The 65,257-nt window shown below is 67.9% G+C and overlaps 4 protein-coding genes across 4 annotated transcripts; 3 read left to right on the top strand and 1 right to left on the bottom strand.

The window, feature by feature from the left end:
* Window positions 1-11,400: 11,400 nt before the first annotated feature.
* LOC104354334 (uncharacterized) lies at window positions 11,401-25,893 on the top strand. Its single transcript, XM_086467371.1, has 7 exons — window positions 11,401-11,424; window positions 19,295-19,591; window positions 19,872-19,998; window positions 20,944-21,132; window positions 22,206-22,394; window positions 23,472-23,585; window positions 24,520-25,893. The coding sequence occupies exons 1-7, from the start codon at window positions 11,401-11,403 to the stop codon at window positions 25,611-25,613; spliced, it is 2,034 nt and encodes a 677-aa protein (XP_086323497.1). The 3' UTR covers window positions 25,614-25,893.
* Window positions 25,894-29,128: 3,235 nt separating this feature from the next.
* Window positions 29,129-39,231, bottom strand: LOC104341197 (uncharacterized). The gene is made up of 12 exons (XM_086467370.1): window positions 39,130-39,231; window positions 38,420-38,546; window positions 37,142-37,255; window positions 36,701-36,829; window positions 36,470-36,604; window positions 34,996-35,899; window positions 34,778-34,882; window positions 33,753-33,801; window positions 33,086-33,487; window positions 31,544-31,670; window positions 30,765-30,863; window positions 29,129-30,189 (listed from the first exon to the last, which is right to left on the bottom strand). The coding sequence occupies exons 1-12, from the start codon at window positions 39,229-39,231 to the stop codon at window positions 29,129-29,131; spliced, it is 3,354 nt and encodes a 1,117-aa protein (XP_086323496.1).
* An 841-nt stretch (window positions 39,232-40,072) lies between these two features.
* On the top strand, window positions 40,073-43,920 carry LOC104347136 (zinc finger protein 783-like). The gene is made up of 5 exons (XM_086467369.1): window positions 40,073-40,453; window positions 40,938-41,064; window positions 41,389-41,522; window positions 41,684-41,770; window positions 43,138-43,920. Exons 1-5 carry the CDS (start codon window positions 40,073-40,075, stop codon window positions 43,918-43,920), a joined length of 1,512 nt encoding a protein of 503 aa, XP_086323495.1.
* A 4,925-nt stretch (window positions 43,921-48,845) lies between these two features.
* LOC147415428 (uncharacterized) lies at window positions 48,846-54,844 on the top strand. The gene is made up of 6 exons (XM_086466613.1): window positions 48,846-49,206; window positions 49,356-49,463; window positions 50,391-50,489; window positions 51,498-51,605; window positions 51,784-51,894; window positions 53,883-54,844. Exons 1-6 carry the CDS (start codon window positions 48,846-48,848, stop codon window positions 54,842-54,844), a joined length of 1,749 nt encoding a protein of 582 aa, XP_086322739.1.
* The last annotated feature ends 10,413 nt before the right edge of the window (window positions 54,845-65,257 follow it).

Here is a 65,257-nt window from a genome sequence, read left to right as displayed (position 1 = left end):
GTCCCTGGCTTAGGCCTCGCTCTGATCTGTTTAGTTTTACTTGCGTCTTTGTTTTCCTGAGTTCTCCTTCCCCCACAAGGATGGTTTTAGCGATTTGCTGAGCAAAGTTGGTAAACAGATCGCATCTTGGCTGACACCGAGGAGACAAAGCTATCTACAGGTGCCAGACGTTAAGGAAATGCCCAGCAAACATCCAACATCTGCACGGCTGCTTGTTACAAGGGGAGGTTGCATCAGAAAAGGGGCCCTGGCTGGTGCTCCAGAAGGAAGATTCAACTAGCATGAGGAAGACTATGAGCAACCACCGGAAGATGAAAAGACCCTAACCCTAAATCTACTGTGCGTGCTTGGACCATGTAGATGAATTCCGGGAACTCATCACCATAAGCCTGCCCCTTCTCAGGAAATCTAATGAATACGGATGATTTTTGTGTATATGAACCGGTGTGTTTTGCTAACCCGTTGGAGCACTCGTGGTGGAGCATCCCCACTGCTGCAACAAAGAACCCTGCTTAATTACACTCTGTTGTTATTGAGTTTTCATCTCGGAATCCTTACCCAGCCGCTCCCAGCCTCCCACCTCGGTGAGGAGTGTTAGAAAGCAAGGGGGTTTGGAAGCTCCGAATTTTGAATCAAAAGAGTGAAACCCCCGACAATCCCTGACTAAGAGACGTAAAAACTTTACTGCATTTTCCCTGAGTTCTCCTTCCCCCACAAGGATGGTTTTAGCTCTTGGCTGAGCAGAGCTGATAAACAGCTGACATCTTGCCTGACACCGAGGAGACATCAAGGGGACAAAGCCATCTACACATGGCAGACGTTCAGGAGACGCCCAGCGAACATCTACCCGACCACTTGGTACAAGAGGTTGCATCAGACAAGGGGCCCTGGCTGGTGCTGAAGGAGGAGGGTTCAACTGGAAGACTGTGAGCGACCACCGGAGGGTGAAAAGACCCTATCCCTAAATTTACTGCTCCTGCTTGGACTACGTAGATGAATCCCGGGAACTCATCCCCATGAGACGGTCCTTCTCAGGAAATCTGAGGAATATGGATGATTTTTGTGAACTGATGGGTTTTGCTGACCCGTTGGGGCACAGATGGAGGAACCACCCCCCTGCGCTCCCGGTGCCGCAATGAAGAATCCCTGCTGGATAACACCGAGGCGTTGTCGGGTTTTCTTGGATTCAAGAGGTTTAGGAAGAATTTCCTCACGGAAAGGGCTGTCAAGGCCCGGAACAGGCTGCTCAGGGCAGGGGCTGAGTGTCGTGTGTCCCCCCCCCGGGGGTGTTTAACAGACACGCCGAGGTGGGGCTGAGGGACGGGGCTCAGCGGTGCCCTTGGCCGTGCTGGGGCAGCGCTGGGACTCGATGGTCTTCGGGCCCTTCCCCACCCCCGCGGAAGGAGCCGCCGGACCCCCGGGGCCCACCCGCCCTCACGGCTGCGGCTGCGGCCCCCCACGGCAGGACGGGGACGGCCCCGAGGCCCAGCCCCCCCCCCCCCTCCGGCCCCGCTGCTTCCCCCCCCCCCCGGGCCCGGTCGCCACCGGGGCGACCCCCCCCCCGGGCCTGACCCCCTCCCCGCACCCACCACGGCAGGCGGCTGCGCCACCGCCCAATGGCAGAGCGCGCCGCAAGTCACGTGGCGTCGGTGCGCCAATGGCGGGCAAGGCCTAGGCCCAGAGCGTCGCAAAATGGCGCCGCCGGTGAGAGCAGCCAATGGCGCGTCCGGCTGGGCGTCACATGGGACCGGGGGGGGGGGGGGGGGGGGGGGGGCGGCGCGGGGAGTTCTGGGACAGCCGCACGACTTCCGGGTCACGGGGAAAGGGGACGGGCTTGACAGGCGCGGGGAGGGCGGGGCTCTTTCCGCCGGAAGTGCGAGAGCGGATGTTGACAAGGGGAGGACACGCCCCTTCCGGCGCCGTTGCCATGGTCACGGCGGGCGGTTTTCCAGCCCAAAGCTGCCCCCCGGGGCGCTCCAGCGCCCCGGGGGGCAGCTTTGGGCTGGAAAACGCCGGTTTTGGGGCTCCCTGCGCCACTGGCGCCGCCTACAACGTGCCAGGGCGGGGCCTGGCCCGGCGGGGGGAGGATCCCCGGGGTCCCCTCCTCCGGCCGCCATGTTGGGGGGTTCGTCCCTCCGCTCGTCAGAAATGGCGGCGGGAAAGGGGTGAGGGCGCGGGGGGGGGGGGCCCTCAGGGCGGGGCGTCACCGGGCCGCACCGGCCCGTCCTGAATCCCAGAAAACTCCGTGACACCTCGGTGTTACCCAGCAGGGATTCCTCATCGCGGCGCCGGGCAGCACCGGGGGTGGCTCCTTCCGTCCCCGCGCGCCCAAGCGTTCGGGTTCTGGCCTGATGTTTCCAGCTTCCATCTTTATTCGTTACATCTCTGAGAAAAGGCCGGGTTATGCTAATTATCTCCAGGAATTCATTAACAGAAATTCCTCCCATAGTCCCACCTCGGTCCACCCAAGTTACGCCCCCATCGGGGGTCCCTGGTGGTCGTTGGGGATGAAGGTCCGAGTCTTCCTCATGGCTGAGCTCTTGAACTTGTCCCGTGGCGCCTGCCCTGCACCGTCCTGGGCCTTTCCCAGCTCACAGAACCAGCTCCTGCTGCCCTCCCTGTCTCTCCTGCTCAGGCCTTGGTGTTCCTCGAGCCCCACGGTCGGACGGGAGGATCCCACCGGGTGTCCTTCACCGGGTGTCCCTCACCGGGTGTCCCTCACCGGGTGTCCCTTACTGGGTGTCCCTCACTGGGTGTCCCTCACCGGGTGTCCCTCACCGGGTGTCCCTCACCAACCCTCCTGGCGGGCTCTGCTTCGCTCTCACCCTTACAGCGTGGGTCAGTCACAAGGGACCTGTGCACACGGGCTGGTGCGAACTGGCCTCCTCCCTGGCTCTGCAGGCCGGGCGGCAGCGCTTTGCTGAGGGCTCGTTAGCTGAAGGCTCGTTAGCCGTTCTTCATGACAGTTCCGCTGCCTCCACCCCCTCTGTTCTCCCGTCCTTGTTCCCCCTGGGGATGCGACGTGCGGTGTCGCCGCTCAAAACTGGCGCCTTGACTTCTCCTCCGCAAACCGCACACTGCGTTGCACCGCCGGAATGAGGAGGCTGTCCTGAAAGACGCCGGTTTCAGGGCATTCCTCGCGCCTTCTAGGGGTTCTGGCCCTTCACGGGGCGCCCCGCTCCTGGTTTCAGCCTTTTGACGGCGACCCTCGGACTTTTCCCAGCGCGGTTCCGATGGAGGAACTGACACTTAAGGGTTAACAGCAGAGTTGAGCTTAAATCATCAGTCTGACGGGAACTAACAGCGGGAAGTTGCTGAGGAAGCAGAACAGTCGTGATCACCCTGTTGAAGAAACCGCCTCGAGCAAGTTTTGAGGAGAAGGTGAAAAGTACATGGTGAGGAAGACACGCAGCCTTCATCCCCGAGAGCCCGGCCCACGGGCACCAAGAGGCCCTGCACGCGCCGCTGGGAGGCGTTGGGGGTCAGTGCTCACCGAGGGCGCAGAGGAGTCCTGTCCAATCGACTTTACTCAAATAGAGGGGGAGCCCCCTGGGCACAGCCCGTGGGGTCGCAGCCCCCTTTCACCCTCAGTTCCCGCCCGCAGAGGACCCTCTCCCGCGCCCCGTGGGCTGAGGTACCAGGAAGGCACAGGCTTCCCCATCCGCCTACTACAGACACCGCGTTTTTACCCTAAACATGCCCCCCCCTTTGCATCCCGCACCCTGTGTTTCGTTACCGTGTCATTATGCGTCTCCTGGGCGCAGAGGGGAACATTAATGAGCCCTTTAAGCCTGGGCACTGTTTCCTAAAGTGGGAAAGCTCGAACTTCCCTTGGCGTTTTCGAGGAAAGTTATTTTCGATGGTTTCTCTCCTGCAAGTGGTCTCCTCTAACAGCGCGGTGTCCTCTGGTCCTTGGTTCCTGTTGAGGTCCTCCCGTGGCTGAGCCGTCCTGGCGCCTCGTGTCCCACGAGGCCTGCTGCAGAGTGCCGTGCCTCCGCCGGGGTCTCCTTGTCCTGGGCTCGTTGCTCACCAACCGCACGGCTCCTCCGGATAAACAGGGCCCTGTCCTTGCAAATCCACTCTCCTCCTTATCTCTCCGCGGTTTAGCTCTGTGGGATCTCGTAGCCGCCCGGGGAAACGGTGCTGTGTTTTTGTGAAGACCCCCCCGCCCTACGGAACACACCGCCCTCACACCCTGACGAGCCGGGGAGCCCGTGTCCCGCCCGTCAGCTCCGCCAGGAGCAGGGCCTGGGCTCGGATCCCTCCCGCCCCGAGCTCCGGCGCTGCGGGTCCCCCGGGCCCTCCCCTGGGCACCCCCCACAAACCTCACGCCCTCTCCGGGTGCCCTCGGAGCCGGTGACCCCCCCTCAGTGCCATCTCGGCGGGGCTCCCCCCGTTCGGCAGAGCCGGGGCGCTCCCTTCGCGGCGGTGACGTGAGGGGGCTCCGCCGCCCGCTCGCTCTTGTGGGGACCGGCCGTTAACCCCCAGGAACCGCCCGAGACCGGGTGACCGGGGCCGCCATCGCCGGCTGCGCCCGCAAAACCTCGCCGTGACCCCAAACCCGCGCGAGGTCAGGAGGGACGTGCCCAGGGCCCGGCGCCCCCGCGGGCGGCATCGCGCCCGGATCTCCCGCAGCACCCCAAGGGCCGGGGCAGTTGAGTGACGTTGGTGACGCCCCGGGCGGAGGGATCCTCTGCGGGAGGGTGGGCAGCGGAGGGGCCATCGACGGGCGGTGGCTGCGGCCGAGCCACGGTGACGTGGCGGCGCTTTCGGGGCAGAGAAGCACCGGTGCCGAGGGGCTGCGTGGGGTGGGAGCGGGGCCGGGCCAACACGCGACCGCGGCTCTGGCGGGTCGGCAGCTCGGGGAGGAGCCGGCCGTGGAGGAAGTTTTCCGGAGCAGCCGATGGTTTCTCCGTCTCTTGAAGCCCCCGGGCTGGGGCTGGCGACCCGCCGGGAGCCGGGGTGCTCGCCTCTGCCGCGCCGGGATGGCGCCCGTGGGCCGGCATTGGTCCGGGGTCGGAGCCGGGGGGTCGCCCTGGCGTCGGTCTGCACATCCCCGCTGCGAAGAGCCAAGAATAATTCCGGGAACAGCTTCCCTTGCCAGAGGAAATGCTCCGGCATCTCCCAGGGTTTGGTTAAAACGGCGCCTGAGCCGTGAGACCTCCTCTCCTGCGGCAGCCGCCCCGCCGCAGCCTCCCCTTCGCCTCAGGGCGCTCGGTTCTCCCGACGGTCATGAAATCCGGGGTTTCTCGCCGCAAGTGACCTCACCTCTAACGCGACGGGACCTCCGGGCTCGCGGGATTCTCTAACTTGCCTCCCCGGTGCTCGCGTCCTCCGGCCGGTCTCGGCACCCTCTCCCCGCCGGCTTCTCCCGGCGGTTGGTTTGGGGAGCTCGGGGCTGTCCCGGCACCGGGAGCTGCTCCGGGCTGCCGGTTCTTTGCCGCCCACAGACGGGACGGCGGGGTGGGCGGAGGAAGAGGAGCAGCCCCAGGGCACCGGTTTTGGGGAGACAATTCCCCCAACCCGACCTTTGGGGGACCTGCCCCGTCCCTCGGCCAGCAGCGACGGCGCTGCCCGCGCCCGCCCCAGCGTCCCTCGCTCTCCCCGCCATCCTGCGGCAACACCTCGCCCCGACGGACCGCGGCGAGCCGCCGGCCGCCGGGCTGGGTGCCCCGGCGCTGCCCCCGCCGCTCGCTGACATCAGGGGCCAAGGTCCAGGCAGGAGAGCGGGCGGCAGCGCCGGGACAGCCCGAGCCGGGCGGCGGTGCCCCCCGTGCAGCGCCATGAGGCTGTGGCTGCTCTGCGGCTTCGCCGCCGCCGTGGCCCTCGTGGCCGTGGCCGGAGCCGACCGTGACGACTGGAAGAAGTTGGCACGAGGGAGGGAGGTTGGTCGTGCGCGGAGGGGGGGGGTTAACGGTGGGGCTGGGACGGGGGGAGACTGCGGGGAGGGGAAACCTCCCCTGGCCCAGCACGGCACGGCTCGGCACGGCTCTGGCACGGCGGGAAGCCCACCTTGTCCCCAGGGAGCACCGGCTGCTCCACCAGCAGCGCCGAGCCCCGCGGTACGGGGACAGGCCAAATCCCGGGCGAGCGGCTTTCCCGCCCTCCCCGCTGCCCGTGCCGGGCGCCGGCGGGGCCGAGGACGGGCTCGGGGCACCGGGGTCTGGCCGAGCCCTTGACCCCCAGGGCCGAGGCGGCGGGGGGCTGCGCTCCGCCGGCGTCCCGGGGGGCGGCTGCTCTGCCAGGGCCCCTCCCGCAGCCCCAGCGCTTGCACAACCGGCAAACATTTGCTCAGGCGAGGGAGGAGGAGGAGGAGGAGGAGGAGGAGGAGGGGGCGTTGGCGGCCAGGGGTGGTCCAAGCGCTGCTCAGCGGGGCCGGGGGCTTCGCGGCGCCCACGGGCAGCGGGGAAGGGCCGGGGGGAGGGGGGAGCCCGTCCTTTTCCATAGCGGGGCCCTCAGCGCGGGCAGGGCGGGGGTCCCTGAGCGGGGCTGGCCCGGGGGAGGGTCTGGGCACGGCGGCCACCCCGGGCAAAGGGACCTCGCCGGCCGTTTCCCCCTCGGCTCCTGCTCCCCGGGGCGCTCCCGCCCGCTCCCGCCGCCCAGCCCGGGCCTGGGGGTGCTTCACCGCCCCGGGGCTGAGCTCAGACCGGTCCCGTGCGGTGGGTTCACTTGGCGGCCGCGTCTCTTCCCCGTGCGGCACCTTCCGAAGCGTTACCGGCGTCCGCCTCCCGGCACGGCCGCGAAGGGGCTGCCCCCCGACCGCCTCAGCCGCGTCCGTCGGGCCCTGGCGGCGCCCGTCTGGCCGTTTCATTCCCAAGAACGGGATCTCCCGCGCGGGTCCCTCGACTTCGCTGCTTTTTACACCGAAGCCGACGTCTGGGAGAATTTGGATTCTCCCTGTGGCGTCGGTGGCGCGGTGGGCGGCAGGAACCTGCCCCCTGGCCAGCCGGCGCCGTGCCGGTGGTGGTGGCGCGGGAGGAGCCGTGCTTCGGGACCGGCACTGCCAAAGCAGCTCCAGCTCCTGCCTGTGCTGCCGGTGCCTCTTTGTCGGTTGGAAACCTGAAACGGCTTTAACGGAACAGCAATAAAAAGAAGAGGTAATGATAATAGTACATAAGAGAATAGCAGAATATATACAAATCCACCCAAAACCAACACCGAAGCCGGCCCCGACGGTGACAGGTCACCCCCGACGGCGCCGGGAAGGCCCGGGCTGCTCTGGGGCAGACGGGGGCCGGTTTCAGGAACGCGCAGACCGGGATCGAAGAGGAACGGACGGACGGACGGAGTCCTGCTCGGATGTCGGCCGTCGCGGAGGGGGCTCGGCCCTCGTGACCCCTCAGCTCCGACCGAATACGCCGTGTGGGCGGGGGTCACCCGTCCTGTCCGCCCCTCCCCGCCGGCGCCACCCTTGCCCTCACGGCCCCGACGCGGGGCGCGGGGTCCGGCCGTGACCGTGGGCGCCGCAGGAGCGAGGAGGAGCCGGAGCCCCTCTGCATCCCGCTGCGGGGGGCACCGACCGGGCGCTGCCGCTCCTGGGGGCGCCCGCCGGCACCACGCGCCCGTCGCTTCGGAAGGCGCCGCACGGGGAAGCGACGCGGCCGCCAAGCGACCGCACCGGGCGGGATCGGTGCTGGTCGAGCTCAGCCCGGGGCGGTGACGCCGGCACCCGGCAGCGGGCTCCGGCAGAGCCGGTAACGACCCTTCCCTCCGCAGGGGACGAGCGGCGGGGGCCGGCGGCGGCCCCACAGACCCTGCTCGGGGTGCTTCTCCGTCCTGAGCGAGGTGAGCCGGCAGCGCCGGGCCGCGGCCATGCCGCCCCGTCGAGGTGGGGAGCGGCGCGCGGGCAGAGGAGGAGCCCCGGTGCCGTGACCCCTCGGCGTCCCCCCCACAGCCCCGACGGGCGTCTCTCCCCGCAGGAGTCGCGGTCGATGTCCCGGCAGGCCGGCGAGGACGACGGGGCTCCGCCGGGCAGGCGGGTGCGTACGGAGCCGGCGGCCGAGGGCGAAGGGTCTGGCGGTGCCACAACGCGCCGGGCGGTGCCGGTCCCCGCGCCGGAGCTGCCCGGGGGGGTCACCCCGCACAGCCCTGCCCGCAGGCGGCCCCCGGCCACGTCCCCCCGGGGACAGGCTGTCCCCTGGCCTGCCCAGGCGCGGGGTTTGGGGTGACGCTGTGGTCGCTCCCGCAGGAGAGAGCCAGGAGGGAGGACGAGGCGCCGGCTCGGCCCGCGGGACACCCCGGCAGCGCCCGGCTGCCGCGGCAGGTAACGGCGGAGCCCCCGCGGGGTCCCCGTCCGCTGGCAGCAGCGAGGCCCGGGGACGGCGCCCCCCGGCCGTCGTGGGGACCCCCCGGCAGACCCCGCCGTGTCTTGCAGGAGGTGCTGAGCGCCCCGATGGCGCGACAAGGAGCGGGGACGGCGGCCGGGCGCAGCCCCACGCCGGGGCAGAACCGCGGTCCCGGCCGCCCCCAGGCCGTGCCGTGGGGCCCACCCGCCCGTGCCCAGCCCTGAGGGCTGCGCCCCGCACCCCAGGGCACCCCCCGGCTCAGCCCCACGGCCCGCCCCGCGCGCCCCCAAAATGCTTCTTGCGGCAACTGCCCCCCGCCGCTTCGCCAAGCCACCGAATAAAGGCGGTGAGCCCGAGGAGCGGGTGTGTTCGGGGGGGGACACAGGCCGGTGCCCCTCTACGGGGCGACCCGGTGCTGCCCAGGGCAGGCGCCCGTCTGTCCCGTCCCGCTCGGGGGGCGAGGGGGGGGCGACCTGTTAAAACAGCCGGCGCGGTGATCCGGGATAACGGCGGCTGTTCCGGCGGCTCGTTGGAATCACGGATTTCCTCACGGGGCGAAAGGGTCCTCCCCCACAGAGACCCCCCAGCTGCGGCCCGAGAGCTCTCCCGAGCCAAAATAACAACAACTTCAGCAAAAAGGGCTTCCCCAGGCGAGGCGACGCCTCCAGCAAAAGGGAGTTCTGACCCAAACAGCACCAACTTGGGGAAAGAAGGGTTGGATGGGGCCCAAAAGTGAAAGGGGAGAGCGGAAAGAAGAGGGAGCCGGATCCCTGCTCCGGGCTCCAGCGTTGCTCCAGCTGTGGGGGTGTCCCCGGTTCCCAGGAGCGCTCTGCTGCCTGTCCTTGTCCTCCTCCTCGGCATTTCTTTCCGCCCCCCGGGTCACTCCTCCCCCCTTTCACACTCGCTGTGTCAGTGCGACCCCCACGCTGCCCAGTCTCGGGGTTCCCCCTTCCCCGGGTGACGTTTGGGGGGGACACACACACACACACGCGCTGACCTGCCTTCCCACGCGCAAGGGGCCGTCCGTGGGGCACAACGGTCCCGGGAACAGACCGAGCCGGGCCCGAGCAGAACCCCCCAGCTCCCCCAGCTCCCCCCTCCAGCCAAGGAGACGCCGGCCTGAGGCCGAGCACGAGGCCACCGGGGCCGACTCGGCGTCACCCGCCCGGTGACCGCGGGTGTTGTTCCCCGGGGACTTTGCCGGTGTTGGAGACACCCGAAGGGGAACCCTCAGGGGGGGCCTTTCCCCCCCAAAGTCTCCTCGTCCTCTCCCATCGGGTGCTTTTGGGTCAGGGAGGTCACAGTGGGTGCTCCCCCCCCCCCCCCCCAGCCCACCTCGCTGGGGCAGCCGGGACCCAGCCCCAGCTCCCGCCCCACCGGCACCGCCCCGCACGGCTGCACCACAGCACCCCGGGGACCCCCGTGGCGGGGGGGGAACGGTGGCACCGGGACGACCCCCTCCCGCTCAGCCCCTGCTCCCGTCCCTCCTGCCCCCCCAGCCCCGCCGTCCTGCCCAGCACCCCCCGAAAACCGGCGGCGAGGGCAGGGCAGAACGGGAGGGTGGGGGACAGCCGGGCCCCACGCCGGCGTCCCACGGGGTGGACAAGGACGGGGGGGCCCAGCCCAGCCCAATGAGCGCGAACGAAGGCAAGTACCGGCAGCTGGTCCGTGGGCAGCGGTGGCAACCGGGACTTTGCCGCCGCTCGGGCTGTCCCGGGGGGTGTGGGGGGACGTGCAGGGGCAGGGGAGCACCGGGTGTCCTGTCCGGGGGTCTCCGGGGCACGAGCTCAGCTCCGCGGCTGGTCGGACACTGGGGAAGGCGACGGCCGTGTCCCCCAGCCGGAGCAGAGACCCCGGGCACCAGGCTGGGCTCCAGCGGCCGGGATGGAGGGTGCTGGCTGGGGAAACTGGGAACAGCAGCTCCTGGCATCCCTTACAGACCGTGCTGGGTGCTACTGGTCCGTACTGGGCTCCAGCAGCTCGGCAGGAGGGTTCTGGCTGGGGAAACTGGGAACAGCAGCTCCTGGCATCCCTTCGCAGTGGCCGCGGGGCTGTTGATCCTGACCGGTCCCATCCCCGCCCCCGTCCCCGTCCCCACCACGGGCCAGGGAGCTCCCGATGGCAGCTGCGGGGGGCAGGGCGGGGGGGGGACACGCACACCATCAGCCCGGGGGGACACATGGGGAAAGGTCACCCCGTCACTCGGCAGCGAGGGCTCAGCGCTGATGTGCCAGGCAGCGCCGCGGTCCCCGCGGTGGGCTCGGTGCCGGCGCAGGGCGCCGCTTCCCCGCACGACGGCGATGGGCTGCCCGGGCCAAGAAGCTGCCTGGCAGGGGAGGTGGGACGCGCCGGGCTCCGTCCGCTCCGGTGGGCGCCGTGTGCCGGGGGGCAGCGCGGCACGGGCAGGGCGGCTGCCGTCGGGAGGGGCTGAGCCGCGCGACCCCCGTGGCTGCCCAGCCCGTCCCCTGCCCCCTGCCTGCCCCCCACCCCGGGGACAGAGCCAGCCGAGCCGGGCAGCGCCTCCTGGCCATCCCGGCACCCGCTGGGGCCACTGGCCGCAGGAGCCGCGGAGAAGACGACGGCGGTGTCACCATCACTGTTTTAATGCAGGGAGCGGGGAGGGGGACACACCACGGACACCCACGGGGGCTGGGGTGGGGCGGGGGGGGTGCTGAGCCCCACAGCAGTGAGCGAAGGGTGCAGGAGGCGTCACCCCGGGGAGGCCGAGCTCTGCCGAGCGGCTGGCACCGGCGCTGGCCCCTCTGGCACGGCCAGGACGGGACTGGGACTGGCCCCTCTGGCACGGCCAGGACGGCTCGGCCACCCCCTCCCCGTCGGGGGCTGGATCCTGCTGCGAGCAGCCCCCCTGCCCGGGCTCCGGGACGGCCTCCGTGGGGCGGCTGCGGTGCGGGAGCCAACACGGGGCTGGAACCGGCCGCGGCGGCGGGGGGGAAGGATCCGGCGTCCTCGGGCCAGGTTCGGTCACGGCCCCACGGCACCCCAGCCACGGCCAGCGGCGGGGCAGGGGGTGCCGCAGCCCGGCTCAGCCACCCTCCAGGCCCAGCGGCCGGCGGCGAGGGTGTCCCCGCAGCCGTGGGGACAGGCGGCGGGGACGATGGCGAGGCGGGCGCCGGCCCGGGTGGGGGGCTCGGGGTGCTGGTGGGCCGCCCGCGGCAGCGCCGGCTTGTCGGCGAGGCAGAGCAGGCTGACGAGCAGCGGCCGTGCCAGGGCGGCGAGGCCGTGCAGCCGGCGGGCGCTCTCGATCTGCGGCGGAGCCGGTGCCGGCAGCAGGCCCGGCACCGCCGGCAGCGTGGTCTGCAGGGAGGCGATGGCGCCGGCACCCTCCGCGCCGTCGGGCAGCCCCAGCAGCGGCAGGCTGCGCCAGCAGCGGGCCTCCCGCGCCCAGCACCCTCCCGCCAAGCGCCGGATGGCGTGGCGGAGGCACCGGCGGCCATGGCGGAGGGCAGCCGGCTCCCGCGCCCAGCCCCGCTCCAGGCGGCTCCGCACGCCCCACAGCACCCGGCGCACCGAGCCCAGCTCCCGGCACAGCCGCTCCAGCTCCTCCGCCAGGACGGTGCCCACCCGGCCGACCTCCACCTGCGGGGGGTCCCGGGCCTCGCCGGGGGGCTCCCACGGGGCCGGGGGGCTCGGTCCGGGGTGTCTCTTCTTGGGCGAGCTTGGCCCACCGCAACCGCCGGGACACGTGCCGGAACCCGCGGCGGATGTGGCACTCGCCGGTCCCGCTGCAAGCCGGAGGGTGGGAGCTCAGCCCGTGCCCTGGTGCCGCCAGCCCCTTCCCACGCTGCCCCCCAGCCCCCCAGTACCTTCCACGACGGGTCTCTTGGTCGCCGTCGCCGCGGCAGGGGGACAGACGGGTGGCCGTGTGCCGCTGGCGTCGCGGGCGTCCCCCGGCACGGCGGTGCCGCGCGCCCCCAGCGCTCGGGTCCCTGCGGGGCTGCGAGGGGGCGCCGCTGGCGCCGTCGCCCCTGGGAAGCGGCACAGACACCCGCTCTGCAGGGGCAGCCCCCCGAAACCGTCCCCGGGGGGTGGCCCAGGGCTCCACGTGTGTCCCCAGCCCAGGCACTGCCGTTCCCTCCGCCCTGGGGTTTCAGCCCCTTCTCCCACCCTCGCCCCCCACACCAACCCCCTGCAGCGGGAGAGGGGCTACAAGTGCCCCCGAACCCCCGCTGCCGCCCCTGGTGCCACCCGCCCGCTGCCGAGGGGCTGCAGCCCCCGGTGCCCCCGGCCAGGCCGGGGTGGGCTCGGGGGCGCTGGTGTCCCGCAGGCCACCGAGCAGCCCTCGCCGGGGCTCTGCCCCACGCTCCCGGCTGGTGACACCCCACAGCGTCCCCCCCGACGGGCAGAGGGGACCCTCAGCCCTGCCCCGGCAGCACAAGGGTACCCCCGGGGTCCAGACCCCAAAGGGATACCCGGGCTCTGCAGGGATGCCCCTTGGGGACCCCATCCCACAGGGCTGCCCCGGGGGACGGGACCCCCCAAGGATGCTTTCCCGAAGCTCAGACCCCCACAAAGGTGTGTGTGTCCCCCCAAACTCAGACACACACCCCCCCCCAAGGGATTCCCCAGGGACTAGACGCTGCAGGGATGCCCCCCAAAGCTCAGAACCCCCCAGGGATGCCCCCATGGACCAGATCCCACAAGGATCCCCTCCTAACCCCCAAAGCCCAGACCCCCCAGGGAAGCCCCTGCTCTCCAGGAGCAGCACTCCCCCCTCGGGACGCTGGGGCTCAGCACCCCCCACCCACATCCTCACGTGCCCCCAGACCTCACTGGGGGGGGTCTGGATTCCCAGGGATGAGGCACGTGCCCCCTGGGTTGGGCTGTGCGGGGAGGGGACGGCCCCCCCCGACCCCCCGGGGACCAAATCCTGCCCCAGTGCCACTGCGTGACCCCAGCCCCGGCACTGCCTCCCCCAGGGCTGCCCAAGACCCCTTGGGACTCCCCAAGACCCCCCAAGACCCCCCGGAACCCCCCAAGACCTCCCCAGCCGGCAGCGCGGGGCTGCGGCAGAGCCCACCGTCCTGGCCCCAGCCCACGGCACAGGGTGCTGCCGCCCGCGGAGCCGGGGTGCCCGGCACCATCCCCAGGTTGTGGGGGGTGGTGGGCAGCGGCTGCCGGCGGTTCGGCTGGCGAGGGGCCGGCGAGGGCGGCCGGGCCTGTGGGGAACCCGGCTCGTCCCACCCTCCTGAGACCCCCCGGCACGGCGCGGGAGCCGCAGCGAGTGCCAAGCGCTGTGTCCCCGGCACCCGCCCCGGCTTGGCGGGCTCGGCGCTGGCCCCCCATGTCCTGCCGCCACCCCGGGGGGCAGAGCACCTCCCTGGCACCCTCCCACCGGGGGCACGGGGTGGTACCTGAACCCCAGGGCCAACGAGTTTGGGGTCCAGCACTTCCCTCCCGCTGCCAGCGCCCAGCCCTGCCGCGCCACGCTGTGCCGTCGCCGCACCGTACGGTGCCACGGCGCGGGCAGGACACCGTGCCGCGCAGTGCCGCACCTCTGAGCGAGCACCTCCCGGGCAGCGCCTGCCGGCCGCCGGGCTCTCCCCGCTGCCTCTCCTCGGGGGTGCAGGAGCCGCCGGCCGGGGGGCTGGGGGGGCCGGACCCCCTCCCCGCCAGCTCCTCCAGGCATTTCTCCAGGCTGCGCAGCGGCGACGGCTCTGCCGGCACCTCCGTTCCCGCTGCAAAAGCGAGCTCCAGCGCCCGGCCCCCCGGCCGCCGGGCACCCCCGGACACGGCCGGGAGCGAGGGGGCCAGGGGGACCCCCGGACCCCCGGTACTGGCCGCCCACACGCTCTGGCCCTCGTGCCAGGGTCCCCGCCCGCGTGGCTCACCTGCGGCACACGCTGTCCCCGGCTCCACCGCGAGGCTCTGCCAGCCCCCGGCTCCCAGCGCGGCCCAGCTCCACGGGGGCTGGGGGCTGCCGGGGGGCTCGTCCCGTGGGCAGGGGGGCTGGTCCCGGGGACACCCCTGCTCCGCAGCGACGCCTGCGCCGGCAGTAGGAGAAACCCCCTACTCGGGGCTGGGAGCTCCCGGGGCGCTGACACCGGGACCCCCTGCCCAGCCCTTCCCCGGCACAGCGGGGGGTGCAGCCCCCACCCCACCGTGGCTCAGCACTTGGCTCCCCCGCACCCCGCCACCGCCGGGGCGCACCCGGGTCCCCGAAGGTGCTGGCGGGGGCTGCAAGGTGGCTTCGCCTCCGGCACCCTCGCACCCCCGCCGTCACCCGCAGAGCCCCCCCGTCCCCCGTGCCCAGCAGGGCAGGACGGGGCTCTCGCCCACCCGGCACAGCCCCGGTGCTCACCGCCCGCTGCCGTGTCCCCGCCGCTGGCAGCGCCCGGCTCCGCGCCGGCCTTGGGGCCACCGAAGAGAAACTCGGGGATCCCCTTCACCAGCTGCACCAGGGCGCTGAGGGCCGGGCTGCTGGGGGGCCCTGCGGGACAGGGGAGGTGGGGGTGCCGGGAAGGGCAGCCCCCCGCAGCCGCCAAGCTCTCCCCGGCTGGAGGAGCGGGACCCCCCAGCTCTGGCTGGGACGAACACGGGGGGCAGGGCCCTACCGAGGGAGGCCAGCAGCAGCGATGTCCCCTCCGTCACCTCCCGGTGCAGCTCCCGCTGCCATTCCTCCAGCAGCTCCCACTCCTCCGCCGAGAACCGGACCACCACGTCCTCGAACGTCACCGGGGCCTGTGGGGACACAACCAGGGGGTCCGTGCCCGCCTCCCACTGGGGCGGCAGAGCTGGGGAGAAACCAGACGTGTCTGTGGGGCGTGGGGATGGTGCGGGGACAGAGCCACTTGCCGGGGGAGAGGGAGAGCAGAAGGCAGCGGGTGCCGCGTACAGGACGAAGCCACCGTCCCCGGGAGCACCCGGAGCGCCCGCGCCCCGTGCGGAGCCGTGCCGGGTGGCAGCAGGACCCCCCGGCTGGGCCTGAGGTGTGGGGGGCGGTGGGTGTGGGTGGCCACGGGGCTGGGATGGGGCTGGGAAAGGGGGTGCTGCTGCGCCCGTCCCGTGCGGGCACGGAGGCGAAGGCATCCCGGCTCGCTTCCCAGCTTGCTTCCCGGCTCGCTTCCTGGCACACTTCCCGGCACACACTTCCCGGCTCACTTCCCGGCACACTTCCCGGCAACACTTCCCAGCTCGCTTCCTGGCAACACTTCCCGGCACACTTCCTGGCTCACTTCCCGGCACACTTCCCAGTTCGCTTCCCAGCACACTTCCCAGCTTGCTTCCCAGCACACTTCCCGGCTCGTTTCCCAGCACACACTTCCCGGCACACACTTCTCAGCACACACTTCCCGCCACACTTCCCGGTTCGCTTCCCAGCACACTTCCCAGCTTGCTTCCCGGCACACAATTCCCAGCACACAATTCCCAGCACACACTTCCCGGCACACACTTCCAGGCTCGCTTCCCGGCACACACTTCCCAGCACACACTTCTCGGCACACTTCCCGGCACGCTTCCCGGTTCACTTCCCAGCACACTTCCCAGCTTGCTTCCCGGCACACTTCCCGGCACACACTTCCCAGCACACAATTCCCGGCACACACTTCCCGGCACACACTTCCCAGCACACGATTCCCAGCACACGATTCCCAGCACACAATTCCCAGCACACACTTCCCAGCACACGATTCCCAGCACACACTTCCCAGCACACACTTCCCGGCACACACTTCCCGGCACACACTTCCCAGCACACACTTCCCGGCACACACTTCCCAGCACACAATTCCCAGCACACAATTCCCAGCACACACTTCCCAGCACACACTTCCCGGCACACGATTCCCAGCACACGATTCCCAGCACACACTTCCCGGCACACAATTCCCAGCACACACTTCCCAGCACACGATTCCCAGCACACGATTCCCAGCACACACTTCCCAGCACACACTTCCCAGCACACGATTCCCAGCACACAATTCCCAGCCCGCTTGCTGCCAGGTCCCCACGCTTCACGCCCCATCAGGAGGACGCGGATAACCGGCCCCGACACCCCGGCATTTGCCGCGGGAGCCCCCTCGCCCAACCGCTCCCGCCCCCCCCGCCCCCGGCGCCGCGGCCCGGTGCCACCCGCGGTGGTCGCTGCCAGCTCCGTCCCGCCGCTCCGGTCCCGCCGGCGCCAACCGCGCGGGGCTTTGCCAAGACGGCGTCGCGCCGAGCAGCCCCCCCCGTGGCTGCACCCCGGCCCCTCTCCTGGGGGACGGGGACGACCCCTCCCCACGTCCCCCCCGGCGAGAGGGGTGAGCGGCCGCGGGCAAAGCCGCGCGTTGCCGCCGGTGCCCCCGGCAGGTCGCCCCTGCGGCGCGGCAGGACCGGGCTCAGCACCCGCGGGCTGATCCTGTGGGGGTGCCTGAGCCCCCCCGGCCTGGGGAGGGGACCCCCTGGGGGGGGTTGGGGCTCCCCTGGAGCTCTTTGGGTGCGGGGGGGGGGACGACACAGACCTGACACCCACCAGCTCCGGCAGCCGCCCTGCACCGAGCTGGGGGGGTGAGGACCAGCGCCCAAATCACAGCGGACCCCCAAGTCCCGGGCTGCCCGCCCCCCCCCACCCCCCCCCCCCCCCCGCTTTGCCCGCCACGTCACGGCCAGCCCGGCTGCCCCCGTGTCCCGGGGGAGCGTTGGGGTGCTGCTCCTCGGGGCGGCCCCGTTCCCGCCGTGCCCGGGGCCACCCCGGTGGGACGGTGACCCCCCCCGGGACCGGCAGCCACAGGCAGAACTGGCAGCGCCCCAGCCCCGCGCCGCCGGCTGGACCCTCTCCCAAAACCGCTTCGGAGGGGCTCCCGCCCCCGTGCTCCCTTCCCCGGTGCTCCCCCATCCCGGGAGCTCCCCCACCCCGGTGCTCCCTCATCCCGGTGCTCTCCCCGATCCCGGTGTTCTTCCCCATCCCTCTGCTCCCCCACCCCGCTGCTCCCCCATCCCGGTGCGCTCCCCGATCCCGATGCTCTCCCCATCCCGGTGCTCTCCCCATCCCGGTGCGCTTCCCCATCCCGGAGCTCCCCCATCCCGGAGCTCCCCCATCCCGGTGCTCTCCCCATCCCGGAGCTCCCCCATCCCGGAGCTCCCCCATCCCGGTGCTCTCCCCATCCCGGAGCTCCCCCATCCCGGAGCTCCCCCATCCCGGTGCTCTCCCCATCCCGGTGCGCTCCCCCATCCCGGAGCTCCCCCATCCCGGAGCTCCCCCATCCCGGTGCTCTCCCCATCCCGGAGCTCCCCCATCCCGGAGCTCCCCCATCCCGGTGCTCTCCCCATCCCGGAGCTCCCCCATCCCGGTGCGCTCCCGCTCCTACCTGCCGAGGCGCGGCCATAGCTCGGCGGCGCGGGTCCGGTGCCCGCTCCACGACGGCGGGCAGCGGCGGAGCAGCCCCGTTCCCCGCTCCCCGCTCCCGGCTCCCGGTCCCCCGGTCCCGGTGGAGCTGCCGCCCGCCCCCCGCTACGGCTCTTAGCGGGACCGCGGCGCTCAGCAGCCCCGGCCCGGTGCCCCCGCTCCGCCCCCCGGTGCTGCCGGTGCCGGGCCTCACCCGACCCCGGAGCAAAGCCCCCGGCCCGAGAGCCCCGGGCGGGGTGACCGGGGGGTGTCACGGGGCGGGGGGGGGGCGGGGGGCGGGACAGGGCTCGGCGGCACCGGGGGGTCCGGGACAGGTAATGGGGTACGAGTCGGTGGCACCGGAGAGTCTGGGCTCGGCGGCACCGGGGTATCCGGGACGGGCAATGGGGTCGGAGCCGGTGGCACTGGGGGACCGGGGGGGTCGGTGGCAGCGGGGCAGCGGGACAGCCGATCGTGTCCAGGGGCTCGGCGGCACCGGGGTGTCAGGAGCAGCCTGGGGTGCGGGGGGTCGGTGTCACCGGAGGGTCTGGGGTCGGAGGCACGGGCGGATCCGGGACAGCCTGTGGTGTGCGGGGAGGTGGGTGACACCGGGGGCACCGGAGGCTCCGGGTGGGGGTGGCACCGGGGGTCGCCCGTCCCGCCCCGGACTCACGGCTCCTCCCCCTCCTCCCCCCCCCCCCCCCCTCCCCGCCAGGGGGCGCCCTCCCCCGGCGAGGCCCCTCCCCCGCAGGCGGCGCCTCCCGGCGGGCCGGAGGGCGGAGCTGCCGCGAGGCGCGCGGGGCCGGTGGCGGCGGCGGCAGCGGCGGCGGCGGCGGTAGCGGCGGCGGCCATCATGTCGTGCCGGGGCCTCGCTCAGGTGAGGGCCGCGCCGGGCCCGGGCCCCCCTGTGCGGACCCCGCCGGGCGGGAGGGCGGGCCACAGAGCCCGGGGGAGCCGGGGAGACCCCGGGGTGCCCGTTCGGGGGGGTGGGGGAGACCCCGAGGTGTCCGTTCAGGGGGGTAGGGGGAGACCCCGGGATGCCGGTCCTGGCGATGGGGGAGACCCCGGGGTGCCCGTTCGGGGGGTGGGGGAGACCCCGGGGTGCCCGTTCAGGGGGGTGGGGGAGACCCCGGGGTGCCGGTCCTGGCGATGGGGGAGACCCCGGGGTGCCCGTTCAGGGGGGTGGGGGAGACCCCGAGGTGTCCGTTCAGGGGGGTAGGGGGAGACCCCGGGGTGCCGGTCCTGGCGATGGGGGAGACCCCGGGGTGCCCGTTCGGGGGGTGGGGGAGACCCCGGGGTGCCCGTTCAGGGGGGTGGGGGAGACCCCGGAGTGCCGGTCCTGGCGATGGGGGAGACCCCGGGGTGCCCGTTCAGGGGGGTCCCCGGGGGTGGCGGTTCAGGAGGTTGGGGGGGTCCCTCAGGGGTGCCGGTCCTGGGGGAGCCGTGTCTGGGGGGACCTCCAGGGGTGCCGGTTCTGGGGGATGGAGGGGGGTGCAGCCAGGGTCTGGCAGGGCCCCTGGGTGATGCAGGGCCTGGGGGGGGGGGTGGGGGGGGTGGATCCCTTGGGGGGTGTCGGGGCGGGGAGGGGGGGGCCCACAAGCAGGTCCCCAAGCCCCGACCGCACTTTGGGCAGGGCTGAGGCCTCCCCCCCCACTGCCCTTCCCCTCTGCCCCCCCCCCAGGACTCGAGCACCCCCAGGCGCAGGGCGCTGCGGGCCATGGGGCCGGCGGCGGCGGCGGGGCAGGCGGAGGCCCGGCAGCTGCAGGAGCTGCGGAGCCGCACGGAGCGGGCCGAGCGGAGGCTGCTGGCCTGCGAGAACCTGGTCGGGGAGCTGGGCAGCAACCTGGCCACGCTGGGCAGCCTCCTGCAGGACTACGGGCACCTCCAGCAGCGCCTGGACAACGTGGAGAATCTCCTGAAGAACAGAAACTTCTGGATCCTGCGGCTGCCCCCCAGCTCCCGGGGCGAGATCCCCAAGGTAAAGGCGTCCGGCCCGGCCCCTGGCACCACCAGCGCCGCCGCCGGGGCTGTGGAGGGGGTTTAGGAAATGCCGGAGGGGTCTTAGCAGCGGGTTCGGGTGGCCGAGCACCTGCAAGGCCTGGCCTTGCTGCTCGCAAGCCCTGATCGGGCCGGGGACACTGCTCGGTGCCTGCCCTGAGCTCTGGCAAGCAAAGCCAAGCGCTCGCTTGCCCGTGCCTGCTTTCCAGTGACCTTAACCGCACCAGAAGTCACCGAGGGTGGAATAACTGTGCTTGCAGGTGCCCCTCACGTTCGACGACGTCTCGGTGTACTTCAACGAGCAGGAGTGGGAGAGGCTGGACCGCTGGCAGAAGGATCTGTACAGGGCTGTGATGAGGGGCAACTACGAGACGCTGATCTCCCTGGGTAAGGCACAGGGTTTGTGCCTCTGGGGGAGCTGCTCTTGCGGGGAGGCCGGTGGTCTGGCTCGGTGGGGCTGGACCCCTGTAGGTGGCAGAACCTCTCCTGGGCAGCCAGACCCACGCTCCTTCCCGCGGGTGAGGCGAGGAGCGGTGTAAGAGGGGTCTGCAGCACGGAACGGCAGCGGTAGCGAGCCAAGCGGCGTCGATTGTAAAAGCTCTCTGGGTGAGGTGCTGTTGCTGAAAACTACGTAAGTGGATTCCAGGGTCAGGGACCCATCAGGATTTTCCAGCACCGTTCAGGAATTATCTGGGTGAAATTTGGTGATTGCATCTTGAACTAGCTGTTGTTCTCTGTCTGTTGAGCCCCTGTGTGAGGTGACGGGGGCACTTCCCTCTTTTGGTAAAGCACTGACTCAATCGTGCTCGGTCTTTCTAAGGGCACTGGACGTGTTCTGGGGTGACTGGGGCTGTAGGATATTCCCCACCAAAAGCTCCTCCTGGGGCACGACTCGTCACCTGCTGTTCTGTGCAGCCACTGAAGTTGAGGCTTCGCTTTTCTCAGCAATATTCTGCAGAAAGGAGCAAACCTGTTCCTTCCGTGGTCCATCTGATGCAGACTTCTCTGCGGAGCGGGGAGTTCTGATAGTTCAGAAGGATTGTTCAAATCACTGCTACAGTGGAAATGGGAGGAGAGTGCTGAAGACCAGGCCTTTCCCTCTCCTTTAGGGTTTTAGTTGCGTTCTGCTGTTTAGATTCTCTCCGTACCTGAGCTACAGCCGTGCTCACGGGTGGATCCTGCCACGGGGCCCAGAAAGCAGCACCCCCTTCCTGGTTAGAGCATGGGTGGTTTGTGTCTGTTGGACTGCCTGCCAGCGCCGGGGTGAGGGAGAGGAGGGGCACTTGGCAACACCCGAGAGTTCGACAAAGCGTGTCCTCTGTCCGTGAGCAGACTACGCGGTGTCCAAGCCTGACATCCTCTCACGGATCGAGAGGGATGAAGAGCTCTGCGCCAAAGACGGTCGGGAGCCCCCGCAGGCATGTGCCGGAGGAGAGCGGGAGCCCCCGCAGGCGCCAGAAGAGACGGACCAGAAGGAAGAGGCTCTGGGCGAAGATGCCGTCCCCATGGAAGCTGACACAGGTGGGTTCAGGGGGTGCCGGGAGGAGGGGGGGTTGCTGTCCCAGCCCGGGAGGAGGGGGGGTTGCTGTCCCAGCTTTGTCAGGAGGTCTCCCAGCAGTGTCTGTGCTAGAAATGAACTGCTCTGGGGGTCTGCGGACTGTATTGGCTAAACCTCCACGGAGTATCTTGAATCTTTCGGAAGTGTACGGTTGGTCAGATGAATCCCGTGGAGAAAACAAGGCAGAGCCTGTCAGGAGGGGCTGGGCTGGAGTCTGGCGCGATGGGACAAACCTCTTGTGACCCCTTCTGGTCCTGTTTCTGTGAATTCGGCAATCCTCCTTCGCCTGGTGGCACGCAGGAGCCCTAGGGCTTCCAAAGGCCCTCCTGCTTACCTTGGTGAGCGAGGAGATGCGGTGGGAAGCGAGGAACCTGGGAGCCTGCAGCGGGAGGAGGAGGCTGGAGCGGCTCTGCTCGTGCTGGGGGGAGCAGGAGCGGTCAGGATGGCCTCGGGCATGGCACGGGAGAGGTGGAGAAATCAATTGTTAAGGGTGTGAATGCTGGGCAAGAAGGTAGGAGAGGGACAGGCAGACCCTGCCGGAGCCGGGAGAAGAAGAAATCTGCGGGCAGGGCTGTGAGCGAGAGCTCTTCGCTGCGGGACTGAGGAGCTGGGGGCTAAAGAAGCCCCAGGAGCGGCTGGGTGAGCGCTGGGGGGGGGGGGCAGAGGGCAGGGCAGGCTCTGTCCGTGGGGGAGCGTTACCCAGAAACGATGCAAGCCCCGAGGGTGTGTTTGGGGGTTGGTTTTGTCAAGTGCTCCCGGGAAGAGAAGCAAGGGCGCCACCTTTGAGATGGCAGTTCGTGTTCTGCTGCTCAGATCTTCTCTGTCGAGCGGCTCGAGCTGCAGCCGGGCTCGTGCGTGGATCCTGCCACAGGGCCGAGGAAGCAGCACCGCCCCGAGAGCAGGGATGAGCGATCCGTGTCTGTCTGTGCGGCCTGCTGGCTGGGGGGCAGGGGGAGAAGGGGCAGCTGGGGAGGCTGGCAGGAGAAAGGGGCAGCCGGTTCCTGGTAACACACGGTGTCCTCTGCCCCGTGAGCAGGCGGCGCGGTGCCCCGGCCTCACGTCCTGGCCCGGAGGCAGAGGGATGAAGAGCTCTGCGTCGGAGACGGCCAGGAGCCCCCCCAGACCAGCATCTCGGATGGCCAGAAGCCCCCCCAGACACCAGAAGAGCTGGAGCAGAAGGAAGAGGCTTTGGGAGGAGATCAAGTCCCCATGGACGCTGACGCAGGTAAGTTCCAGGGGTGCCAGGACTTGCTTCCCGGGGCCGTTCCTCCTTCCCGGCAGCTCACCGTGCGGCAGCGGCACGACGGGACGACTCTCCGTGGGCAGCTCTGCGCAGCCACCCCAGACCTCCTCGGCGCCGTCCCCGCTGCCGTTGCGCTTCTTCCCCGTCTGCCCAGCGCACGGCACCACCAGCGGGGGCTCGGTGGGAGGCAGCGGGGCAGCCGCCCCCTCCCCGGCTTCCCCAGCGAACCCTCCTGGGGGTCTCCCCGCCGCCCGCATCCCGCCGGCGCCTTCGCTGGCTGCGCTTCTGCCGGCCAGAGCTCGAAGTTCTGCGTCTCACGTGTGGTCGAGTTGCCTTGGCCTCATCGTTGCCTTGGCCTCACCGTTGCCTTTATCCCAGCATTAATTTAAATATTACTTTATTAATGCGTCGCCAAAACCCGTCGCAGAGCGAGCTGGACCCCTCTGACGGCCGAGCACGAGGAGGGCGTGTGATCGATCGGCCGGCACGTGTTGCCAGTTGTGCGACTCGTTGTTTCTCACACTTCAACCCCCTTAAACATTCCCAGTTCCCTTGCCAAAGTCACCCTGCTTGGCTGCTGCTCGCGAGATGTGACAGTTCGAAACCAGAGAGGAAGGGAAACGTTCGCTTGTGAGGGACGCCTTTGTGTGTTCGAGGGACTCAAAGGCAATGCTTGTTAAATTTTGGGCTCAAGAAAATTTACTTTTGGAGAAAAGAGCCCGTCAAGCCGAGAACGGGCGCAGCGCCGTGTGGTGGCGAGGACCCGCGGAATCCGCCGGCCCGTGTAGAGTTGTCCCGGGGACAGCCGGCCGTGGAGAGGAGTCCGAGACCTCGGCCGCTTCCCTGGGCAGCCTCTTCCCGGGCTTGACAGCCCTTTCGGTGGAGACATTTCTCCTCCTATCGGCTCTAAACCTGCCCTGGCACAACCTGTCACGACTGCTTGAGCCGCAGCTCCCTCCGGCACGCTCCCCTCGTGTCCCGGGTAGCGCCGCCCCGGAGCGGGGGGCACGCGAGCTCCCCACAGCTCCCCGCAACTGCTCCTCTCTTCTCTGCCGACAGAGCCCCCCATCCTGGTGATGAACATCACGTCCCTGCAGGCGCAGAAGGAGGAGCTGCGCAGGGAGGGTCAGCCCGAGGCGGAGCTGGAGGAGGACCCGGCTGAGCCCGGCGGGGGTGAGTAACCCTGCGCGGGGGCGACACGGGGGGCCTGCGGGCGGGCAGCGGCTCCCCGCACACCAGCGTGGCGGGAGAGGGAAGTTTTGGGCTTCTCTTGTGTCCCGGAGCAAGGGAGGGGGCTGGTGTGGGGTGTTTCAGGCCTGTCCGCTCCGCAGAACAGCCGTCCGTCCGGCTGGGGTTCCTCCCGTCGGACGCCGGGGCAGAGCTGCCGCAGCACCTCCCTTCCTCCAGCTCTGCCGCAGGACGGCAGCGCCGGCCCTGAGCTCAGGTGGCCCAACGCGTCCCGGGGCAGGGCCCTCGGGTCCGTGCCAGGAGCAGGGGGTGTAGGACGTGGGGGGCGGCCGCCGGCCAGCACCCCCCCCTCCCCGTTCCGGCCCTGAGGCTTTGCCAAGCGGACGTGCCGAGCGCTCGCCTCTTCCGGGGACTCGGAGCCCGTTCCTGGCGCTGGTGGGCCGAGCCGAAAGGCGCTGGTTGTGGGCACGGCTGTGGTGGGGTGCAGAGAGTTCGCCGCAGCCCTCACCGGAGCCGGTTTGCCTGCGGCGTTTGGCGCGGGCTGGCAGTCGCAGGCTCGGCGGAGGTGAAGCGCCTCAAGCGCTGCCGCTCCGCGGTGATCTTTTTTTCCTGCTGCATCTTGCGGCCGTCGTTGGTGTCGTGGTTTTAGAGGTGGATCCCTCTGTGCCCCGCTGGCACCGCCGCAGCCTGGCTCTTCCTGGGGGCGAGAGCTCTGCCCCTCCCAAGGCCGCGCTGGGTCGCTCAGGGGGTGGGGGCAGGACGCTGCGGTGGCACCTGCACCGTCCCAAACTGCGTTCCCAAACGGGCCTGTCGGTAGCTCCTTCATGGCTAAAGGCCTGCTGGGTGCTTGGGGACTTAACCACAGCCTGGGGTCGTCCTGGGAGCGTGAGCGACCGATGCCCGTGTCGTTCCGTTTCAGAGGAAGAGCTGTCAATGGAGAACGGAACGCCACGCGAAGGGGCTTCTCCTGAAGATGTCAAGGTGAAGGAAGAGGAGCCCGAGGCGTTGCCAGAGGATTCCACGCCCTCTCCCAGCCCGGAGATGCAGAAGTGCCCCAAGAGCGAGCAGGCGAAGGCCAAGAGCAAGAAGAAGCCGAGCAGGTACGCGAGCAGCAACCTGCTGATGGGCAACTGCCGGCGCGGCTACGTGCGCGAGTGGTCGCACCCCTGCACCGAGTGCGGGAAGCGCTTCCGCCTCAAAATCAACCTCATCATCCACCAGCGGAGCCACGCCAAGGAGGGGCCCTACGAGTGCGCCACCTGCGAGATCAGCTTCGCCGACAAAAGCCACCTGGACCTTCACCAGAGCATCCACATCAAGGACAGGGCCTTCGGCGCCAAGGTCTGGGGCAACGTCCACCCGGACCTGAGGATCCGGCCGCGCAGGAAGATCTGCGAGGTGTTCTGCGGAGGCGCCCCCCACAGCCCCAGCAACGGGGCGTACGCCGGGGGGCCCTGGCTGGGCCAGCCCAAGGAGGAGCCGGACAGAGGGAGCTGCTTCTCCCAGCAGCAGAGCCCCAAGGCGCGCAAGAAGCCCCCGATGAAGTGCAACCACTGCAAAAAGACCCTCTCGTGCCCCTTCTCCCTCCAGCGGCACCTGCAGACGCACGCGCAGGACAGGCCCTACTGCTGCGCCGCCTGCAAGAAGAGCTTCACCCGCAGGACTCACCTCCTGCGCCATGAGAAGATCCACGAGCGCCAGAAAGCCCTGGCCGCCCTCCAGCCGCCCGCCACGGCCCCGCCGGCGGCCGTCGCGCCAGCGCCCCGGCAGCCCCCGCCGCAAGGAGCCGCCGCGGCGGCGGACAGGGGCGTCCCTCGCTCCCCGGCGCAGGCGTCCGAGAGAAACGTCAGCCCTGCGGCCGCCGCGGCCAGCGCGAACGTGCTCCTGATCGGCCCGGCGGAGCTCGGCCCGGCAGGCAAGAGCTGCCAGAGCCAGGGCTGGGGCGGGAGAGCCGTCCAGCCCGTGGTCAGACTGGGAAACCGGGCAGTGGTGTCGAGGGTGACGCAGAAATGACGACGGGAGAGGTCCGAACCGCTCGTGTCGCCGGAGAGAAACTGTGAGCATCGATTTTGCACATGGTGGGGCGCTGGGGTTTTGAGCCGCCTGTCCAGGGGGGGGGGTTTAGGAGCTTCCCTGGTTCGTGGAGGGAAGCGAGCGCTTGGATCCACCCTAGAGAGAAAACTGCAGAAGCCTCCAGTGATCCCAAACACTTGACCATTCCTCAGGCTCTCCTGTCCGACGGCTGCTGCGCAGAACGTGCCCAGGCGGACCTTCCAGCAGCCGAGCTCCCCCGTGGCTGGATGCTGGCGCCTGGAAATGCCGTCACACGGGGAGCAGGACCGACGGAAGGGAACCGAGCTGGCGAGCCAGGCGGGATCCCCACGGAGCTCTTCACTTCACTGACAAACTTGACCAAGACGCCGGATGAAGAGAGCGTGGCATCTCCGAGACCCCTCTGCGTCCTGGCCACGCTGGTCTCATAACCCACCCTGGCGAGGAAATCTCGGTCGGGTGGGGAGCACCTGAACACCGCACTGGAAGCCCCGTAGAGCAAATCAAACCACAGCGTTTTCCGCTTGCGGGGGTGCTGCGGGCGCCCCTGAGGTCTCGGCAGCGCTCCTGCCTCCTTCCCTCCTTCCCTCCCAACGAGGCCAGCCCGCGAGAGCTCATTCCCTCAGGACCAGCCCGCCCAAACGGAGAGTCCCTTCAGGACCGCTTCCCGGGGAGGACTGCCCGCCGCTGCCGCAGCAGCAGCCCACCCGGGACCCCCCTCCTCGGGGCTCTTCCCGCTCTCCCGCCTGCGGGTCGTCTCCTCCTGTCCCCCCGCACAGCCCCGCCGCCACTCGCCCCGGGGAAGACGAGTCCGGCTAGCTACCTCAGACGCCTCGGGAGCCCGGCCTGCCCGCAGCCCGACGGGGCGCTGGAGCCCGGTAAGCGAGGTCGGCCCGGCCCGGCGGGGCTCCGGCGTCGCCAGGCGTCCGCGGCCCGAGCCCTGCGCGCGCCCCGGGCGCTGCTGGGCAGCACGGGTCGGGTACAGCGAGAGGGGAAGCGGGTCCTGCTGGCATCGCCACGCGGCCCGCACGGAGCAGCTGTTGGGACTCTCTCCGTTTCCCGGGTTTTCTTTTCGTTGAGTTGTTTGACGTAGCTCTTTGGCATCACCGAGGCCCTGTCCCTCTCCGGGCGGGGAGCGGGGGGAACCCGTTGGCTTATCCCATTTCTCAGGCCTGGCCCCTCGCGAGGCGGCGCTGCGGCGGGCACCGAGGAAACGCCAGCGCCGCGTCCTGGTGTAATCCCCGGTGCCGAGCGGCGCCCGGCCGCCTCCCTGCCCGCGTCACGGCCGCTCCTCGGGGCCGCGCGCGACGTCCCGCTGCTCCCCGGCACCGGCTCCACGCCATTCCCGTCCCCCGGGATTGCGGCGTGTGCCTGGAGCGCAGCGTTGGCCGGGGGGGGTGCCGGTGGCAGAGAGGTCGGCCCCGTGTCCCCAAGGGACGGCGTCGCCCGCTGCCAGCCCCCAGGGCTGCAGGGGTGAGGACGGGTCCGGCAGCGAGCCGCGCTCCGGCACGGCGCAGGGGCAAAGGCTGTAGGGACCAGGCTGCTTGTCCCTGCCCAGGTAGAGATCCCAGTGCCCCCCAGTTGATCCCAGTGACACAGGGGACGAGTCGGCTGGCATGACGGTATTGCCGGTGGGAAATACCTCCGAGGCCAGCGTCGGGGGCGTGGAGGGACCAGCCTCTCCCTGTGGCCGACCGCCCCAACCGGGGCGTTTCTCCCAGCGCTGCCGTGACTGGGACCAGCTGCCCGTGACCTCCCAGCTCCCCCTCTCAGGCCGTAGAGTCAATAAAGGATTTGTCTGTACAGCTGCCTGGGCGCTGCCCGTGGGGTAACCCGGGGGGCGGCCCCGGGGGGGGGTCACTGCCGGCAGCCCCATCGCCCCCTTCTGCACGCGGCCACCAGCCCAGACCCCCGGGATGTCCCTCGGGTGAAGGCGGGGGACTGTCACCCGCCGCTGCAGCTGGGCTGGGGGGACCGGGGGCAGCCCCGAGAGCCTCTGGGCTCCCTCCCGTCGCGCTGAGGAGCCCCCGAGCCGCCTCTGCGGCCGCCCAGGGCGACGCTCCGGCCCTTTGCTGCCATCCCAGGCCTCGCCGGACACCCCCCCGGTATGTCCCAGTCCCTTGCACTGGGCCCAGCGCCCTGGTGCGTGCCTCAGCGCCAGGCAGAGGGGCAGCATCTCCCCCCCGGCACTCTGCCCGGGACACCCCCCGCCAGCTCCAGCCGCCCACGGGCCACCCTGCCTGCGCCAGGGGACGTGGCTGCCGTGACCCGTGTGAGGGTGGAGCTGCAGGGAGGGCTGTTCGGGGGTGCTGTCACCCACCGCTGTCCCCAGCGTGTCCCCTGGGATGTCACCATCACCCTGGGATTGTCACCCTCGGCCGGGTGGGCACTCCCACGCGGGGACAACACAGGGCTGAGCCCTGGGGACACTCGGCCCTGCCGCTGCCCCGCGCCAGCCCAGCCCCACCGCGGCGGTTGCCACACGGGGCCCGCGGGAGGCCGAGGGGACGGGGGCAGGGGGTGGAGTGGCCACGGGCAGGAGGGGGGGCATCGCTCTGCGCCCCTCGGCCCTGCCCGTGGATCCCAGAGCCTCGAGTGGGGCTGCGGGTGGCAGCTCCGCCTTCCCGTGGGGCGACTGCTGCGTTCCTGTGGGGCAGCTCCGCGTTCCTCCTCCTCCTCCCCAGGGCCCCACGGCGCTCCAGACCCCCGCTTTGCATTAATTCCGAGCCCTCATCCCCAGGGTGCCCGATGCCCTCATCCCCCCCGGGCTGCAGCTCTTCCTCCCGCCCCGAGCAAAGCCCCTCGCCGCAGCGGGGGACGGCGGGGACGCTGCCCGGGACGTGCCGAGCGGGAGCCGCACGTCTGCGCCCACGGGCGAGGCGCGGCCTGACGGCTCAGGGGGCCGCACACCCGCAGCGCCCTTCACCGGGTGGCGGCAGCGCCGCCCCGGCTCCCCCTGCCCCGGGCTGGCCCCTCCTCGACACCCCAGAGCACCACAGGAGACCGCGTCAGCCCCGTCCTTTATCCGAGTCTGTCCCCAGCTCAGCCGACGGCCCCGGCGTCTGCCCCCCCCCGGGCCACCGAGCGCCCCCGCACCACCGCCACGCCGGGGGTGGTGAAATGACCCTGAGTTCCACGGCTCCGCGGTGCCCGGCGCAGCTGCTCCTCGGCCGAATCCTCCTGCCACGAGGCAGCGGCACCCTCCGGCTCGGCTCCAGCCGCCCAACCTCCTCCGCTGCCCCCCGGGGCAGTCTCTTCACCCCCGGCACGTTCCCCTGCCCGCCCAGCACATCAGCTCGCCTCCATCCTCCTCCTCCTCCCGGAGGCCCAGAGCCCCGCGGCGGTGCCATGAGCGCCGCGGGCAGCGCCGCGGCGGCACACCACCAGCTGCCGGGTGCGTCCCGTCGTCGCAGGCTGCCGCACCTCTGCAGCGCAGCCCGGAGAAACGCCGCCCCTTCCCTTCGCCGGCCCTCGCGCTACCGGTTATCCTGGGGCGAAACCTTGCCGGGGCTGGCCCCCGGCTCCCGGTCGCGGTTCGGCAAGCCGCCGGCGGGCGAGGCAGCAAGCGCGTGGACCTTCTGGTGGTGGTTCAGGGACTGCCGGTGCCGGAAGCTCTTGCTGCAGCTGTGGCACTGGAAGGGCCGCTGCTGGGTGTGCCGGCGCTGGTGCTCCTCCAGCAGCGCCTTCTGGGGGAAGCTCTCGGCGCACTCGATGCAGCGGTAGAGCCGCTCGCCGGCGGCGCTGGCCCGCGCGGGCCGGCCGGCCCACCCGCCCCGCAGCTGCCCCCCGTGGATGCGCTGGTGCTTCTGGAGGTGGTGCTTCTGGATGAAGCCCTTGCCGCAGGCGGGGCAGCGGTAGGGCCGCTCCCCGGTGTGGATGCGGTAGTGCTTGTTGAGGTTGGACTTCTCGTTGAAGCTCTTCCCGCAGGCGGGGCACTGGAAGGGCCGCTCGCCCGTGTGCAGGCGCTGGTGCCGCAGCAGCGCGGCGTGGTGGGCCAGGCTCTTCCCGCAGGCCGTGCAGATGAAGGAGCCGTTGCTCTTCCTCTCCTGGCTCTGCTGCCGCGCCAGGAGGTTGCGCTTCAGCCGGACGCTCTTCCAGCCCAGCGGCAGCGCGGGGGGCTCTTCCCCCGCCGCGCACGGCCGACGCTCCTCCGCGCCGGGCCGCGACACGGCCGCCTCTGCCGCGGCGGCGTCTCCTCCCAGCGGCATCCCCTGGGGCAGGGCGAACGGCGGGTCAGTCCCCGCGCCGAGCACGTGCTCCGCCGGGAAGGGCAAGCCCGCGGCAGGGTGAGCTTCCACCGGCACCACCACGGGCTTAAATTCGGGCTGGGCGGCCCCGCGTTCGCAGAACTCCCCCAAGGCCTCTCCCGCCGCCTTCTGCTCGTCCGAGCCGGCGTGGCTCTCCCAGGGCACCAGCGGCTCCTGGCTCAGGGGAACCTCCTCGTCCAGCCTCGCCGAGGACGCCGGCGGCAGAGCCAGGACGGCAGATCCTTCCTCCTGCGGCTGCTGCTCTTCTGTCTTGATCACAATCATCTCACCTGCCGAGAGAGGCACCGACTCATCCCCGGCCAGGGAAGCTCTCCTGGGCTCACAGCCCCAGGGCAGGAGCGGGAGCTGAGCTTCCCCTGCGGCGCCCTGGGGGGACGGACGGACGGACGGACGGACGGAGCGCCGTTAGCGAGGGGGCAGGAAGGTTTCACCGAGAGCAAAGCGGGAGAAGGACACCCGAGATGGCGGGGGGCTTTGGGGGTTATCTGGGTGTCTTGTTGGACCTCAGGGACATCCGACGGACTGACAGCACAACGTGCATAAAGAAACCGGGGGAAACGCGGAGGCACCGCGGAGGCTGGAGAGTCCTCGGTGCCGGAGGGAACGTTGTCGGGACCGGCAGAGTTTAGGGGGTGACTCCGGGGAGAAGGATCAAAGCAAAACCCTCCAGGAGCAGGAGGGAGGGTCTGTCTGCGGGCACCACGCTAAGCTTCGCCCCAGCTCTCCCTGTTTTCCGCCCTTTCGGGCACTTCTGGGCTTGCAGGTTTGGTGGGAGCAGTTTTAAGGCGGCCGCGATCGCGTGTCGCGAGTGCCCGTCCTGAGCCGAGCGGCCGCCGTGACTCACCGCCGCCGAGGTGCCCCGGCACCGCTCCCTTCTCCGGCAGCCCCGACTCCTCCTCGGCCGGCGGCAGCAGCGCGGGTTTGGAGCCGGCGTCCGTGGGCCCTGGGGAGGAGGAAGCAGCGGTACGAACCGCTGACGCTGGGCACCAGCACCAGCTCGACCACGGGCTGCTGGGGCACAGCGGGGGCTGTGGGGCGCCCGGAGGGGTCCTGGGCCCCCAGAGCAGCACCTCGGGTTTCCCGGGAGGAAGCGGCCTGGCGTCAGCCAGACCAGACCAACGATTTCATTTACCCCGAAAACACGTGACTGTCACCCACTCGGCCTTTAAAATCCCAGTCAGAAATAACCCGTGCTACAATCGAGGACTCTGCAGCCAACCCCTGCAGGGCGGTACGTGTCCGGGCCGCGTCCTGCCAAAAAACGGTGCTGGGACCCCGGCTGCGGGCACGTCGGCTGAAGCCCCCACCACGCAGACACTGCGCCGAGTCCCGGGGCTCCTCCGGCAGCGCCAGGCAGGGCTGGCGGAGGGCCCGATCCTGGCGGTGCCCGCCTGCCCCCCGCCGAGAGCGCCGCTGCGTGGGCAGGACGAGGTGTTCTTGGGACGCGCGGGGGGAGCGGGAAGCACCGCTGTCGCCCACGACCGAGGGGCGCCAAACCTCGACCGCGTCAAGGCGTCGCCGCTCCCTGCCCGTGCTCCGCCGAGCGCCCAGACGCCACCGCAGCCTCGAGCCAGCCCGGGGGCCGGTAACGTGCCTGACACGCGAGCACGGACGGATCCTCACCGAGAGAGACGGCGGGCTCGTAGTTCCCCTTCACGGCGACCCTGTAGAGCTCCTTCTGCCGGCTCTCCGAGCTCCCCCACTCCTGCTCCGGCAAACTGGCCGCCTCATCCTCGCACGCCGCCGGCACCTGAAACCGCAGGAGGCACCGCCTTGGCGCTGCCGCACCTCGTCCGTCCCCCAGGCCCCTCTGCTCCCCCGGGAAAGCTGACGGCGGGGTGAGGCCCAGAGCTCCGAGGGGAAGGAGCCGTGTCACGGCCCGAGCCCAGGGAATGCTGTCCGGGCGGCCCAGCGAGGCTGTCGTTTCCCCCCCCCGCACGCAGCCGGGACGGGTTCGCCAGCACCTCTCCTTCCCTCGATCCGCGCCCGCAGCCTGGAGCCGCCGTGTGAGCCGCAACCCCCTGACGCGGGGGCAGGACGGGTGGGAGGGCACCGTCCCAGCGCTGAGGTGACCAGTGGGACCCAACGAGGCTGAAAATGCTCAGAGGGAGGGGGTGTGCTGGGCTCCCCCTCTTCGCTGGGGACAGGGAGGAGCGAAGTCCCCGGCTGCTGCCTCGCTGGGCCGGCTCTCGAGGCAGAGCACCGCGGGGGCCGCGTCCGTGCCGCTCCCTGCTGCAGCCAACGCCGCACCTCACCGGGCACCTCCCCGATACCTTGGGCACGTCCCCGTTACCCAGGGCTTGTCCCCGTTACCCAGGGCTCCTCCCTGTCCCCTTGGGCACATCCCCATTAGCTGAGGTTCAACCCTGTTCCTCGCTGAGGGCACGTCCCCGTTACTCGGGGCTTGTCCCCATTACCTTGGCCTTGGCCCTGTTCATCGCCATGGGCACGTCCCCATGAGCTGAAGCTCGTCCCCGTTACCCGGGGCTCCTCCCTGTCACCTTGGCCACATCCTCGTTACCCTGGCCTTGTCCCTGTTTGTCACCATGGGCACATCCCCATTACCCAGGGCTTCTCCTTGTCACTTTGGGCACATCCCTATTACCTTGGCCTTGTCCCTGTTCATCACCTTGGGCACATCCCTATTACCTTGGCCTCGTCCCCGTTCCTCACCTTGGGCACGTCCCCGTTACCTGGGGCTCCTCCTTGTCACTTTGGGCACATCCCTATTACCTTGGCCTCGCCCCCGTTCCTCATCATGGGCATGTCCCCATTACCTGGGGCTCGCCCCCATTCCTCACCGAGGACACGTCCCCATTACCTTGGGCTTGTCCCTGTTCATCACCTTGGGCACGTCCCCATTACCTGGGGCTCCTCCTTGTCACTTTGGGCACGTCCCTATTACCTTGGCCTCGCCCCCGTTCCTCACCTTGGGCACGTCCCCGTTACCTGGGGCTCGCCCCCGTTCCTCACCGAGGACACGTCCCCGTTACCTTGGGCTCGTCCCTGTTCATCACCTTGGGTGTGTCCCCATTACCTGGGGCTCCTCCCTGTCACCTTGGGCACGTCCCCATTACCTGGGGCTCGCCCCCGTTCCTCACCTTGGGCACGTCCCCGTTACCTGGGGCTCGCCCCCGTTCCTCACCGAGGACACGTCCCCGTTACCTTGGGCTCGTCCCCGCCGGGGCCCGGCCCGGCCCGGGGGGCCCAGCAGCTGCGGTGCTGGAGCTGCCGCTCGACGTGCTCCAGCCGCCGCGTGTTCTCCCGCACCAGCGCGGCCAGCGCGGCCCACTTGCGCTCCAGCCGGCTCCCGAACTCCAGCACCGCCTTCTCCAGCCCCGACACCTTCTTCTCCGCCGTCTCCGCTCGCCCTTCCAGGCTCAGCAGCCTCAGGGCCTGCGACTCCACCTTCCGCTCCACCGCCTGCACCGCCGCCACCACCGTCCACAGCGAGATCTCGGGCACCGCCGCCGCCTTCTCCCGCTCGGCGCCGGGCCCGGGGAGGGGGCCGGGGCCGTGGGGCTGCGGCGGGAGCGGCTGCCAGGCCTCGGGCCCCCACTCGGGCTCCTGTCGCGGGGAGCAGAGGGGCCATGAGGGGCTGCTCCCCCGCCCCCCCCCCTCCCCTCGCCGGGGGGCGGGTTTGGGGCCGCGGGACCGGCGGGCCCGTCCCCTCCCTCCCGGCCGCGGCCGAGGCCCGCCGCGCCCCCGCCCCCTCAGCGCGGCTCCGCGCCGAGGCTGAGCCCCGCGGCCGGTGCCCGCCGCCCGCCGCCCGCGCCGGGGGCCCAGGGGAGCCGCCGCCGCCCGCCGCGCCCCCCCGCCCCCCGCCCCGTACCTGAGCGGGGCCCCAACGGGCCATGGCCGCCCGCGCCGCCGCCGCCGCGCCGCACAGCGCCCCCTGGCGGCCCGCCCGCAGCGCCGCCCCGCGCCCGCCCCCCGCCCCGGGGGGGTGTGGGTGTGTGTCCCCGGGAACGCCGGACCCCCCCCATCCCATCCCCGACCCCTCCTCGTCCCCATCCCATCCTCATCCCCAACTCACTCCATCCCCAACCTCAACCCATCCCTTCCCCAATCCCATCCCCAACCCATCTTCATCCCATCCCCATCCCCATCCTCATCCTGTCCCCATCCCCATCCCCAACCTCAACCCACCCCATCTCCAACCCCATCCCATCCTCATCCCCATCCCCATCATCTGCATCCCCAACCTCAACCCACCCCTTCCCCAACCCCATCCCATCCTCATCCTCATCCTCATCCTGTCCCCATCCCCATCCTCAACCCCATCCCCAGTCCATCCCATCCTCATCCCACCCCCAACCCCATCCTCATCCCATCCCCATTCTCAACCCCATCCCCCTTCTCAACCCCATCCCCCTTCTCAACCCCATCCCCCTTCTCAACCCCATCCCCCTCCTCAACCCCATCCCCCTCCTCAACCCCATCCCCATCCCATCCCCATCCCCAACCCCAACCCCCACCTCATCCCCAATCCCTCCTATCCCAAACCCCATCCTTATCCCATCCTCATCCCCATGCCATCTTCATCCTATCCCCACCCCCACAGTGGGACCACAGCTCCTGCACGGTATTCCAGCCCCACGACCCCCGCCCCGCCCGGTGCTCCCCCAGCCTCACTCCTCCACTGACACTCCCGGTACCCCCCACCCAGCCAAGAGGGAAAGCCCCCCACTCCCACCCCCCCGAAGCCGAAGGAAGCTCAGCATCCTGGTTTCTACAGCATCTATTGGTGCTCTCCGGAAAACCGGAACGAGTCCTCCACCACAGCCGCGCCCCGTCCTGCTCCCCGCGTCCCACCCGCCCCGGCCGCCCCACCGGGGCTCGGGAAGAAGGAGCGACCTGCGCACCACAGGTCTGCGACGGGCAGGGCCGGGCCCCCTCTGCTCCCCGCGGCAGGGCGGGAGGAGCTGGGCGCTGCTGCCTGTGCTCCGGCCCTCGTCCGACCTGCCCGTGTCCGGGGGAGGAGAAGGTCCAACAGCGGCTTCCAACGCCTCCCGGCTTCCCACCCCCTCTTCTGCCACGCTGCCCGCCTCGGCGCTTAAACGGGTGCCACGGGCATCGGGAGCTGGTTGTCGCCATCGCAGGGGGGCTGGGGGACCTCCGGCTGCTGGTGGATCCGCTGGTGCACGTTCAGGTTGTAGCGCCGCTTGAAAGACTTCTGGCAGACGCCGCACTGGTAGGGCCGGGTGCTCGTGTGGGTCTGGTGGTGGCGGACAAAGTCAGCGGCCCACACGAAGCTGCGGTTGCAGCAGGGACAGAGGATGAGGTGGCGGTTGGTGTGCCGCCGCTGGTGCAGCATCAGGAAGCTCCGGCTGGAGAAGTTCTCCATGCACTCGTTGCACGTGTACGTCATTTTCCCGGGCAGCAGCGGGTAACTGTCGGGGCTGGGATCCTCCCACAACGCGTCGCAGTCCGTGCCCAGCGCTTGGAGCTGGGTGGAAGGGTCCGGCACCCAGCTGGAGCACTCCTCCGCCTCCAAGGGCTGGCAGAACCCCTTCACCGCCCGGGCCCGTAGGTGACACCGGATTTTCTTCTTGGACATGAAGCTCCGGCTGCAGTGCACGCAGACGTAGGGCGTGCAGTTGCTGTGGCTGCGCTGGTGGATGACGAGGTTGATCTTCAGCAGGAAGCTCTTCTTGCACACGATGCACGAGTAGAACTTCTCCCGGGCGGCGTTTCGCTGGCAGGCCGCAGCCCGGCCCGTGTAGGAGCCCTCCACGGGCTCTCCCGGGGCAGCCGCGGCGCAGTCGGGACCCGCCGGCGCCGTCCCTCCACACCCCTCTTGGATCGCCTCCTTCCCCAGCGCTGCGGGAACGTCTCCTGCCAGACCTCGGCCGCCGTCGCCCAGGTCTTTCGCGTCCTCCTCTTCCAGAGCCTTCGAGGGCGTTTCAGGCACCGCCGGCTCCTCCGCAGCCCCCTCCTCCGGCGGTACGTCCGTCGGGATCCCCACCTCGGCATCTGCTGGGAAAGTGCCAGAACCCCAGCGTCGCTCCGCCGCACCGTTCCGAGGAGAAGGCGCACAGAGCGAAGCGCGTCCCTCCCACGCCCGCCCCAGCCCAACGGCAGCCCCGCTCTCCGCGTCCAGCTCGGCGCCTGCAACCCGGGCTGCGCGACGGCCCGGCACAGCTACGGCTCATCCCTGCCGGCGCCCCGGGGGCGGTTTGAGATGACAAACGTCACCCAGGTAGGACGGGGGCACTAACAGGAACGTCGGGGCTGGTCCTTCGAAGCAAACGGGCTGGGTGGGCCCGTCCACACCACGCCGTGCCTCGTCCTTGACGGTTTCAAGGCTGGCAAGAGGATTTACTGCCAGAACCTTCCCTTGGCCCGTCTGAATCGCACAAAATCCTGTCTCAAAAGCCCCGGGCCTCGAGAGAGCCCCGTGCAAACGTCCTGCTGCTCTCGGAGCGCGCCAGCGGCTCCTCGAGCCTGCCGGCACCACCAAGGAGGGACGAAGGGCTCTGGCTGGACTGGACGATCTTCCGAGGTGCCTTCCAAGCCCTGACACCCCGTGATTCTGTGAGCCGGTACCTGCTGCGGCGTGAAGCGACGGAGACAGGTCCGGATTCACCGCTTCGAGGGAGCACGTGGAGACAGGGCAGGAGGGGGACGGGGTTGGCTGGTTGAGGTCCGTTGGGACAGCGGTGGCTTCAGGAGGGGCGTGCGCTGCGAAGGCAAGAGGAGGGATGAGGACGCTGGGCGAGGCAAAGCCGGGCAGGGGCCCGGGATCCCTCGCACCGGCTGGCTCGGCCGGCCACTCACGCGCGCTGCAGCTCTCCGGGACCGCCGGGCTCCTGCTTTCCTCCGGGTCCCTACAGTTCCCCTCACGAGATTCCTTCGTCTTCACCTCCCGCAGACCTTCCTCGCTTGGGCAGCTTGGGCAGTCCAGCTCTGGGGAGGAGAAGGGCACTTGGTTTTACCAGCAGCCAGCTGGGAGCTCGGAGGAGCCCCCAAGGGTGTCCCCCTCCCAAGCCCACAGGGCATCAGGACTCTGCAGCACGCAGCAGCTGCTGGGGCAGGGGAGGGTTCCCAGGCTATCGAGGTCTCCCAGCACACGTCCCCTGCGTCCTCTCCCAACACAGACCGCCCACAGCCGTCACGGGAGACACCTCGGTCCCCGTGGCTGCGGGCAGGGACCGCAGTCGTCCCGGTCAGCGGCCAGGAGCCTCGATTCTGGCACGGAGAAATCCCAGCGTCACGTACCCTTGGCGGGTGCCCGGGGCACGTCTGCTGCCTCGGGGTCTGGCTCCGCCGGCGCGCACGGCTCTTCTCCCCTCTCGATCCGCGACAGGAGCTCAGGCTTGGACAGGGCACAGTCTGTTCAAGAGCGAGACGGGCATCAGTGGTGAGGGGGGGGGCTGCGTCCCGGCGGGTGCCCCCACAGCCCGTCCCCACAGCGTCAGTCCCGGCCCAGACAAACGCCGTCTCCAGCCGGGGCGGCGTCAGCGCCGGCACACGGGGACGGACACAGGCGAGGGCCACCAGGCAGCACTTTGAGGGGGGATGTGAAAAGCCGACTCCCCCAGCAACAACAGCAAGAAAATCCATCCCCCACGCGGGGGAAACCATCCCTGCTACAGACCCCCCCCCCGAAATTCACCTGGCAGGCAGGAAAACACCCCAAAGCACAGGAAGAGGACTGCGAGGCTCTGGGTGGGAGGTTGGTGCGAGCCCACCCCCCGCAGCTCCGCAGCCTGCCTTGCTCCGAAGCACCACGCGTCGGTGCCGCGGCTCCTCACCGGCCGGGAGCGCCGCCAGCCCGGGCACACGGCGCCGGGCGAGGACGCGCGGCTGACTCGCCCCGCCGCGGCAAGGGGCACCGCCAGGGGAAGGCAGGGGTTGCCCACCCTGCTGGGGGACATCCAGGCTCCCGCTCCACCACCCGAGCGCTGGAAGGAATCAGTTACGAGCGTGAGGCGCTGGCGGGGCCACGCGGGGTGTCACGGCGTCGCACAGAGGATGGAAAAGAGCCTTAAGATCGAGGCCAGCCGGACTTTGGGAAGCTCGTTTCCAGCTGAGAGGGTCAGGCATTTGAAAATCCAGCCAGAAAAGCACCCCGAACGCTGCCCCCCCCGAGACCTCCTCCGCTGCCCAGCTCTCCCCCTGCACCAAGGGAGGGCGACTCGCCTCGCTGCCCACCCCGGGACAGACGGACAGCGCATCCACCGCGCTGATGGGAAACCACACGAGGATCTAGACAGACGTGGAAGAGGGAATTTCTGTGATGAAAAGAGGGAATTTCTGTGATGACAACGCAGGGAGCTCAGTGTACCTGTTCCCCATGAGGAGGACACCGAGCGCTTACTACTCCCTCCCGTGTGCAGCTGCCAACCTCCGACCTCTGCCAGAGGGGACAGAGAATTGAGCAGAAATCATTTGGGGGCTGGAGATGCCGGAGAAACGCAAAGGGGCAGAAAAGTGACCCCGAGAGAGCTGCTGGGCAGCGCCGGCGGCCGCCCAACCAGCACGAACAAAGCCTACACAGGGACACCAGCGTCTCGTAGTTGCCCTCCATCACGGTCCTGTACAGCTCCTTCTGCCCCTCGTCCAGGCTCGCCCACTCCTGCCTGCTGAAGTGCACCGCGACGTCCTCGAAAGCCACCAGCACCTGGGAGCGCAGGGGCTGGGCTGGAGGAGGAGGAGGCAGCTCCCCCCAACCGGCTGCTGGCCCCTCCGATGCCACCCCTCAGCCCTTCAACAGCCCGAAAAGCAGCTCCCCAAAAGCCCCCGTAAGGAGTCCCCCACACGCTCACCCCCAGCTCTGACAAAGCCCCAGCTCCCAGCCCCCCAGGCACCCTGCTGGGCTCCCCCACCGCCTCCTAACCCCCCCCTCAGCCACCCCCCCAAACAGCTCCCAGCCCCTCAACGCCCCCCTAAGCCACCCCCAGGCTCCCTCTCAGCCCCCTCAACCTCCCAGCAGCGGCCCCACAGGCTCAGCCCCACCCCCCCAAGCCACCCCTCAGCCCCACAATGGCCCCACAAGGTCCCACTTCCAGCCCCCCATCGCCCCCCTAAGTGGCCCCACGGCTCATTACCGCCCCCCAGCCACCCCTCAGCCCCACAATGGCCCCACAAGCGCCCCCCCCTCCCCCATTGCTCCCCACAAGCGCCCCCCCCCCCCCCCTCTTGCTCCCCATCAGCGACCCCCAGGCTCACCCCCACCCCCAGGGCCCCCCCGCCCCCGTCGGTACCGCGGGGAGCCGCAGCGCCCAGGGGGGCCCGTTCCTCAGGGCCGCCTCCGCCCGCTCCAGCCGCCGCTCCAGCTCCTCGAGGTGGGCGTGCGGCTCCGCCATGGCCCCGGGCACGGGCACGGCCGGGCCGCGCCGCGCCGCCCCCCGCCCCCCGGCCCGCCCTCCCGCCGCCGGGGCCGGTGCCGGCGCCGCCCCCTCCCGCCGCCCCGCACAGCGCCCCCTGCCGGCCGCCCGCAGCGGAGCCGCGCGGGGGGGGGGGGGGGGGGGGGCGCGGCAGCCGCCGGCCGGTGTAGCGCCGGGGCCGGGCTCTCCCCGGTGGCCACGGGAGAGGGAACGCCGCCGTGGTGCGGCGGGGGGGGGGGGGGCGGGGACACCGGAGGGTTGTTATTTTTTAGTAATCAGCCGCTTCTCAGCTGTCAATCACCGCCGCGGGGCGGCGCTGCGGGCCGCCGGCCGGTAGGGGGCGCGGGAGCGCTGCGGCGAGCGGAGGCGGTGGGAGGGGCGGGGCTACCGCGCGCGCTTCCGCTTCCGGTCCCGGCGCGGCGGCGGGTTCGGAGCGGCGGAGGTGAGCGGCGGGGGCAGCGGCGGGCCGGGGGTCTCGGGTGCCGTGTCCCCGGGCCGGCGGGAGGGGGGAGACCCGTGTGCCGTGGCTCCACGCGAGGGGAAGGGGCCGGGCCCGGTGTACCGTGACCCCGGGCGGGAGGAGGCCGAGCCCGGTGTCCCGCGGCCCGCCCGGGGCGCTCCTGACCTGGTTCCCTCCCGCCCCGTCAGCAGCCCCGGAGACCCCCGGCGGCCGTAGGAGCCGTGCTGCCCCCCCCCCCCCCCCCCCCCCCCCCCGCGGAGGACCCCCGGCGGCGGTGGGAGCCGTACTGCCGCCCCCCCCGGAGGACCCCCGGCGCTGCCCGGCCCCGGGCTGCGTCTCTCCCCCGGCAGCGGAGCGGGAATGGAGCCCCCGCAGCCGGCGAGCTCCAGCTTCCCCGCGGTCCCGCCGCCATCCCCGGGCAAAGCCCCGAGGCCGAGCGGCTCCAGCATCTCGCTGTGGACGGTGGTGGCGGCCGTGCAGGCGGTGGAGCGGAGCGTGGACGCCCACGCTTCGAGGCTGCTCAACCTGGAGCGCCGGACGGTGACCACGGAGAAGAAATACTTGGATTGTGAGAAAACGGTGGTGGATTTCGGGAACCAGCTGGAGAGCAAGCTGGCCGTGCTGGGCACCCTCATCCAGGAGTTCGGGCAGCTCCAGCGGCGCCTGGAGAACGTGGAGAACCTGCTGAAGAACAGGAACTTCTGGATCCTGCAGCTGCCCCCCGCCGGCGAGGTCCCCAAGGTGACAAATGGCTCGTTAAGGGCTCTGGGGGGAGCGGGGCGGGGGGCGCACACAGCTTTGCCCCAGCTCCCCTCCATCTCTCCGAGCTGGGGCATCGCCTTCTGCCGCCCCGGGGAGCGGCTGCGGGGGTTCAGGCGCAGCTACCTCGCTGCCGAAGCGCCGGTTGGTGGATTTTTACGGCAAGCAGGGGGGTTCTTCCCCACCCCGGGGTCCACAAACCGCCCCAGCGACGGGGCCAGGCTCTGCGCAGGGGGAGGTGAGAGCTGCGAGGTCGTTCTCCGAGACTTGCTGAAGATCTTTAAACATTTTTACTCTCTTTGTGTCACCGGGATGCCCCAAAGCAGGATTTTTTTTTTTTTTTTCCTTTTTCCAGCGCCGGACACAGCAGCAGCAGCAATAGATAGGATTGGGGATTTTCCCTGAGGATGTTTTGTCCCTCCAGGTCCTGGACCCGGTGCCGAGCGTCGCCCTCCTGCAGCTGCAGGCCCCGGTGGCGGTGGGGAGCAACGCCGCTTACTTTTCTGCTCAGGAGTGGGAGAACCTGGAGGAATGGCAGAGGGAGCTGTACAAAAACGTGCTGAGAGGGAAGAACGAAGCTCCGGTCTCTCTGGGTACGTGTCGCTCTTCCAGTCACTCCACCTCTGGACCAGCTCCATTTTGAGGGTCTTTCTCCTCTCCTCCCCCCCACTTGGGAAGCAGCTTTGTAGAAACCCGGAGAAACCGGTGCCCGCTGGTGAGGGCAGCGCAGCGCGGTGCAGCCCGCAGGCCCCTTCCCTCAGCCCCCCGCCGTCTCCCGGCGGGCCGTGCCGGGGGCTCCCCGCGCTGCCCAGCGGCACGTGGTGGCCGGTGGAGCCGGTTTCGGGAGCGCAGCCGAGCGTGTTCCTCCCCGCGGGCGCGGCGGGGGTCACAGAAACCTTCTCTCTGCTCCTCCGCAGGCGACGCAACCTCCAAACCTGAGCTCCCGCCCCAGCGTCGGAGAGAAGCGCCCTGCAGCGGCGACGGGGCGGCTTCGAGGGAGCTTCCAGCAGAACCGAGCGCAGGCAAGAGACGAGTTTCAGATTATTCTCAGGCGTGAGGGTCGCGTGGTGCCGCCAGCAGGCGGAGGAGGTCGCGAGGTGATAGTCCTGGCTTGCTGCGGAGGAGGCGTCTCGGATCTTGGGGGGGCGGGCGCGGGGGGGGGGTAACCGTGTTGGAGCAAACCGTGACGGGTGTGATCCTCCTCGCTCGCAGAGGCTCTGCTGTTCGGACTTGACGGGAGCCGCCAGGAGAGCGGAGCAGCAGCGCAGGGAAGAGCAGTGCTGGCTGATCCGGCACCTGGTGAGTGTTGTTCCGCGAGGGCCCGCTTGGACACCAGGGCCGGGGGGGGGGGGCAGTGCTCCCCTGAAACGGGGGGCAAGGGGGGGAACCCTCTGAGCGGGGCAGAGCGGAGCTCCCACAAGCAGGACGGGCTGGAGAGGGGCTGTGTGTGGAAGCGGGGAGCAAAGCTCCCGGGAAGAGCCGAGCGGTGCTGCGGCAACCAGCAAAGGTTCTTCTGTGCCGCAGCAGAGTACGGCGTCCCGGAGCCGAGCTTCGTGGGCGTGGTGAAGCGGGAGGAAGAGCCGTGTGAGGAGGAGGAGGAAGAGGAGCAGGGGGTGGCGGAGGATGCGAAGTTCACCGAGCTCAGCGTGGGTGAGTGCCGAGCTGTCCCACCGCGCGCTGTGCGGCCGGAGGAGGTGCCGGGGGTCCCTGGCGTTCCTGCCGGGGGGCGGCGTGTGCCGAGGCACGGGCGCTGAGGGGAGGCGGGCGGGGCAGCGGGGCAGGAGCAAGAGCCACGCTGCGGGGAGGAAAGCGGGCGGAGGGTTTACCGGCAGGAGGGTTGAAGTGCCAGGTAGGCGAGACGCTGCACCTGGGGAGACAGCCGTCCCTGGAACAAATCCAACGGGATGCAGGGAGCCGTTAGGAGAGAGCTGGGGGTGTTCAGCCTGGAGAGGAGAAGGCTCCGGGGAGACCCTATAGGGGCTGAAAGGGGGCTGCAGGAGGGGTGGGGGCGACTCTTGATCAATGAGTGCAGTGGCAGGACGAGGGGAGATGTTTTTGAGCTGAAAGAGAGCAGATTGAGATTAGATGTAGGGGAAGAAATCCTTCCCCGTGAGGGCTGTGAGGCGCTGGCACAGGCTGCCCAGAGCAGCCGTGGCTGCCCCCTCCCTGGCAGTGCTCAAGGCCAGGCTGGACGGGGCTGGGAGCGACCTGCTCTGGTGGGAGGTGTCCCTGCCCGTGGCAGGAGGTTGGAAGATCTCTGAGGTCCCTTCCCACCCAAACCGTCCTGTGATTTTGGAAACCGCTGAGCTCTGCCGTCTGGGAAGGCAGCGCTTCCTCTGCTCCCTCCCTCGCAGCTCCTGGCAGGCGCTGCCCAGCCAGCCGGGAGGGCGGCGTTCCTGTGCCTTTCCGCTGTTGTCTCTCCCTCGCTCGTTCAGCTGCCGGCTGTGCTGTGCGGGACGGGCCTGGCCGATTCGTGGGAGGCGGGGGAAGGAGCCGGGGGGATTTCAGAGGCGTCTCGCCCCAGTGAACGCCCCCTCTCGTTCTTCTCAGTTCCAGCAGATGAGGTGACAGCGTTCAAAATTGAGCAGCTGGACTCCGAGGAATGCCCCCAGAGCTCCGAGCCCCACGCCGCGTTATCCGGGGAGCCGGAGGAGCTGCTTTTCCAGGGACCCGGCGAGGCGCTGCCCTTCGGTGGTCAGTACGGCTCTGCCGCGCAGCCGGCAGACCCGAGCGTGAGCCGGCTGGTGCCGCCCGCCCTGGGGGAGGAGGATCTCGGCGAAAGCAACGCTGTCACCTTCTACGGGCACAACTGTCCCGACAAGAGACCCCACTCGTGCGCTGCGTGTGGGAAGGGCTTCTGTCTGAAGAAGCTGCTGCTGACGAGCCAGGAGAGCCACGGCAGCGGCGGGCACGCTGGAGACGAGGGCTTCCTCCAGCAGCAGCGCTGGCGGACCCACGTGGAAGACGAGACCCTCGTGGAAGGCAGGAGCCGCTTAGAAGACAGGACCCACGTGGCCACGGAGAGGTTCGCGCAGACCCAGAACGGCAAAGCCCCCGGCGCGGCGTGCGGCAGCCCCAGGCACGTGAGAAGCGCCGACGCCGGCCGCAAGCCGAGCCAGAGGAGCCACCTGCGGGGGAGGCCTTACAGGTGCGACAAGTGTCAGGAGTACTTCTCCCAAAAGAAAACCCTCCTCATCCACCGGCGAGCGCACTCGGGCCGGAGCGGAGGGGTCCTCTGGTGCTCGTACTGTGGGAAGACCTTCAGCCACCCTTCCAATCTGATCCGGCACCAGAGGATCCACACGGGGGAGAGGCCCTACCAGTGCCACGAGTGCCCAAAGCGCTTCACCCAGAAGCAGCACCTCCTCCAGCACGAGAAGATCCACCTGCGCGAGAGGCACCGCGTGGTCCCGCAGAGCGGGGGGAAGGCACCGCTGCACGGCTGCTAGGGGAGGGGAGGGGAGGGGAGGGGAGGAGAGAGTCTCGGCTGCTCAGCACGAGAGGCTCCCTCACAATTTGTCCCAAAGATCCGAGCAAAGCAGAATTAGGACCCACCTTGGCACCACGGCCCTTGTCTTCGTGGTGGCGATGGTATGGCGCAGTTCCTCATAGCCTGCCCAGAAATCTCCAGAATAAAAGTGGTTTGGGCCTCTCCAGGTTTGGGTCAGTCTGAACCCAAGTTTTTTGAAGCTCCTCTTCACTGGGAGTTTCTCCCTTGATCAAGTTCTGCTGTTCTCAGTTCCGTGGGCAAGTCCAAGTTGGGCGTTCACAACAGACTCCTGGCCACGCCTTGCTGACGGCTCGCCCGGCCGCCCCCTCTGCCGAGCAGGGGCAGCCCGTCGGTTCCCAGCTCTCGCCGTGCCCCGGCACAGGCCGAATGACGTTTTCGCTGCTGCTTGTGCTCGGGAAGGTGGCTGGAGAAGGTTGGGTTTGGTTCCTTCTCTAGAGCTTGAAATCGGGTTAATTGGGGGGCTGGAGCATCTCTCCTGCGAGGAGAAGCTGAGAGACCTGGGGGCTCCTTAGCCTGGAGAAGAGAAGGCTGAGGGGGGGCCCTACCGACACTTACAGCTATCTAAAGGGCGGGTGTCGAGAGGATGGGGCCGGGCTCTTTTCAGTGGTGCCCAGTGATGGGACAAGGGGCAACGGGCACAAACTGGAGCAGAGGAAGTTCGGCTTGAACATGAGGAGGAACTTCATCCCTCTGAGGGTGGCAGAGCCCTGGCACAGGCTGTCAGGGAGGCTGTGGGGTCTCCTTCTCTGGAGACATCCAGACCCCGCCTGGACGCGTTCCTGCGTGACCTGCTCTGGCGGGGGAGTTGGACCAGGTGATCTCCAGAAATCCCTTCCCGCTCCTACCGTTGTGTGATTCCGTGGGTTTGGTTTGCTGGAAATTGTGACGACGGGGCCACGTTCTGCTTGGAGTTCTGACGGGCGCTGGGACACGCTCCGCTGGAGACTGGGCTGGCACCGCGGTGATGGAGCGGGATCTGCTCGGCTGCCTGCCACCCCCGAGCACAGCCAGAGGCGGCGGTGGCGCCCCAACCCCTCCTCGTGCCGCTGCGATGCTCCCCGTGGGGAAACCACGCGTACGCCGGAGGTGGGGCGCACCCGGACTCCCAGGCTGAAGCGAGCGTGGGGATAACTTCCCGCTGCCTGCCCGTGCGCTGGCACTTCTTCTCTTCGCATTCCGCTGTTGCCTTCCTGCCCCTCTCCTCCTGGCGGCTTGGGGCTGGATGCGCTTTGATGATCCACCTCCTGGATGCTCTTTGATGATCCACCTCCTGGATGCTCTTTGATGATCCACCTCCTGGATGCTCTTTGATGATCCACCTCCTGGATGCTCTTTGATGATCCACCTCCTGGATGCTCTTTGCCGTTGGGAATCAGCTTTCATCATAGCCCAAACCGGTAAGAAAAGATACCCGGCACCTGAAATGTGTTCAGCAAACTGCCCAAATACCTGCTGCTTGGCCTGGATTAAACCCACTGCTTGTTTTCGTAGAATCGCGGGACGGTTTGGGTGGGAAGGGACCTTCCAAGGCCGTCCAGTCCAACCCCGGCCATGGACAAGGACATCTTCAGCCGGATCAGGCTGCTCCCAGCCCCGTCCAGCCTGACCTTGGTGGTTTCCAGGGATGGGACATCCACCACCTCTCCGGGCAGCCCGTGCCAGTGTTTCACCTCCCTCATTGTAGAAAATTTCTTCCTTACATCTAGTCTGAATCTGCCCTGTTTTCGTTGAAAACGGGTCCCCCTTGTCCCATCAGGACAGGCCCTGCTAAGATTGCCCCCGCCTTTCCTGCGTGGTGAGCCCCTTTCGGAGCCCGTTTCCAGATAAGGCATCTGGGAGGACGGAGGGTTCCGCGATTCGTCGCTTCTCTGTGTTCGGTGGCCACTTGCTACCGTAAGGCAGCGCACACGGGGCGGCTTTTCTCCGCTCTTGGACGTGCTGAAGGAGTCTCCTGGCAGGCGGCAGCACGGGGCGTTCGATATCCAGACACACGCGGTTTGGGACCTGTTCGATGAGCGGGTGAACTAACCGGTTCTCCAGTGGTTTCCTACTGACTCCGAGGAAAATTGCTCCTTTATGTTTTACACTTTTGTTACTTAGACTGTGAGCCTTCAGGGCAGGGAACTTGTTTCTGTCTGTTTGTAAAATGCTAGTTAAATTTGCGGCGGTAGATACTGGATTTTTACTAACAATAACATTAAACTCGAGTGGATTAAAGCTGTGAACTTCCAAATGCTTCGCCTTTTTTTTTTTTTCTTTAAAAATCACTCTGCCTGCGGGTAGATGGCAGTTTGTAGTGTTGTCCCTTACTGAGGGAGAGACAAAAGCCTCCCTTGACTTGGAATAAACGAATGGAGTGGGTTTCCATGGCTCTTTTAAATACCACGGAGGAACCTGAGCAGGAGAATTGTTTGCCGTGTGTGCGTCTGAGATCCGAACGGCCTGAAGGGTGAGCGTTGCACACGGGCTGCACCGTCCCCACCCTGCAGGCAGATCGCAGCGATCCTGCTGCCGGCAGTTTCCAGCGGCTGCGGGGCTGCAGCCGTTGCCAGCTGAGAGCTGGCTGTGTTCCGGGGCAGAGGTGCCGGACGCTGCCCTCTCGCCTCCCCGCTGCGCCGTCGTGCATCTTGTAGCGCTGACCTCCTGCCACTCCGTTGTTATCAGACGTTTTGGTTTTAAACGTCAGAGAAGATGAAGAAGCTGCCGGATACCTGACGGTGTGTTTGCACCCGAGAGATGTCCCTGTGACTGAAAGACCCGGCGCTGGGACAGCGAATGAGCTGGGAGGGCCGTGCCATCAACAGCACTCTCCTGGTGTTGACTGGAGAGGTCCTGTAAACCGCTGTCTGAGCACCAGGAGCGCTTGATGCGCTCCGAGTTTCATCGCTGCTTGGTGCGGCCTTTGGTAACACGGACGAAGCGGTGTCTTGCACAGCGAGTCACGGTTTCCTTATTCCAGCCCAGCTCCCCTGCATTTCGGAGACAAACGTGCCTATTTATAACAAATCTCAGAGCTATTCTGAGGTTCTTGCTGCTTCAATTGCAGACGTTCAACCTGAATCCGAGGATAAATGTCAAGTGACGTAGAAACGTGCTGCTCTTCCAAGACGGAGAAAGAAGAGACACCCTCCCCGTGCGCGGATAGAGTGATGCTTACAGGAAAGAGCAGAAGTGATGGGAAGGCTGGAGAGGTGGTGATGGAGAGGGAGGGAATTTTGGGGGAGCGCAAGGTCTCCTGCGCCCACCCTGAGATGCCTCACGGAGTCTCCGCATGTCCCACGAACAAGCCCCGAGCCTCTGTCATCCTTGGGTAGCTCCTCCCAGCGTGTAACTTTTCCCTGACCTTCGGTGACTCGGGCTGCTGTAGCTCAGGCTGGAGGAGGACAGAGCCTCCCCGGCAAGGCCAGAGATCCAGACTCTGATTCCTCGTGACTGTGAGAGGACCCTGCATCCTCACAGCTTGGGGGGATCCTGCGCCCTCACGGATCTGCGGTGAACGGATCCCTCATGGCTGTGAGAGGATACGACACCCTCCGCAGCTCTGAGGGGTCCCCAGCCCCTCGCAGCTCCGAGGAAATCCTGAGCCTCCGTAGCTCTGAGGAGACGCTGGGCCCTCACGGCTCCGAGAGGATCCTGTTCCCTTTTGGCTCTGAGGGGGACCCTGAGCCCCCCCAGCTCTGAGGGGATCTTGACCCCCATGGCTCCGAGAGGATTCTGTTCCCTCGTGGCTCTGAGGCGATGCTGTGTCCCTCACAACTCTGAGCAGACCCCGAACTCTCACGGCTCTGAGGATCCTGCGCCATCGTAGCTCTGTGGGGAACTTATCCCTTGTGCCTCTGTGGGGACCCCAGTCCCTCACAGCTCCGAGGGGACCCCGATCTCTCACGGCTCCGAGGGGACTCCGGTCCCCGACGGCTCCGAGGGGGCCCCGATCTCTCATGGCTCCGAGGGGACCCCGATCCCTCACAGCTCTGAGGGGACCCCGGTCCCTCACAGCTCCGAGGGGACCCCGATCCCTCACGGCTCCGAGGGGACCCCGATCCCTCACAGCTTCGAGGGGACCCTGATCCCTCACGGCTCCGAGGGCTCCCCGGTCCTTCACGGCTCCGAGGGGACCCCGATCCCTCACGGCTCTGAGGGGACCCCGATCCCTCACAGCTCTGAGGGGACCCCGATCCCTCACAGCTCCGAGGGGACCCTGATCCCTCACAGCTCTGAGGGGACCCCGATCTCTCATGGCTCCGAGGGGACTCCGGTCCCCGACGGCTCCGAGGGGACCCCGATCCCTCACAGCTCTGAGGGGACCCCAGTCCCTCACAGCTCCGAGGGGACCCCGATCTCTCACGGCTCCGAGGGGACTCCGGTCCCCGACGGCTCCGAGGGGACCCCGATCTCTCATGGCTCCGAGGGGACCCCGGTCCCTCACAGCTCCGAGGGGACCCCGATCTCTCATGGCTCCGAGGGGACCCCGGTCCCTCACAGCTCCGAGGGGACCCCGATCTCTCATGGCTCCGAGGGGACCCCGATCCCTCACAGCTCTGAGGGGACCCCGATCCCTCACAGATCCGAGGGGACCCTGATCCCTCACGGCTCCGAGGGCTCCCCGGTCCCTCACGGCTCCGAGGGGACCCCGGTCCCCGCCGGCTCCGCGGCGCCGCCCCCGCCCCTCCGGTTCCCAGGTTCCCGCGCCCGGCCCCGAGCCCTCCCGCCAGGGGGCGCCGCAGCGCACGAGCGCGGGGCGGCGGCAGGGGGCGCTGCGGGGCGGCCGCGGAGCGCGGCGGCGGCGGCGGCGGCGGCGGCGGCGGAGCCGGGCCCGGGGCCGGGGCCGGGGCCGGGGCCGGTGTCGGGGCGGCGGCAGCGGCCATGGCCGGTCCCCGCGCCGGGCGAGCGGAGGCGGTGGCGGTGGCGGCGCGGCTGCTCCGGCTGGAGGCCCGCCTGGCGCGGGCGGAGCGGCAGCTGCGGGCCGCGCTGGCTCTGCGGGGCCGGCTCCGGGCGCTGGAGCGGCGGCTGGCGAGCGGCGGCGGGGCCCCGCGGGGGCCGGCGAGGCGCGGGGCGGCCGGCGGCGGGCGGGAGGCGGCGCGGCCCGGGGCAGCGCGGGTGCCGGTGAGCCTGGAGGAGGTGTGGGTGCAGTTCAGGGAGCGGGAGTGGCGGGCGCTGCGCGGCTGGCAGCGGGCCCTGCACCGCGCCGTCATGAGGAGCAACTACCGCATGCTGCTCGCCCTCGGTAAGGGCCCGCCGCCGCCCCGCGCCTCCGGGCCGGCGGGCGGAGAGGGGTCGGAGCGGGTGGTGGGCAGGCGGCGGGGCCCCGCCGTCCCCCCGCCGGTCCCGTGCTGGCGGGACCCCCGGCCGCGCCTCACCGCACGCCCCCCGCAGAGACGGACCCTCCCGGAGGTGACGCCCGGGCCCGGTCGGAGGATGGGGACCCGCCGTGTGCTCGGAGCTGCGAGGACGAGGACGGGAGAGGTGATGCTGCGGAGACCGGCACCGGTGAGTGGCTTCGGGACGACCGGGCTGTTGGGACGTGAAGCGCCGATCGCCCACCGGCTGGGCCGTGGCTGGGGACGTCAGCCCCGCTCCGAGGCGCTCGCTGGGTTGAGCGGGGTCTTCCCGACGTGGCTGTTGGGCCCCTGGTCCCCGCTGGTCCCACCAGAACGCCGCGTCGAGCCGCTCCTTTTCCCGCCCCTGGCTGCTGAGCTGCCTGCGGCTGCGTGTCTCAAACCCGCGGTCCCCTCCCAGTGAGGCCACCTCAGCGTTGCTGGGTGAAGTGGGGTGACGTTGGGGTTCCCAGTCTGGAGGCTGGCTGTCAGGAGGACTTTCCGTTCCGTGTGCACAAGCGTGCGCAGTCGCTGGTGTTGCGCACGCGTGAAGTGTTCCTCTGGCTCGGGGGTTGCGTCACGGGGGAATAAAGGTAACGCGTAGAGCGTTAGCCCGTCTCCTTTTCCTTATGAATTTCATAGACCTTTTTTTGTCTTTTTACCGTGAGTTTCATTCATAATTCTCACTGGTGTTATTCTGATGGGGGAGAAGCGGCGTGCGTTTGACCGAGAGCGACTGAAAAGGGCCCGGCGTAGCTCTGGCAGAGCCGAAAGAGAAACAAAGCTCGAGAACGAGAACTCAAGTGGCACGCTCCTCTCCTGGGGCCGCGTAGAACGCGTTTTTGTTCGGTAATGGGCACCTCAGCCCAGTGGACATTCCACTTGCCCGAAAACGTTGTGTGTTTCTGAGGCTCAAATATCTGCCGAGGGGTTTGCGACAAGTATTTTAGAGACCTTGGGCAGCGAGAGCTGGGACTGAAGTGAGGTTTTCTCCAGACTGCGAGCTAGAACAGAGCGGCTGTGCCTGGGGTGGGGTGAGAATTGGAATTAATTTTGTGTGTGGAATTAAAATAACACCGGTTCCCATTAACAGAAGACAGCATAATCCATATTAAGGAAGAGGAAGAGTTGTGCGCTGCACATCAGCAGGAGGAGGAGGCAGCTGGAGAAGCTCCTGAAGAGCCCTGCCCGGGTGAGTAACTGCATACCTCGGAGGGAAAATGAAACAGAGGGATTTAATTCCAAGGGCTGGTTGGTTGGTTGGGGTTTTTTTTCCCCGCCTCTTCTCATGTATTCCAGATCTTTCATAAAAAGCTCACAGGTTTTGAACAGACTTGCTCCCAGCTCCGACGGGTAAGGGCTGGTATTTCGTCTTTCCCTTCTCCCGGCCATTTTGCAGCTTGCAGAGCACGTGGCTGGTTTCCACCCGCGCCGTGCAGTGCAGGAATCGTTTCCTTCTCCCTTAAATTCCTTACCTTGCTGCCCTCCCGTCGGTGGCTCTGAGCTGGTTAAGTTTCTCATGCCCAGTGGGCCGTTAGTCACTGGGGCTGACGGGTTTAACGTGGAGGAGGCAGAAACCAGTGCAGGAGGCAGAAACCAGTGCAGGAGGCAGAAACCAGTGCCAGCCCGAGGCGTGTGGCTGGTGCCGCGCAGGGGGCTGCGGTGGCGTGGAGGCAGGGCCGCGTGCCCTGCGCTGGCTCCCGGGGGGTCGGCGCGGCCGTGGCAGCTCCGCAGCGCCGTGTCCCCCGCAGGCTCCTCTCGGGGGGCCGCAGCGCCTCTCCTCCTGCGCATCCAGAGGTGGCCTCTTCCCTCCCTCCTCCTCCTCTGTGGTTTCTCTGCGCCCGCGAGCGAGCGCGACGACTCCCCGGTAGCGCTGCTGCCGAACCCAGGGACCGGCTTCTTGCCTTCTCTCCCGGCGGTCCCTCTGCGTTGCCCTTCCGCTGTGGAGCTTGGCTGCCCTCGCTCTTTACAAAGGGCAGCAGCCCTGCCTGTTGGCCTTGCTGTAATTTTACTTGGCTGTTGCCAAGTAAACTGCCTCTGCTTCCAGGACGTGTAGCCAACTGGGATTTTCAGACCTTTCCATCAGGTTTCACTAAGAAACTGGGCTTGTGGGAAAACCCAGAGCAAGAGCAGGTTTCGCCCTTGTGAAATCCTGAGCTTACGCAGTTGTGATACGCTCGTCTCGAATTCTCTCCTTCAGCAGAGCGAGTGTTTTACGAGCCTGAGGCTTCGAGTCAGACCAAGCGAGGCCAAGAGGCGTGTGCCGGGGAGCTGGAGGGCGAGGACCTCCCGAGGGACCCTGACGCAGGTGAGGATTCCCTGGCAAAAACTCCCACTGCAGGAATTACCCCGCAGGTGCCTCTCCACGTCGTGTCTTCCCTGAGGCTTTGCCAGCGCTTGCCTTGGCTTTGTGAATTCCCAAATCTGCCGTGCTTTGCCTCTTTCTCCAGTGTTTCTCAGTTGTGTAAATTCTCCCCAAGGAGCAGGATTTCAGACTTATGCCACTGATGCTTTGTCGTGGATTAAACAAGAGGAGGAGCCGCGGGGCCCTGAACGACAAGGCTTGGAGAAAGACGTCTCAACGGATCCATGTACAGGTCAGTACTGGATTTTGGAGACAGTAAATCCAATTTAGAGGGTTTTTTTTTACACTATATTAAATGTCACGGCCTTATACTGTAAGCCATGAAAGAACTGGAACGAACCTCACTCTGCTAGGTGGTATTTGTTCACAAAAATCTCAGGTTCTGTCCGGTGAAGAGGCTCCTGCCGCCTTCAGCTGGCCTAAAGCTGCCAAAGGCGCTCTCTTGGGTTTCTGTGGAGGCCAGCCCAGTGGTGTGCTCGGGCCCTACAGATCAGTCTGTGCTTCCCGCTGGCTTGATGGTGTCTAAACCTGGTTCCCACGACCATGGAGGCCTGACCTTGCGTTCCCGGGCAGGGGAGCTGCCCTGCGGCGAGAGAGAAGGCGGCTTTAACCCCAGTTTTGGGCCGTTGGGGTTTGGAGCTGGACGTGCCGGCGTTCATTCGGAGGCGTTTTGTGCGGATCGTGTTTGGGGTGGAGTTAGTAGAGGGAGGTTCATCTTTGGGCCAGGGCTTAACCTCGGGGAACGGGTGGGCAGATTTGGATGGGGACATCCGTTAGGTGCCACCTCGTGGGCCACAGCCCGGGACCACGCAGCAGCGCTCTCGAGCGGCTCCCCGGGGCTGGGGGGGGGGCGGCGCAGAGAAATGTTTTGTGTAGGGATCGGTTGGCAGCTGATCACTTCATGCCAGGGATTTAAACGTTCGTGGCACGTGGGGAGGTTACTGTGGAGTAAACCGAGGGATAAACTCTCAGTAGCTGCGTGGGAGCGAATGATTTTGCCCTGGGTCGTGCAGAGTATTGCCCTGGGTAAGGCTGGATCAGCCCCACCCGCCTCCTTCCCGAGGGAGACCTGTTCCCGCTGCTCCGAGAGCTCCCAGGGGGGCTCCCAGGGGGCCTTCCCGGCCGACTCGCTCTGCTCCAGCCCTGCCCGTCTGCGCGTACCCGTAACCGGGGGTTACCGGGGCGAGCAGACGTGCCGAGGCAACTCCTGTAGAGCAACCGGTGCCTTTTCCGTCCGCGCTTCGGCTTGGCCTGTGGGAACCCGTTGGTGCGCTGAGTGTCCCAGGGCGCTGCCGGAGAAGTGAGAGCTCGGGAGGTTTGTGCAGCGCAGGTCGCGGGACTCGGCTGCTTGACGCTGCTGGGGCGGTCCTGCGCGATGCTCAGCGGAGTTGTCCCGTGGCAGCTCGTCGGCTGGAAGCGTCGCCGGTCTGAGAGGGCGGGAGAATGACGGGGCGTTAGAGAGCCGGGCTGAGGAGCGTTGGTGGAAAGAACCTGGGAAGTGAAACACCGGGTGTTTTGTGGCAGGAAAGAGCCGTGACAGACAGAGGGAACCTGCAGGTCGGCAGAGCAGTTTTGTGGCAAACCTAGAGCCGAGGTGCCCGGTGCCTTTTCGGGTTGGGTTGTCAGGAGTCGTGGATGTTTTCCGAAGGAAGCAGGAGAGGCGCCCAGGGGAGAGGCGGTCACGGACAGCTCTCGGTCCGGAGCTGCGTGCCTGCCTGGGGCTGCCCGAGGGGCAGAGCTTCCTCCGCCCAGCGCTGCTCCCAGCCCTCCGAGCAAAGACTCGGCCGGAGAGCGTCTCCCGGCTCCCAGCCCGCGGAGACAACGGTTCCCAGCGAGAAGGGGTGCCCCCACGTGGGCTCGCTGAGCTGGCCGGGACCCTCGCGCCTCTAGATGCTCGCTGGAGCGTCCAGAGCGGCTGAGAGCGCCGAGGGGTGACGGTATCTGCTCTGCCGGGGAACTCGGACCTCGCGCGTCAGAATGGGAGGGTGAGGATGAGCCGTGGCGTTAGTGAATTTTCACGTGGATTTCGAAAAATAATTGCAAAAAGACCTTTTGTTTTGCTGGAGTTTCCGTGGAACGCAGGTTCTTGCTCTCCCCCTCGGGATTAAAACCTCCCATCTTGTTTACCTTGTCTGTCCGTTGGCGTGACGTGGCTGGAGGCTTGGGGGGAGGCTCTGAGGAGGCTGCCTTAACTGAAGGGCTCAGATCTCTCTGTTTCAGTGCGCGATGAAAACACAAAGAGGGACCCTCCGGCGGATCGCTTTGAAGGCACGGTGTGCGACGCCGAGGTACCGGGAAGACCTGGAGAGAAGTTTTCCAAGGATCCTAGCCCTGGAGTGACATGGGACAGCCAGTGGAACTCAGAAACGATGGAAACAACCACCGCCGGGAGCGGCCTTGGAGGTGACGCTCGGTACGACCGAGGGTTTGGCGAGCACTTGGATTTCTTTAGCCCCCAGGAAAACGGCGTCGGGAAGAGGCCGTGCGCGTACGGCACGCGTGAGGGGAGCCCCAGCCAGCGGGAGCCTCCGCAGGGAGCCCGGGAAGGGGAGACGTTCCCAGGCCCCGCCGGCGAGAAGACTCTCAACAAAAGGGTGTTGCAGCTGCTGCCCTCGCAGCCCTGCGCTCCGGGCGGGAAAGCCGGCGGGCAGGGGGCTGCTCCCGCCCCCCGCGAGGGGCTGCCCGCGGGGCCGCGCCGGGTGGCCGAGCGCGGACCCAACCCCGACGGCCCGGTGGGAGCGGAAAGCGAGGAGAACTTCCCCGCGGCTAACGCGTTCGCCAGCCCCTGCTGGGGTCCCGCGCCGGACGAGCCGGGGGGCTGCAGGGGCGGCCCGGCCACCCAGCAGCAGGGCCAGGCCAGGGGCAAGTCCTACATTTGCAGCGACTGCGGGAAGAGCTTCGTTTGCCACTCGTGGCTCGTTCGGCACCGGATGACGCACACGGGCGAGAGGCCGTACAAGTGCTCCGAGTGCGACAAGAGCTACAGGCGGAAGGATTATCTGCTGAACCACCAGCGGCGGCACTCGGGCGAGGGGCTCTTCCAGTGCCCCCTCTGCAGGAAGAGGTTTGTGCTCAGGAGGAGCTTCGTGAAGCATCAGGAAAGCCACGTGCAAGAAACACACCTGACGTTGGCCGGGTGGCCCTGCGCAGAGCTCCGGGGGTCGGTGATGCACTCCCTATAGCAAAGCCCGCCTCGCCGGGGGGGGGGTTTCGCGGCCCCCTTGGCCCTCACCCGTGCTGGGCAGGAGGCAGGGCCGCGGCAGGATCCCCCAGCTCTGTGCTGGGCCGTGGCGGGAGGAGGAGGAGGCTGTGGAACAGCCGTCCTGAGCCCCCTCCCAGGCAAAGGGAGAAGGCTGGGGGGTTGTTTTCCAGAGACTGTGTTGTGACGGTCTGCGGGGCTGTTCCACCGGTGCCCGGGGCTGTGGGGGAAGCCCGCGGTGCTCGGAGGTGCCGCTCGCCGTGAATCCACGCGGGAGAGGAGCCACAGCGGCCCACGGAACGGTTTGTGACGCTTCGGGCTGGAGAACAGCTGGAATGTTATCCCTGGGCTGCTGAGCGCCCCGAGTCCAGGGTCTGGGGTGAAAACAAGCGTGTTAAAGTCACCAATTGTCCACTAAACGAGCGGAGCAGCGTGAGGAGACGCCGGCTCGTGTGAAATGCTTTGCGAAAGGAAGCGCTGACCCTGCGGCCGTTTGTCGAGGCGCCGTGTCCTGGAGGAGCTTCTTCCAGAGGGGAGCGGAGCCTGGGGGGGCAGCTTGTTCCCGCGGTGAAATCGCGGCAGTGTGGACCAGGCAACATTTTGGGGTCCAGACGCCCTTCTCTGAGCCACAGGGCTGGTCCCAGTATGGACCAAGCACCATTTTGGGGTCCACCTCCCCGATGCTGGCGGGGCTCCGTGCGGCTGCACCCCGAGAGAGGATCCCTGAAGGCCGGGGTCCTCACCGGGAGGTGCACAACGACCGGGGGGCCTGGAATATGGTTTTAATTTCCATAGCCTCCGAGTCGTGTGCGGTGCCTTTCCCACGTGGTTACAGTTTGTTCCATTTTCCGAGTCCTGCGAAAGCAGAACGTTCGGATGCTGTTAAACATTCGCCTTCAGAAATTGTCCTTTTGTTCGTCTTCAGTGTCCCTTAAGGGGGCGGAGAGCGCTGTGGGTCTGACCTGCTGTGACGCTGCGGGGACACGGTTCGTTCCTTGTAGGGATAAAAGGTTCTGGATACGTCGCCTGGCCCCTGGGCGGTGGCGCTGAGCCCCGTGGAACAGAAAGCACAGAGGCAGCCGCGCTGGCTGCGCCAGGCCAGGGCCCGTCCTGGCTCACGGTGACAGTCGTGACAAGCTTGGTCCAACGGCCTCTGTTACGGGCGTGTTTCTGCCGGGGTTTTGTTCGGAGCCGGTTTTGTGGCCTGGAAATTTCTCCTTCTTTTTTTTTTTTTTTTTTTAATAAAAGTGTTAGAGAAATGGCGTGAGTCCTTCCCTTGGGGGTGGAGAAAAGATGAGCGGGGCTGAAGCATGAGGAGAAACCCGGGGTCTGCCCCCCACCCCCCCCCCGCGCCCCTTTTCACGGCAAATCGTTGCTTTGGAAGGTGCGGAGCCCCCCGGGAAGGGGAAGGGCCGGTTTCTTCCCCAGGCTGGGACGGGGCTCGGCCCGGGGGGGGGGGGGGGGGGGCTCCGAACGTGCCCCCACCCCCGGGCCGGGGTCGTGCAGAGCCAGCCCCGCTCTCCACGACAGCGCACCCCCGCTTCCCGCCGCCCTCAGGCTCCCGGGGCCCTTCCCGCTGCCCGGTTCTCCGGCAGGAGGCCCCGGGCCTGCGCCCCCTCCTCCTCCTCTTCCTCCCCTCCCTGCGGGCGGCCGGACACGGGGCTTCGTCCCGGAGCCGCCGGGGCCGTTTGCCGGCGCCTCACGGCCCGGCCCGGGCCCCGCCGCTCCGCCGTTGCTATGACAACGAGAAGCCGCCGGCTCCTAATCCCCGCCTCCCTTCCCGTGAGGTCACGCAGGCCTCTTCCAATCAGCGCCCTGCTTCTTCGTCTGTTGGCCAATGGGAATGAACGCGCCTGCCCAACCTTCCTGGCGGAGCCCGCGCCGCCGTCGCGGGAGGGCGGGGGCAAGCGGGTGTCAGCCAATGGCGAGGGGAGATGGGCCGGCACATCCACCCCCTCCCTGCTTAGCGCTGCCGGCGCCCCGCCCGATTGGCTGCGGCCCGGGAGAGGGGCGGGGCCATAGCGCCGCGGCGGAAGATGGCGGTGAGCGGCGTGGGCGGTGAGCGGCGTGGGCGGGGGGCGCTGCCCGTCCCGCGGGGCTCGGGCCCTCCCTGGGCGGCCCGCGGGGTCCCTGGCGGGGAGGCCCGCGTCCCCTCTCGGCACCGGGTGAGGGGAGTCCCGGGGGACGCGGGGCGCGGGAGGGTCCCGTGAGCCCCTGCCGTGCCCCGGGCGCTGGCACCCGCCGCCGCCCGTGGGCCGTGTCCTGCCTACGCGCACGCTGCCCGGGGGGGGCTGCATAGGCGCGTTCCCTCGGGGCTGGCCCCGCAGCACCGGCAGGGGAGCGCCGGGACGAGCTTCCCCCCCCGCCCCGCGGTCGTGAGGCGGAGCCGCTGGCGGGGCGCGCAGGGGGATGGCGGCAGCGCCTCGGGAGAGGCGGGGGGTGCCCGGTGTTCCTCCAGCGTCGGGTTCACAGAGCTGGGCTGTCGGCCCGGGGGGCGAGTCCGACCTCCTGCCCCGCGGGGCGCCGCTGCGGGGAGCGGGGGGGGGGGGTGTCCATCAGGGCTCCCCGCTGGCCGAACGCCCTGGGGCGGGGGGGTCTGGGGTCTCCCCTTTCCTCCTCCATCCCATCGTGAACCGTACGTGCTCCCAGCAGCGCGGAGCGGCGGTGAGGGGGCTTGCTGGGGGGTCGCGTTTGCTCCAGCAGCGTCCCCCGCGGAGCCCTTCCCCTCCCTGGGTTCCCTCCGTGGGTCCGCGCCCGGGCGGTTCCTGCCGCCGTCCGTTTCTAACGGCGCCTCCTGGGGGGGTGTTCGCCTCTTTTCCAGGCGCCTGTCCCAAGATCTCCTCTCCCACCGGCACCCCCTCGCTCGCCCCCTCCAGCGCGCAGCCGAGGCGGTGGGGAAGTCCTCGTTCAGCCCCGGCTTGCAGACCCGAGTCTGCACTTTTTGGAGGTCACCTGCCCGTCCCCTTGTGGCCGCTGCCTTCTGAAGAGCCGTGCAGTGAGCTTCGTGGTGGGGCGTGGGAGGATCCCTGGTGGATGCGCAGCTGAAGGAGCTGCGGTCGTGCGGGTGCGTAGCAGGAATTACTCGGAATGTGAATCTGCATGGTAATGGCCCATTAGGCTGATTTCAAAGATTTTTGCCTTCCAGATTGTCGCTTTGAAGCGGGGAAGCCGCAGGGTGCGAAAGGGACCTGGCTGCTCCTCTCCAGACATCAGCTGTGCCCTGCTCCGTGCCGCTGGCAGCGACGTTTCGCTGCTCCGTGACCTCAGCGCTCTCTGTCTTTCAAAAACGTGGGTTTTTTCTCGCAAAGTTTAGGCCCATTTAATGCTAAGATTGACTAGAAACTCTTTAAACCCTCCTCCTGGCACGTTAGCTCTGATTTGCCCCCGTTTCACGACGGTTTATTGCTCGGCGCTGAGCTGTCAGAATGCCGCCAGCGGGGCGTACAGGAACAGCGCCGTGACTTTCTACGGCTTCCCCTTAGAAAACAACCCTCTCCTGGAGCAGTGGGTTCACAGCACGGGCTGGGACATGGGAACCCCCTCCAAGTACCAGAGACTGTGCTCCCAGCATTTTGAGGACAGTTCTTTCGAAATTGACCCCTTAAACGGCAGAAAAAAACAGATGTCAGCTGAAAAAGGAGCCGTTCCCCAGAAATTCCTTTTGGGTGAAGACGGGAAGCGGCTCGTTGGCACGGCCCGGGGTTTCTGCGGTGGGGTCAGCGCTAAAACTCACGCAGGGCTCCCGAATCCCGGGCGCTCGAGGGCAGTTGAGGCGTTTGCTGTTGTATTTCCCTCCCTTAAGGAAGAAGTGGAGGTCAAGCCCTTCGGGGAAGCGGCGAGACGTGCTCCTGGCACCATGGCAGGTTTCGTTTCTCGCCCTGGCGCTGGGAGGTCGGTGGCTGGTGAAACCAAAGGCGTCTTGGTGCTCTTTGTGCTCCAGCTCCGTGCTGAAACGCTGGGGGGGGGGGGGGAAACCTGCCGTTTGTGGGGAGCGCGGCCCCGCCTCGTGCTGCGGGACGGGTTCGCTCCCCCCAGCCCCGCGTTCGGACCCGACGCTCCTCGTGCTCGGGGAAACGTCCTTTAGAGGCACCGAGGTCGTTTTTTGGTGGCACCGTGCCCACGGCCTGGGCGTTTGGGGCTGAGGCGAAGGCTTGGCTTCTGCTCAGCCGCTCCCCTGTGTGTTTCGTTTGCACCGCGCGCCCGTCGAGCCGCGGGTGAGCCAGAGTTAATTATTTCTCCCGGCGGCGGGTTCGCGCGTGGCGCGAGGGGCAGAGCGCCTGGGCCGGCGAGGCGGGCGTTGGGTGGGAAGGCGGGAAAGCAGGGCGCTCGGCCACTGGCGCCGGCCGGTGCGGAGTCCCGACGCGCCGCCGGCGTGGCGGTGGCGGCGGCACCGCAGCGTCCGGCCCTCGGCGTTCGTGGGGCTCCGCTTGGCGCCTCGGCGTTAGGGCAGAGCCCTCACAGCCAGACCGGGCAGCCCGTGGCGCCGCCTCGGGGCTTGTTTAAAACACACCCTGGAGGATTTTCTGGGTTTCGGTGGGAGGAAGAGCCGAATCCCCCGATGGGGCTGGGTGCCGGCGGTGACCACAGCTAATTTTTCTTTTTTTATGATTAATTTTTGACCCAGTTGTTAGAGAAAGTCGTCGTTTCGGTTGACTCGCGCTGTTTTTGAGTAACTTTCCCTCTCCTGAGCTACGTGCAGAGCCGCGGTGGAAGGCTGGCGGGTCGCCTGCGGGTTGTCCCCAACGCGGGCGCCGCGAGCAGCGGCCGCTGGTTTGAAAAGGCGGCCGGGGCGCGCGGCTGCCGGCGGCGTTGGCTGTCGACCGCTTTGTGCCGGGTCCCTGGGGCGTCCGACAGCGCTGCGGCGCGTGAGGGGCAGGACTTGGAAGCCTGGCGGAAAGAATTTTACAAGGAAGCGATAAAGGAGAACTATGAATCTTTAACCGCCTCGGGTGAAGGTCAGTTTTCCCTCGCTCGCCGGAGGCTGGCGGATCGGTGCTGTTTCTGGCCTGGCTCTGGGCCAACGGTCCCTCCTCAAATCCCTTGGTTTCTCGCGAGTTGATCCCCAGGTGCCTCGGAAGCTTCCCGAGGGACAAGCTCCACAACCTTCCCTTTAAAGGCCGCAGGACCGTCGCCTTCCTCGCGCCTGCTGCCTCCCTGCGCTCTGCTGGGGTCGGGCGCGCGGTCTGTGCGTGTCGGTGGTGCCTTGTCTGCGCCCCACGGGGGGAATAACGGGGAGCGACGGGGTCTGCCCTGGCCGAGGGGTTTAGGGTCCCTGACGGTGCCCCCGGCAGCACACGTGCTGGCTAAACCAAGGGCAAAGGAGAGCGGGAAAGGTTTGGGTACGCGAGCTCGGGAGCTGCGGCGACGTACGGCGACCTGGGCTGGTTAATTGCGGTGGCGCTGAGTGTTTCCGTCATCCCCCATCCCGATGTACGTTTGGTTTTGTGGTTCACCAGGGGGTTGAACCAGTTTGACGCAGAAATGGTCGAATAACGTAAATGTTGCCCTAGAAAATGAAGCCTTAGGGGTGGGTTTTAAGTGCCCAGCTATGCGTTTGTTTGAAGTCTTTTTATTTTTAAATTTGAAGAGACGAGTCCTGGTGGGCTCCTCAGCTTTCAGGCAATTCCTCGGATCAATAGAAGACGACCCTGCTGTAATTAGGGGCTCAGAGTGCCTCTGCTTGTCCTCTGGACTGGAGGAACTGTGAACCCCAGGAGCCTCAGCGGTCACGTACTCTAGTTTGTGCTTCCTGACGCTCCAGCCCCGTTTCAGAAACGCTGGTTTAGCTTCACCTCACTCTGCTGCTGCTGCTGCTGCACTTTCAAATCTGAAATGACGTGAGATAATGAGACAGTGCGATTCCGCTTCTTTTTTCTTTTCTTTTTTTTTTTTTTTATTACTCTTTACACACCTTCTGGTTTTCACAGCGGAAAAGCCGGCGTCTGCGGGCAGCTGCCTCCAGTTTTTGTCCAGCTCTGACCTGTTGAAAAGGCACGTGCTGCGCGCTGCACGAGGAGGGATGAGCTGGGGGAAAAGAAGTTCCCGTAGCAGAGAGGCGGCTGGGGCTGGCGCGGGACGCGCGGCACCGGGCAGCTGAGCTGGGCTTTAGGGCCGCGATGGATCCGAGACCTTTCACTTCGGAGCGTTCCAGCCTTTCGGGTGTGATTTCCGGGAGGTTTAAAAGAGCGGGAAGGCGACGTTGCTCGCCGCTTCCCCGCCACCCCCCAGAGCAGCTGCGCTTGCTGTTACCTCCTCCTTGGACCCGTCCCGGGGGTCCCCAGGACCCCGTCCCCAGGAGGGCCGTGCTCTGCGACAGGGGTGGTGCAGGTCCGCGCTAGGGAACGGCCTCGCAAAGGCTCTTCTGGTAGGAGCAACCAGGGAAATGTTGTTCTTTGCGCAAGCGAAAGGCGGTGTTTTGGGTCCAAATCAACGACGACGAGTCGTTACAAACCGAGGGCGTACGTGGACGGCCGGGCTCGGCGAGGGGAAGCCGCCTGAAGGGCTGGTCTTGGTGTGACGGGTCCTTTGGCCGCATCCACGCAGCAACGGGGCTCAGGAAATACCTTTGGAATAACGGGGGGGAAAAACCCAGGAAAATAACAGCTGTCACTTCTGTGTTCCGCTCCTCGTGCGGGCTCCCCTGCTCCCAAAAGCCATACCCAGGGCAGCGGGGCGCCACGTGTCGGGGGTCTGAGCGAAGGGGGGTTCCTGCGAGCCTCAGCGCGGGCGCGTGGGGGCCGGAGACTCGCCGGGAACCGAGCTGGCAACGGGCGGCCGGGGGGAGAGGGAGGGGGTTCTGGTGCGTCCCTGCGCTTTTACCCAAAACTTGTTTTCTTTGCAGCCGCGGTGAACGCGGAACTGTTGTCCTTGGAAGGATCACGTGGGGTCAGAGGGACGTTTGGGGTCTTTGTGTTCCAGGCAGCGGTGGTACCGCGATGAGACCCGAGCTGCGGAGTCCCGCCGAGAGCGCGGGAGGCGCGGGACAGCGCGGGTCGTTCTCGGGAGGACCCCGAGTCCCGAGCCGCCCGCTTTCGGACAAGGCGGTGACGTCTGAGAGCCGCCAGCGGCAGATCCGGCCGCTCCGACGGGAAGCAGAAGAGGTGGCGGAGGAGGGAGAGCCGCGTGAGAGCTTCAGAGAGATCCTTGTTTGTCAGCAAACCCCTCCGGGAGAAAGGCTGTGCCTGGGCACAGAGTGCCAGGAGAGCCTTACGTTGAAAACCGGGCTCCTGAACCGCGCGAGGCGCGCGGCAGGAAGAGCCGGGCGGCGGCGTACGTCTGCGCCGGCTGCGGCAAAAGCTTTGGCCGCCACGCGCCCGTGGGGAGAGGCCGTCCCAGCGCACCCGGTGCGAGAAGAGCTTCGCGGAGCAGCCGAGACTCAGCAGCCGCCTGCGGGCTCAGACACCTGTAACCCCGCGGCCAACAGCTTTCCCGGGACAGGGGTTTCCACTCCGCTGCCGAAAAACCCCTCTCTGGCCAGAGCTGACGGCCCGTGCCCAGGGGCTGGCTGCAGGGGAAGCTTTGGGCTGGTTTTACTAAACTTCGTCAAGTTCAAGCACGAAGGGCGCCTGGTTGGGGCCAGCCTCATAGTCATTGATTAGGACCCGATTGTAATTAGCGGCTAGACGATCCATAGCTGGGGGGAGGAGCTGCGTGGAGCAGTACTGAGGCGCTGTCTCTGCGGTTTGGTGAAAACTTTGGTGTCCCTTTGCGCTCTCCCGCGGGCAGGAGGGCTCGGGTGTGGGGGGGTGTGTGGGGGGGTGTTTCTCCCAACGTCCCAACCCTCTCACCTGAAGCTCGAAGCGCAGGCGGAGAGAAACGCGGCTCCTTACGGCGTCCTGGCGGGAGGTGCTGTCTGCTTGGGGTAGAGAGAGTGCAGAGAGGTTCCTGCAGAGATCCAGGTGAGAAAAAAAAAAAGGTAAGTGTTGTTGATTTGGTTTGTGATGTAGACGCCCCTTCCACTGGTGCTGGCAGGAATTTTGCCTTGACTGAGCCTCGGCTGAGCCCGGGATGATTAAACCAGGAGCTGAACAAACGGGAGGAGTGTCAGGTGCTGGGAAAACACGGCGGGACAAACCGTTCGTGCAGCCCGAAGCTGGGGCTGGAGGAGAGCAGGGCGGGCTTGGCTGGAGCCGGGGGAGAATCGGGTGGTCCTTTGGCGCGGCACCTGCCGGGGCGCTGGGGCAGCTGAGGTGGGGAAGGGGTGGAAGGGCTGTAGGGACTCGTCATCCCGGGTCTCTGCCCAGGGATGTGCACGGGAATCGTGAAATTCTCTGAATTCCTCTGGGGGAAACTCGCCTTTGTTCTCTTGCAGCGGGGAGAGGGAGAGTTTTTCTGTAGACCACGTTATTTAGTGAGAAACCAAAGCGGAGAACCCGCGTCCTTGCCTCGAGAAGTGCGTTGGGAAATAGAGGCAACCGCGTAAACTCTTGGGTCTGTGCAGTCAGAGGGCAGAAAGCCAAATCTTTGGCAAGACAGGGTTTCTTTAAAGAGAGTTTCTAACAAATTAAGTTATTTTTAAAAAGCTCTAGGTCGTGTTTAACCTGCAAGGACAAAGCTCGCCCTGCTGTGCGCCACCCCGTCGGGAGCAGCGGTGACAGAAACACGTCTGAGAGTAAAACCGGTTCGGTTCTCCAGGCCCCTCCGTCCCCCGATGGGTAGAGCCGAGGTGAGGGTGTCGCACGTGGGGCTTTCCTGCCCTTCCCGTTGTGATTCTGCTTCGCGGGTTGGGAGCGGCCTCTCCCGCTCCGTTCTCCTCGCTTTGCAGGTCGAGCGGTCCGGCATTCCCTGATGAATGCTGATAAAGGTTTGTTTCTTTTTAAAGTTTCTCTCCGCTTGTCTCTCTCTCCCTCTCTCTCCGCTCACCCCCTCGGGTGAAGGGTCTCGTCTTGTGTCTCCAACCGTGGGCTGCGGCCGTGCTGCAAATCGGCACAGAACGACAGAAACTGGGGCCTTGTACGAGCACTCTCTGGGAGGAGGTTGTCTCCCCTTCCCCGCGTGGCTTTTCAGTAAAAGCAGTTGACAAAAGAAGCCCTTTCCCAGAAAGCTCCGTCTGCTTTGGCGGGGGGTTGGGCTTGCCACGTTCGTTGTGCACCGTTTCTACCCTCTCCCATCCCCAGTGGGTCCGGGCTGTGCAGAGGTGTTGCGCGCCCCAGGCGCTTCCCGTTGCCCCAGTTTGGAGGCAGAACTGGGAAGGGCTTTGGCAGAGGGTGCTGGGGAGACGACGAGTGGAAGCGGGAAGGGGCAGGCTCAAGGCAAAGGGGGGGCGATGGTTCGTCGCTCAGCCCCGACTCGCGCCGGTGGCCTCCCCCGCGGCAAGATGCTGTGGGTGCGGGGACTTCACAGCGGTTCGGCATCGGCCGCATAAATTCCCAGGAGGAAAAAAGAAAAAAAGCGATGGAAACTCTTAAATACAGAGATGCTGCTTCTGGCTGAGGGTGTCCCTGGGGTGCAGGGGTTCGGCGGGAGCGCTGCCCCCTCGCTGTGGTCCTCGGCCCTTCCTCGGCGATGCCCAAGCTGCTCCTGGGGCAGGGCCGAGCCCGGCGGGATCGTGGCTCTGAGCTGCTGCCGCTGGGCTTGGGGACTTCGGTGCTCGTGGCACCTCTCGGGTGCGGTGGCGGGGACGGGCTGTGAGGGCGCAGCGCCCGAGCCCTCCGCGTCAGCCCCAAAATGGGCAAAGCTCACCCAACCCTGGGGATGCTCCTGCGTGGGACGTGGCGTCCCGCACCGCTCCCAGCCCTCCACGAGCCCCGGAGCAGGGGGTGCCTCCTCTGTCCCCCGACCCCTGGATCCCCCGGGGTGCTCCTGGCCCCGGCTCCCCTCGCTCCTCCCGAGGGGGCAAAGCCGCCGCATCGGGCCGTGCTTCGAATTCCCCACCGCCACGCAGAGCCGCGTCCCCGGCCCGCCAAAACCACGGGCCGGCCAGAGGCCTCCTGGGAGGGGAGGCTCCAACGAGGGGCTGGCAGCCCCGGCCGTGGGGCGCTGGGTGCCCCAGCCCCCCTGTGCTGTCGCTCGGTGGGGTCCAGGGGGTGTCTGTGCTCCTGTGCCCTCACGGCGGCGGCGGCGGCAGCGGCCCGGTGGGTGTCCTTAAACGCCACAGGGGTGAGTGGACGCAAGAGACACGGACCTGCTGCCGGCGGGGAGGGGTTCCAGCAGCCCCCAGGGACCAGCCGCAGCGACGGGTCCTTCCTCCCACCCGTCACCAAAAGGGCTTGGGTTCGTACCCCGGTCTCCAGGGGTCACCGACAGCAAACGGCCTGGAGCGGGTTTTATGGAGACGGGGGTTTCGGTGGGTTTGGTTTTACCCCGCTGCGTGCAGCCGAAGGGCCGTGGCCTGGCAGCTGCTGGGTGACGGCGACCTCGGGGGTCCCTGTTGTCTCCCGTCCCTCGGTGTCAGTTT

Source organism: Leptosomus discolor, chromosome 6 (assembly GCF_034619465.1).
Source record: "Leptosomus discolor isolate bLepDis1 chromosome 6, bLepDis1.hap2, whole genome shotgun sequence".
In the NCBI taxonomy this organism is placed as follows: domain Eukaryota; kingdom Metazoa; phylum Chordata; class Aves; order Leptosomiformes; family Leptosomidae; genus Leptosomus; species Leptosomus discolor.
The sequence above is the reverse complement of the archived record's forward strand: the minus strand, read 5'-3'. Positions and strand labels throughout refer to the sequence as shown.

What these genes read in the sequence shown, in the direction of transcription:
- LOC104354334 (XM_086467371.1), top strand. Translation starts at nt 11,401, where the DNA reads ATGGCGAGGCGGGCGCCGGCCCGG. An exon ending in CCCGGGGCGAGATCCCCAAG is followed by an intron (nt 19,592 to 19,871) that starts GTAAAGGCGTCC and finishes CTGTGCTTGCAG; the next exon opens with GTGCCCCTCACGTTCGACGA. An exon ending in CGAGACGCTGATCTCCCTGG is followed by an intron (nt 19,999 to 20,943) that starts GTAAGGCACAGG and finishes GTCCGTGAGCAG; the next exon opens with ACTACGCGGTGTCCAAGCCT.
- LOC104341197 (XM_086467370.1), bottom strand. Translation starts at nt 39,231, where the DNA reads ATGGCGGAGCCGCACGCCCACCTCGAGGAGCTGGAGCGGCGGCTGGAG. An exon ending in CGCAGACCTGTGGTGCGCAG is followed by an intron (nt 33,802 to 34,777) that starts GTCGCTCCTTCT and finishes GGCGCTGTGCGG; the next exon opens with CGCGGCGGCGGCGGCGCGGG. An exon ending in GCCGGGGCACCTCGGCGGCG is followed by an intron (nt 30,190 to 30,764) that starts GTGAGTCACGGC and finishes CTCTCTCGGCAG; the next exon opens with GTGAGATGATTGTGATCAAG.
- LOC104347136 (XM_086467369.1), top strand. Translation starts at nt 40,073, where the DNA reads ATGGAGCCCCCGCAGCCGGCGAGCTCCAGCTTCCCCGCGGTCCCGCCG. An exon ending in CCGCCGGCGAGGTCCCCAAG is followed by an intron (nt 40,454 to 40,937) that starts GTGACAAATGGC and finishes CTGCAGCTGCAG; the next exon opens with GCCCCGGTGGCGGTGGGGAG. An exon ending in GAGTTTCAGATTATTCTCAG is followed by an intron (nt 41,523 to 41,683) that starts GCGTGAGGGTCG and finishes CCTCGCTCGCAG; the next exon opens with AGGCTCTGCTGTTCGGACTT.
- LOC147415428 (XM_086466613.1), top strand. Translation starts at nt 48,846, where the DNA reads ATGGCCGGTCCCCGCGCCGGGCGAGCGGAGGCGGTGGCGGTGGCGGCG. An exon ending in CCGCATGCTGCTCGCCCTCG is followed by an intron (nt 49,207 to 49,355) that starts GTAAGGGCCCGC and finishes CGCCCCCCGCAG; the next exon opens with AGACGGACCCTCCCGGAGGT. An exon ending in AGGTGATGCTGCGGAGACCG is followed by an intron (nt 49,464 to 50,390) that starts GCACCGGTGAGT and finishes TCCCATTAACAG; the next exon opens with AAGACAGCATAATCCATATT.